This window comes from Schistocerca piceifrons, chromosome 3, assembly GCF_021461385.2.
Source record: "Schistocerca piceifrons isolate TAMUIC-IGC-003096 chromosome 3, iqSchPice1.1, whole genome shotgun sequence".
Taxonomy (NCBI): domain Eukaryota; kingdom Metazoa; phylum Arthropoda; class Insecta; order Orthoptera; family Acrididae; genus Schistocerca; species Schistocerca piceifrons.
In genome coordinates, this window is record NC_060140.1 from 193,595,679 (window position 1) to 193,667,767 (window position 72,089).

General features: G+C 38.8%; 1 protein-coding gene across 2 annotated transcripts; it reads left to right on the top strand.

Moving 5' to 3' along the window:
- Positions 1 to 28,784: 28,784 nt before the first annotated feature.
- LOC124789976 (general transcription factor IIH subunit 1) lies at positions 28,785 to 57,859 on the top strand. Of its 2 annotated transcripts, none has more exons than XM_047257516.1 (11): positions 28,785 to 28,905; positions 29,339 to 29,517; positions 29,600 to 29,801; positions 30,410 to 30,566; positions 34,792 to 35,035; positions 42,012 to 42,165; positions 50,316 to 50,436; positions 56,232 to 56,361; positions 56,816 to 57,001; positions 57,144 to 57,319; positions 57,538 to 57,859. In XM_047257516.1, the coding sequence occupies exons 2-11, from the start codon at positions 29,364 to 29,366 to the stop codon at positions 57,661 to 57,663; spliced, it is 1,650 nt and encodes a 549-aa protein (XP_047113472.1). In that variant the 5' UTR covers positions 28,785 to 28,905; positions 29,339 to 29,363; the 3' UTR covers positions 57,664 to 57,859. The 2 variants fall into 2 exon arrangements, with proteins under 2 accessions (XP_047113472.1, XP_047113473.1); XM_047257517.1 differs by lacking the exon at positions 28,785 to 28,905 and adding an exon at positions 29,078 to 29,219.
- Positions 57,860 to 72,089: the final 14,230 nt, after the last annotated feature.

Here is a 72,089-nt window from a genome sequence, read left to right on the forward strand (position 1 = left end):
AGCCGACCTCCGGGAGATCAGTTTGCATTTCATAGAAATGTTGGAAAACGTGAGGCAATACTGACCCTACGACTTATCTAAGAAGATAGATTATGGAAAGGCAAACCTACGTTTCTAGTATTTGTAGACTTAGAGAAAGCTTTTGACAACGTTGACTGGAATACTCTCTTTCAAATTCTGAAGGTGGCAGGGGTAAAATACAGGGAGCGAAAGGCTGTTTACAATTTGTTCAGAAACCAGATGGCGGTTATAAGAGTCGAGAGGCATCAAAGGGAAGCAGTGGTTGGGAAGGGAGTGAGACAGGGTTGTAGCCTATCCCTGAAGTTAATCAATCTGTATATTGAGCAAGTAGTAAAGGAAACAAAAGAAAAGTTTGGAGTAGGCATTAAAATCCATGGAGAAGAAATAAAAACTTTGAGGTTCGCCGATGACATTGTAATTCTGTCAGAGACAGCAAAGGGCTTGGAAGAGCAGTTGAACGGAATAGACAATGTCTTGAAAGGAGGGTATAAGATGAACATCAACAAAAGCAAAACGAGGATAATGGAATGTCGTCGAATTAAGTCAGGTGATGCTGAGGGAATTAGATTAGGAAATGAGACACTTAAAGTATTAAAGGAGTTTTGCTATTTGGGGAGCAAAATAACTGATGATGGTAGAAGTAGAGAGGATATAAAATGTAGTCTGGCAATGGCAAGGAAAGCGTTTCTGAAGAAGAGAAATTTGTTAACATCGAGTATAGATTTAAGTGTCAGGAAGTCATTTCTGAAAGTATTTGTATGGAGTGTAGCCATGTATGGAAGTGAAACATGGACGATAAATGGTTTGGAGAAGAAGAGAATAGAAGCTTCTGAAATGTGGTATTACAGACGAATGCTGAAGATTAGCTGGGTAGATCTCACAACTAATGAGCAGGTATTGGATAGAATTGGGGAGAAGAGAAATTTTTGGCACAAATTGACTAGAAGAAGGGATCGGTTGGTAGGACATGTTCTGAGGCTTCAAAGGATCACCAATGTAATATTAGAGGGCAGTGTGGAGGGTAAAAATTGTAGAGGGAGACCAAGAGATTAATACAGTAAGCAGATTCAGAAGGATGTAGGTTGCAGTAGGTACTGGGAGATGAAGAAGCTTGCACACGATAGAGTAGCATGGAGAGCTGCATCAAACCAGTCACAGGACTGAAGACCACAACAACAACAACAACAACAATTCACCATGATATGATGTTGGATTTAGGGTGTTCAGTAGCTTGTTCATCTGTGCTCTTACTGGATACCAGCATACACATCATGTAGTTTGTATGAAGGTTGGTCACACAAGTGAATTTGCTGTGGCAGTTCCACAGGAAGACATACTATCAGATTTAATCAGAACATCAGCACAAGTACATGGTTTGTCATTGTTAAAATCTATTGATCAATTACTTTCTTCTGTTATAAAATCCATCAATGTTTTAGAAAAATGAGTGTATTGGAAACTTAAATATGGCAGTTAAAATATTCAGCTCGATATTTCGACATTAGGTGGTTAATTAGGCTCTCCACTCACAGTGGTGTCTCTATATTTTAAGAAAAGTGTGCTAATACTAACTTTAGATGCTACTTCATGAAACAGGAATCAGCTGAATAAAAATGACAGAAGCAGCTACTTGGTTAGCAGCGAACATTTGGAGTTTGTATGTATTTCTGTCTTGTTTTTTATGTTAGAGTAATCCACTCTCGAGATCAGTTATGAATTGCCTTCCTAAATCGAAGGCAGACCAGACAAATTACTCTCAGAGAAAATTCATTCTCGTAGAATGGAAAGAGAAAATATTAGTGTGTTATTAGAAAACTGCTCCCAGAACTAGTACTGCTTAATAAAGGTAATGATGCCCAGACAATATCGAGAACAGAATGTTGATTGAAACCAAAACTATATTACAGTGAAATCCACAATGGGGAATAACTCAGGCTGGAGATGAGAAAAGCAAAATGTTTTATATAGAAGCTGTAGGTGGCAAAGAGGGTCATGGTCGTTAACTTGAACATTATTTTCAAGGTGATTTGGAGGTTACAGTGAATTTTTGAAACGGGAACTCTAAATATTTGATATAATGTTTGAAAAGAAAGACAAAGTTTATGTATGAAATAATACATTATCCAAGGCCCTGGCTAATTCAGTATGTTTTAGTTCTAGCAGGGATTAATTTAGAACAAAGGAGGGACACAACAAAATGCGATGTTAGAAACAAACTGGAAGAAGCTTCCTGAGGAATGAGAGGCAAGGGAATTCATTCACCGACTTGTAAATCAGTGATTACGCTTTAGTTATGTTTGTTGTGCCTTGTAATGCCACAATAGCATTTATACATCTTGATGTATTTATTTTTGCCAATAAACACGTTAATTAAAACTTTAAGTTGCAATCCCTGTTTGCTCTTACCAAATCCGTCACAAACAGCGGTTTCCATGAAACAAAACTCAACATTCGGATGACCTTCGGTAATTACCTTTAAAATCGTGGGTATTGGTAAAGATACGCTCTTTGCACCTTCCAATGTGTCTGTACTTTTTCGATGTCATCCTTCAGTCCCACCTGATGCGAATCCCACACTGCACAGCAATACTCCAGAATAGGGCGGACAAGCATAGTGTAGACCTGTTGCACCTTTTAACTTTTCTGCCAATGAATCAGAGTCTTTGGTTTGCTCTACCCACAATATTATCTATGTTATCGTTTCAATTTAGGTTATTTGTAATTGTAATCCCTAAGTATTTAGTTGAATTTACAGCCCTCAGATTTGTGTGACTTATCACATAATCGAAATTTTGCTGATTTCTTTTAGTACTCATGTGAATAACTTCTCACTTTTCTTTATTCAGGGTCAATTGCCACTTTTTGCACCATACAGATATCTTATCTAAATCATTTTGCAATTTGGTTTGGTCATCTGATGACTTTACAAGACGGTAAATGACAACATCATCTGCAAACAATCTAAGAGGGCTACTCAGATTGTCTCCTGTGTGGTTAATGTAAATCAGGAACAATAGAAGGCCTATAACACTTCCTTGTGGAATGCTGGTATTACTTCTACTTTACTAGATGACTTTTCGTCTATTACTATGAACAGTGACCTTTCTGACAGGAAATCATGAATCCAGTAGCACAACTGAGGCAATATTTCATAGACATGCAGTTTTGTTAGAAGTCGCTTGTGAGGAACGGTGTCGAACGCCTTCTGCAAATATAAAAATATGGAATCAGTTTGACATCCCCTGTCGATAGCACTTATTCCTTCATGAATATATAGAGCTAGTTGTGTTTCACAAGAACGATATTTTCTGAATCCGTGCTGACTATATGTCAATAAATCTTTTTCTTCGAGGTATAATGTTCGTATATAGTATGTTCTAATACCCTGCTGTAAATCGACGTTAGTGATATACGCCTGTAATTCAACGGATTCTCCTACCTCCCTTTTTGGGTATTGTTGTGACTTGAGCATTTTTCCAGTCTTTAGGTACGGATCTTTCTGTGAACGAGTGGTTGTATATAATTGCTAAATACGGAGCTATTTTATCAGCAAACTCTGAGAGGAACCTGAGTGGTATACAATCTGGACCGGAGGCCTTGCCTTTATTAAGTGGTTTAAGCTGCTTTGTTACACCGAGGATATCTACTTCCATGTTTCTCATCTTGGCAGCTGTTCTTGATTGGAATTCAGGAATGTTTACTTCGTCTTCTTTGGTGAAGGGGTTTCGGAAAACTGTGTTTAATAACTCTGCTTTAGTGGCACTGTCATCAGTGACTTCACCGTTGTTATCACGCAGTGAAGGTATTGATTGCGTCTTGCCACTGATGTGCTTTGTGTATGACCAGAATCTCTTTGGGTTTTCTGCCAGATTTCGAGACAGAATTTCGCTGTGGAAATTATTAGAAGCATCTCGCACTGATGTACGTGCTATATTTCGAACTTCTGCAAAACTTTGCCAATCTTGGGGATTTTGCATTATTTTAGATTTGGCATGCTCTTTTCTTTGCTTCTACAACAGCGATCTGACCCGTTTTGTGTACCATGGGGTATCAGTACCATCACTTATTAATTTATGTGGTATATATCTCTCAAATGCTGTTGGTACTATCTCTCTGAAAACATCCCACAACTTTTCTACACTTACATGATCAGATCGGAAGGAGTGAAGACTGTCTCTTAAAAAGGCGTTAAGAGCATTTTTATCAACTTTTTTAAATAGATATACTTTGCGTTCCTTTTTGATGGTTGTAGGTGTTACGGTATTCAGCCTAGCAGCAGCTGCCTTGTGGTCGCTAATCCCTGTATGCGTCACAACACTCACTATTTGTCCAGGGTTATTTGTTGCTAAAAGGTCAAGTATGCTTTCGCAACCATTTACGCTTTGAGTGGGCTCATAAACTAATTGTTCAAAATAATTTTCTGAGAAAGCATTTAGAACAATTTAGGATGATGTTTTATGCCTGCTGCCAGCTTTAAAGGTATAATTTTTCCAGCATATCGAGGGTAGATTGAAGTTACCACCGACTATAATTGTATGAGCTGGGTACTTATTTGAAATGAGACTCAAGTTTTCTCTAAACTGTTCAGCAATTATGTCTTCTGAGATGGGGGGGTCGTTAAAATGATCCAATTAATAGTTTAGTCTGATTATCAGGTATAAGCTCTACCCATACTTTTTCACATGAACTATCTACTTCAATTTCGCTACAAGGCAAACTACCTCTGACAGCAATAAATACTCCACCACCAACTGTATTGAATCTATCCTTTCTGAACACTGTTAGATCGTTTGAAAAATTTCGGCTGAACTTATTTCTGGCTTTAGCCAGCTCTCTGTACATACAACTATTTGAGCTTCAGTGCTTTCTATTAGGGCTTGGAGCTCTGGTTCTTTCCCAACACAGCTACGACAATTTACAACTACAATACCAATCGTTTCTACAACTACCTTACTGTGTTTTACCTGCCCACTTTTAGACAGAAGCCCCTTCTGTGGTTCCCCGAGACCCTCTTAGTATTGGCGGGAAGTGTAGGAGGTAAAAATCGTAGAGGGAGACTAAGAGGTGAATACAGTAAGCAGATTCAGAAGGATGTAGGGTACAATAGTCATTCTGAGATAAAGAGACTCTCACAGATAGAGCAATAAAGTTTAAATTGCTGATTGCCAAATATTTTTCATACTGTACGTGTTCTTGTGTTCGATGCGCTCATAGTGCGATTTAATACGCGGTTATTGATAAGTGTTTTACGACATTAAGTTAACCGATAATAATAGCACAGTTTCCGTCTGTTTTGTTCTTTTTCCTTTCTTAACCTGCTTTTAGCCAAATACTTTACATACCTGTTGCTACGTTCCGTGATTTTCCGTGTATAAAACGCGACAGTCAATGATTTTATTTGAAAGTGTATTTAATTTAGCCAATAAAGAAAACGAGTTGTTTAAAAGCAAGTTTTTCGATTTCTGCTCTTCCATCCCTTCTCCCCTACTCCCGCCCCTTCTTCCCCCCGTGGCCAAGCGCTTGCTTTGCTACATGCTGCAGTGACGAGCCTGAAGATGTGAATGGGAAATCATTCTAGTGACGAATATGGGCATAACATGAGGAAATCCACTGACATAAGCGACTTTGACAAAAGGCAGATTGTTGTGGCCCAGCACCCGGAAGTAAGCATCTTGTAAATGGCGAATCTGGTCAGCTGTTTGCATGCTGATCTCGTAATCCGTGAGCATCAATGGAAAGTGGTTCTAGGACGATGAAACCACGAGTAGACGGTACAGTGTTGGAAGTCCACAGAATGTGGAGGTCAGAGGCTTTCCCACTCACCAAGACAGGTTATGTAGCGGTTTGTGGCAGATCTGATGGTACTCTACAACGCTCATGCAGCCACAAGTGTATTAGAGCACACCATTGTAAGGGGTTCGCCACCCTGCTGGAGCAAATGTAATCTCGATGTATGGCTCACTTGCTAGAACGACAATTCACAGGCACTGCCTGAGACATAAACTATCTTTGCCCCTGTAAAAAGAGAGCTGCAATAGAGTCGCAGGTCAGAGCAGTCTCTGTGGCAGTTGCAGTCGCTCGCTGCTACAAAGTAGTTGTAGTCTGTCGCTCGTACAGCGCAGTTTGTAGTTAGTAGTTGTTAAAGTCACAGTGCAGAACAAATTGTAAAATTTTATTATGTGGAACTGAATAATAATTGTGATCATCTGCAGAGCTAAATGATACTGTGTAATTAAGTCAACCATCTATTGAGAGGTAATTTTTTTTATTTTTATTGGTATGCACATAGTTAAGTCACTTGTCTGAGATGTTAATATGAATTTGTTTCAATCTTTTCTTTTGTGTTTCGTCAGCACCAGTTGATCCAGATTTGTAATAATTCAATTTTCCCATGTAATGGATTGTAGATCTTTATCAATAATGTAAAAAAATTCAGAATATAACTGTTTTTACCAGCCAACTACAAAAGTATAATTTCCCATTAAGTCATTGCCAGTCCCAATCCAGTCATTTATCTAAATTAAAATATTCCGGGATTTTTGTCAGATCACAGTCATGTGTTCTTTAGTAATCAAACAACCATCTGTGCAGCTGTGTCACAAAGTAAAGTCAGTTTTTCTTGTAATTCAGATCTCAGACAAATGTTATCCAGTGTTAGTAGACAGGCCAGCATTGCACTTAGCTGTGCCATTTACGAGCAGATATGTAGACAGCGTTATTCGGCGACACCATCACGAGGTAAGAATTTTTCAGTTTATTTCTCATGGACAGGTTCAGATTGATTTCACAGGGCCATGGCGTAGCGCTGCTTATGTCAAAATTTATCAGTTTTTCATGAGTTAAGATTTATCAGTTTTCATACATCAGAATTTAATTATTCAAATTTAATTAATTTTATTTTTTATTTTCTGTCCGGGAAGCTTACACATCATTATTTTAAATATTTTATTTATACGGCAAGTGGCCATTCTCGAGCATGAGGCTCTGCAGCAGGCATCCCCTTCATGTTTGCGCATTGACACCATGACAACGTCAATTACAATTTCAGTGGGCATGGGATAATCGAGAAAGGATCGTGGATAAATGGAAATGTGCACATGCCCCACTCCAGCGTTCGACAGAGATGAATGAAGGTCCTGTTGGTTTCTGTTTGTTTCCATTTTGTACTCAATAGTGGCTGCTTGAGTTTCGAGGTAGATGGAGGCAATGTGCTTACTCTCATCAAAGTTAATAAAGGTTTATTAAGTAACTATTCTCTATGCTTTTGAAAACAAAGTGATGTTTTAATTTTTTCTCTCTCTCATTTTTCCACCTCATTTCCTTAATATTTTCGCTGTTTGATTCGAAATTTACTTTTCCGGCTCTGTCGTCCCTAAAATTTTGCCGCCCTAGGCGCCTTCTAGTCTTGCCTGATGGGAGAAATGACCCTGAATGGGGGGATGTTAAACTTTGCTTCCTTGTAACTTATGGTAGTAATCGAAGACACCATGACATCTGTGAACTACATGAATAATATTGCGACCCGTCTGTATTCCTTCATAATTCGCGTGTTCCCTGATAGAGAAGGCATCTTTCAACAGGATATCTGTCAGTCTCAGAAGTCCAGAACCGCGCTACCTTGGTTTGAGTGGCATGACAGGGAACTCATGTTGCCGTCTTGCAAACTAAATTCGTCTGGTCTGAATCAGACGGAACACATCTTGGACACTATCAGTCGCTGGCTCTGTGCCCATAAACGACTGGTTCATAATATATTGGTGGAGGCACATGCCTGCGAAAATCCACCAAGTGCTTCCTGAATCCAGGCTACGCAGAACTGTTCCTCTATTGTATTCCAAAAGTTGACCAACATGCTATTAAGCAGGTGGTCATAATGTTTTGACTTATCACTGTACGTTACTTAGACAAGAACACGTATAGGTACTGCACCATGAGAAACTGTTCACATACGAATTGTGAGAGGTGAACAGCCTCAACTGATGGGTGGGTTTGCGACTGGTCCTGCAGACATCTGTTTCAGCTGTATCCCCTCATGGTGGATAGCGTTAATGTACTACAAACATGCATGTCTTGCTAATCTGTACATCTGATGCCATAAACGAACTGAGACTGAACGAAAATCTCAGAAAACTAAAGCAAACATTGTCTGTATGCTCCCCAAAGCTTGTAGCTTAGGCACTACCTTGTGACGAGAGCCTTAAGAGGCCTACTTTTCAGTTCCATATGGTGTGGTACTCATGCAAGTCTATAACCGAACAGCAGACCAAGAAACAACCCTCTCTTTCAGAATGGCGTCCCTCATCAGATGTCTTGCATTATCTGCAAATTAGTACTCTTACAGTCTGTGGCAGCTCGTTAGTATGCACTCTGGGTGTTCACAAATTTTTAGATTCAGATAAACATGAGAGTGTGAAATTAATAGCTCTGCTGTGTAATAGTTATGATAATCAACATATTTTTGTGACTACAGCCCTTGCCAATAATAATAATAACAGCAATAACAATAACATGATTAACTTGTCTGAATAAAGAAAGAATTGTTTTGTGGAATTTTGTTGTTTTGTACATAATTAAGTACAGTTTAGGGCAAGAATGAAATAATGTTTAATCTTTCACTACTCTCAGTTTCGCATTTTTGTGTGAATAGGAATTTTCGTACTTTTTTTATTTTTTCGGTCAAATGTACAAGATTCCTAACGAATTAACTTCTGGGCTGAAAATCGGACCTTTTTCTGTTGCACCCACACAAAAACACGCTTTTACATACTTCTTTGTTAAATGTTCGCTTTTAGACAAGCTTATTTGAATTAGTTACTTTCTCAGTAAAAGGACCTGGTCTGGAAGTCCCTAGTTCCTTTGCAGCTAACTTTTCCTGATATTTTTTTCTGTTACTGTTTAAAACAAATTCAATAGAGTTCATATTGATACTGCACACGAAAGCCGATTCCTGCACATAAAACATTTAACTCCAAATACAAACTGACGTTTTTAGAAATGATTAAATTCAAGTAGTAGGGCCTACTGTATACCAACATCGTCACTTGACTACACCGAAGACGTGCCGATGAGAACTACAAGGGCCAAAAGCACACTGTCGTTGATCCTACATTTAAGTGAATATAAGAGAATCCAGTAAGATAGTTTTTCGTGAATATTCATATATACAATGTGGAGTTACAGCACAGATAAACCTGACACAGCTTAAGATCAACAGATATCAGAAACATAAATATATGCTGCAGTCTTACAGTCGACGATGATCTGCTTTATAGTTCTCAGCGCCTTAAATGGATTGCTGTATGATAAAATCCAAAACTTAATATACCATATCTCATTCAGAATCCCAAAAAATTGGTTTTATATCTGTATAAAATATACTGCTGTCCAATCTAATTTTACTATATAGTGTGTGAATTGGCCTGTCTGAGTGGGATTTATGGCACGCTAACGAGGAAACAAGTCTGCTGCAGTGTGCTACCACCCGGTGGGACTAACGTAAGCCTGTAATTGAGTAGTAAAGGCTAGCTGTGCACTGTGAACTGTACATGTTGTTTATCAAATCCATATGTGTTTGGCGTGTAAGGAAATTACGACACGCCAGTTGCGCATGTGCAAAAGCTCCTTTAAACGTGCGCAAGTGAAGTTATGCTCGCGACCCTGATGCAAAGTTTCGCAGAGTCTATTGGAGGAGCAATGTGGCATGGCGCTGCAGACTTAGTACCGCTCATTTCAGACTACTGCTTGTACACTTCGTTTAACAGGATTCAAAGAAAATTAACAACAAAACTGCAAGGTGTCAAAAGTTGCGGTGTTCACTTGCTCTTGTGCTTTTCCATAACAACTGCCACTGCTTACAAAGTGTTGAGGCTAAATGATATCGGCACTCACTGATGACTGTGATAAACCTGAAAGCAGTGTTCTATATCTGTTGGTCCACTCTCTTAGTCGCCATCTGCAAGTACTACTGCTGCCCGGTTGGAGGAGGAAAAAATAGCGAAATCACCAATGTATAATGAAAAATACCCTGACAATCTGGCAGTGTAGGTAATACTATTAATGGCAACAGTGAAGATAGTAATATCGAGGGTACTGCCTTCAGGACATCATTCTCCTGTTCAGATTACTCTGACAAGATATCTCTAACTTGGTACCTGAAGAAACAATATGGTAGGAAGAACCATATGAATATGGGAATACATCCATAAAAGTCTTCTTAATGAAAGTGTATAAGAATATTACTCCTACAAGCGGTTCTGCAGCCTTCCTTAGGTTCGACGAAGACACAAATAAAATATTGCTTCTACAGGAACGTCTGATTACCAATCACAGAATGATGTCTTCTGAAACTGAAAAGGACTTAAGAGCTGGCAACACTTGAGAGCCCAGGCTAGGTGTCAATTCGCCATTTACTCTAATGTATTTCCTACACATCTACTGAGAGATACAGTAAGATAACCCACCTGGACAAGTTTGGTTCTTCTTTGGTTTCAAAAGGGACTTTAGTATCATACCCTTCGAAAAGATGAGGAAATCAGTTGTGTCCACTGTATGTATGAACACTGCTAGTAGTCCCTGTTATATGCTGTAACAATATGGTGTAATAAATATTGTCATTACTATATCTTGTGCCACAAAGAGCAGACAATACTAAATTCATCATACACACTGAGAAGAGGGTAACTGTCCAGTTGCTCATTGGAACAAAAGTCCCATCTGTCCCTCTCACTGATAACTCCATGGTGTTGGAATGCTGGATTTGGGCTATCAGTGGTAATCACTCGAAAGAAAATAATAATCCGCTGTTATTTCTGCTATGTCGCTGTGGTTGTTATGTTGTAGTCTCCAGTCTGAAGACTGGTTTGATGCAGCTCTTCACGAACTACTGCAAACCACATCCTGCTGAATCTGCTTACTGTATTCATCTCTTGGCCTCTTTCTACGATGTTTACCCTCCACATTTTCCTCAAATACTAAATGCATGATACCTTAATACCTAAGAACGTATCCTATCAACCAATCCCTTCTTTTGGTCAATTTGTGCCACAAATTTCTTGTCTCCCAAATTATACACATTACCTCCTCATTAGTTACGTGAACTACCCATCTAATCTTCACCATTCTTCTGCAGCACAACATTTCAAAAACTTCTGTTCTCTTTTTGTCGAAACTGTTTATCGTCCATGTTTGACTTCCATACATGGATACACTGCAGACAAATACCTTCAGGAAAGGCATTCTAATACTTAAATCTATATCCGATGTTAACTAATTTATCTTCTTCAGAAATGCTTTGCTTGCCATTGCCAGCCTGCATCTTCTATCCTCTCTACTTTGGCCACCATCAGTTATTTTGCTGCCCAAAAAGCAAAACTCCTCTACTAATTTAAGTGTCTCGTCTCCTAATCTAATTCCCTTAGCAGCACCTCATTTAATTTGACTGCATTCCGTTATCCTTGTTTTGTTTTTGTTGGTGTTCATCTTATATCTTCCATTCAAGATATCCATTCCATTCATCTTATCGTACAAATCCTTTGCTGTCTCTGACAGAGTTACAGTGTCATCAACAAATTTCTTTTTTATTTCTTGTCCTTGAACTTTAGTTCCTACTCCAAATTTTTCTTTGGTTCCCTTTACTGTCTGTGCACTGTACAGGTTGCATAACATCATGGATAGGCTACAACGCTGTCTTACTCCATTCTCAACCAGTTTCCATTTCATGCCCCTCAAATCTTATAACTATCGTCTGGTTTCTGTACAAATTATAAATAGCCTTTTGCTCCCTATATTTGATCCCTGTTACCTTCAGAATCTGAAAGAGAATATTCCAGTCAACAATGTCAAAAGCTTCCTCTAAATCTACAAATGCTATAAATGTACATTTATCTTTCCTTAACCTACCTTCTAAAATAAGTCATAGGGTTGGCACTGCCTCACGTTTTCCTGTATTTCTCTGGAATCTGATTTCCCCTGAGGTCGGTTTCTACAACTTCTTCCATTCTTCTGTAAAGAATTCGTGTTAGAATTTTGTAACCATGACTTATTAAACTAATAGTTCGGTAATTTTCACACCTGTCAACACCTTCTTTTTTATTTAAAAATGGAATTACTACATTCTTCTTGAAGTCTGAGGGTATTTCGCCAGTCTCATACATCTTTGCATACCAGATGGAAGAGTTTTGTCATGGCTGACTCTTCCAATGGAATGAGTAGTTCTGACCGAATATCGTCTACACATTGGGCCTTGTTTCGACATAGATCTTTCAGAGCTCTGTCAAATTCTTGTCGCAATATCATATTATAATCTATCTGAAATCTTTCAGTGCCTCCAGGCCTCTTCCACATATACAGCCTTCTGCTATGATTCTTAAACACATTGCTAGCAATTATTAAATTATGCTCTTTGCGTAATTGTACCAGGTCACTTCCTCTTTCATTCCTTTCCCTCCAGTCCATATTCACTCACAATTTTTCCTTCTCTTCGTTTTCCTACCATCGAATCCAAGTCCCCCATCACAACTAAATTTTCGTTTCCTTTAACTATTTGAATAATCTCTTTTATCTCCTCACACATTTCTTCAATATCTTCATCATCTGCGGAGCTGGTAGATATATAAACTTCTACTAATACAGTAGGCCTGGGCTTTGTGTCTGTTTTGGATACGATAATACATTGACTATACTATATTATTAGCTTAGTCACATTCCTATTTTCTTATTCATTATTAAAACCACTCCTGCATTACCCCTATTTGACTTTGTATTCACATGACCAGAAGTCCTGTTCCTCCTGCCACCGAAGTTCACTAATTTTCACTACATTTAACTTCAACTAATCCATTTCCCATTTTAAATTTTCTAATCTATGTGCCTGATTAATGGATCTAACATTCCATTCTCCAATACATAGGATGCCAGTTTTTTTTCCTCTTGATGATGATGTCGTCCTGAGTATTCCCCTCCCAGAGATTCGAATGGGGGACTATTTTACCTCCAAATTACTTTACCCAAGAGGACACCATCATTGCTTAACCATACAGTAAAGCTGCATACCCATGGAAAAAATTACGACTGCAGTTTCCTGTTGCTTTCAGTCATCGTTCACAATACCAGGACAGCAAGACCGTTTTGGCTGATGCTTCAAGGCCAGACCAGTCAATCGTCCAGACTGCTGCCCCTGCAACTACTTAAAAGGCTGCTGCCCCTCAACAGATACTTAAAAAAAAAATGTTCAAATGGCTCTGAGCACTATGGGACTTAACATCTATGGTCATCAGTCCCCTAGAGCTTAGAACTACTTAAACCTAACTAACCTAAGGACATTAAACAACACCCAGTCATCACCAGGCAGAGAAAATCCCTGACCCCGCCGGGAATCAAACCCGGGAACCCGGGCATGGGAAGGGAGAACGCTACCGCACGACCATGAGCTGCGGACACAGATACTTCTCCATTGTGGTTGCACTGACCATACAGCTATCTGTATTACTGAAGCAATCCTAGTGATGGCAAGGTCCACGGTTCATGGGAGAACTGGTTGTTATAAGAGACTACCATTTCTTCTGATGGTAGGAACCAGGCAATAACCGCCTCATCCATAAATCATCCTGATAGTAATGTGAACTCAGTTGAATAACTTATCGTGATCAGGAATTACGTTTTAATCACGTTTATCTTTTCTGAATAAATCAGAGGCATTTTGCATTCTCTGTCCGAAGACTGTCATGTTCCCTGTGCTACTCGGCATTTGAATCATTGCAGAATTGCACTTTTGTCCTTGGTTTCAGTATGACACTTGTAACACCATCAAGGGCAAGTAGTATTTGTAGGTGGCATGAAGACTTAAAATAGATGCATCAACCGCTTGTGGATCACTTGTAATACAATCTACCTGTTAAACACTTTCATGGTGTTTGGCAGCTCCTTTTCAGGATTGCTTGATTTGCTGGTTTCGAAGCTATATACCTTTTTATAACAGGAAATTGTGGAAGATATGTGAGATCTTCTTGTTGAAAATATTCATTAGCAGGTATCAACAGGGAGCATATAATTGCTCTATGTGGCATCTGAACAATTGCAGCAACCACTCGAAAGATGGCATGAAGCAGAAAAGCAAAGCTTGGTATCTGTCATTTATAAAAATGGCCAAATCACTTTTTGCCTTTTCTCAACTGAGGCTGCCCTTCCTCTGAAGGCTGTAAACATTCAGCACAGTCATCTCTGTCTTTCACGTGTGTCTCCTGCAGTAACAAGCGCCATGGTTTTTCTTTTGATTCCTCCACATGAATGCTGAACTTGTTTATATTCTGTTAGAAGGTGGGAACATTTTTAATGGTAAGGTTAATCTCTCTGCCTCTAGCCCCTTTTCTTTCTACTGACCCATGGAACCTCAATTGGATAGGAGTCTAGCTTTGGTACTGAAAGTTCCATCAGCGATATATCAGGGGACATATGTTCTAGAGCAACATCCTCATCAGAAACATCAGATGAAACAAGTGTCTACAGCTGGGGACCTGTTTTCTTGGTTTTATGTTTTGTTGCCCATTTCCCTCCTAGAAATGACATGTAGCTTTTATTCTGCCTCTACAGTTTGAATTGATTTCATTCCTTGAAACAGTGGATGCCATTATTAGTTTAAACTCGACTGTCGTCTTGATATATGTTATAATTGCCGTACACTGTTGCTGCATTTATTGTCCTAACCTGTTCAGGGATGAAGACAACAAAATACGTTGCAAATATTGGATTCTGTTGTTTCTTGTAGATCCTATAACCTCAGTATAAGTCTGTGTATCGTTACCTTCAGCTTCTGAATGATTTTTCTTTGAGATTTTTACTGTCTCTGCTCCAGAATAGATGGTCCCAATAGTTCTTGTCACAAATGTATTGTTTCTGGCTCATATGCATTATTTCTACATTTTCCTCATTTATTTGCTCTTCGAAATGCAACGTGCTATGACCATACTTTGACAATTGTAGAAATTATCTGTGTTGGGACCGAATGTTCTAAACCTTATTGGGATGGGAAAAGAATTTAAGAATTGAATGTGAGGACAAAGGTGGCTGTTTTTTCAAACTAACTAGTGATCTTTTCCATAACTGGATGAATGGTACAAATTATTTTCGTCTCCCATTCATGTCACAGGCCTACTCCAAAAACATCCACACATTGCATGGATTTGCACGTTAACAACATGGGGAAAAAACTTCTCGTCGGAAAAATTACAGAAATTATCAACAAGAAGCATCAAACACTCAAAAGCAAAATCATCCTGGATGGCCCCGCCCCTCCTCCAACATTCGAAAGAAACAACGCCAGCAAGACCTCACTCACCAACATCAAGAACAACAAAAGAATAAACAAGGTGCCTCCAATATTCAGGCATTGCAACAACAATTAATGCAGTAACAGCTCTGCCAATTGCAGACCCAGCTCTAAAACCAGCAGTAATATTATCAACAATAGAATCAGCAGCAGAATCAAAAACTTCAGCAACTGAACAACTAACAGGGCAGTACTTCCAGTACACCTGAATGATTCTTTATTGACAAGATAAAGGTAAGTGATCAATTAAATATGCCAAAGTCTAACAAATCTTTTAATTTCATGCTGATTTATCAAAATGTCGAATCATTGCTAAAAAATTAAGTGAATTTTATGTACTGATGAGCTAAAAAAGGCTTCTGTAACGTGTATAACTGAACACTGGCTGCCTAAAGACGCAATGTCAGTCACAAAACATGCAGAATTCAATCTTTCATCGTCATTCTCTAGGATTACGCCCAGCCATGGAGGGTCATGTATATTTGTTAAAACTGGTATTGATTATCGTAACATAAAACCCATTGGACTGTCACCTGAAGAGAAAGTTTTGAAGTATCTGCAGTTGAACTCTCAGCATTAAAATTAATAATCATCTGTGCATACAGGAGCCCTGATGAGAACTTAAATGAATTCTGCCATCAACTAGAAGCAGCTTTAAATACTATAAAAAATCCAACAAAACAGTGGTCATATGTGGAGATATATATCTTGATTTTCAAGAAATCTCAAAAGACCAGCAACGCTTATTGGTCCTACTGGAAACATATAACATAAAAGCAATCATAGATTCTCCTAAAAGGGTTACACCAACAACTAGCTCAACAATTGATCAGATATTAATAAACACAAATGTAAATCACAATTTCTGTGCCAGAAATCTTAACACTGGCTTCAGTGACCACTATGCACAGTTTATCGCATTACTCACCCCAAGTGAAACAAATGAGAAAGAGGAACTTATAAAAGAAACAAGAAAATTCACTAACAAACAAATAAACATTTTTATACAGAGACTAAGTGAAGAAATCTGGTATGAAGTGTATACTTGTGAAAATACCAACAAAAAATTTGAGGAATTCATGGAAATCTTCATGTCATACTTTGAAGCTGCATTTCCATTAAAAAAACAAAAATGTCAACAGAACTTCAAAAAGAACAAATGGATTACAAGAGGTATTAGAATCTCTTGTGCAGAGAAAAGAAGATTACACAATATAGAAAAGACACATAACATGCCTCATGAATTTCATTGGTACCTGAAGAATTACAAGAGAAACTGCCAAAATGTTGTAAGGAAAGCTAAAACAATGGCAAATGACAAATACATTGAAAATTCAAAAAACAAATCTAAAGCTATTGGGAAGTCATAAAAAAATCAAACAACAAGTGAAACCAAAGAATATAAATATATAAGGACAAATGATTTCTAGCCAAACAAAAATTGCAAGGACCTTCAACTAATATTTTGCAAACAGTTGGTGAGTGGAGTGGAAGAACACAAAATATCGCCTCCATCATCCAGTAGCGTGAGAAATGTGTCCTTGTCATTGTTCCATTCACCCGCAAATACTGAAGAAATTTTATCAGTTATAAGAACCTTGAAAACCGGGTACTCATGTGGAATTGATGGAATACCAGATGCAATTATTAAAAAATGCTGTCTTGCATTACCTGAACCCTTTACACACTTGTGCAACAGCTGACTGGCATCAGGAACCTTCCCTTCATGCTTAAGAACAGCAAAACTAAAACCACTGCTCAAAAAAGGAAATGCAGAAGATGTTTCAAATTATAGACCAATAGCCCTACTGTCTGCACTTTCAAATTTTTTTATGAGAGATTGTCTGATTTCCTACATAAAAATAAAATTCTCTCTCTCTCACAGCATGGTTTCAGGAAAGACTATTCAACTAAAAGTACAATATTTGAATTTCTGGATGTGAGTGAGTTTGTGATGGGCATATGTCTTGATTTATCCAAAGCTTTTGATGTCATTGACCATGATGCCCTACTGCCGAAGCTTGACCAATTAGGAAATAGAGGTAGATCCAATGAGTGGCTCATGACATACCTATGTGGTCGCAAACAGGTGGTTGAAGTGCAATATACTGACCATAACAAAATCAGCTACTACTATTCGAGAATAAGTGAAATATGGCGTCCCTCAAGGATCAGTATTAGGACCCATCTCTTCTTCTCTAGGTCAATGATCTTATGTACAACAAGTATCACCAAACTACCCTCCAATTTACAGATGATAAAGCTTCCTTATTAGTTGTAAAACAGAAGAAAAGATAAAAGACTCCGTTATCCAAACAATAAACAGTGTAGAACAGTGGTTCAGCTATAACAAGCTAATTATAAACAAAGAAAAGACAGTAACACTGAACTTCTATAATCTAAAAGGAAGACACTACCCAAACATACAAATAGAACTAAAGGACAGAGTTTTTCCAAGTGTTGACAGCACAAAGTTTCTGGGACTCTGGCTCTAGAACAACACAAAATAGGAGGTACACATTGAATATTTGCAAAGAAAACTAAGCAAAACCTGCTACATGATAAGGATCTTAAAACTTGTTGCAGCAAAGTCAACCTGTTAAATGGATACTACTCATATGTGCATTCTGTAATTAAATATGGCATAATCTTCTGGGGCAATGCAACAACAAATATTAAACTTTTCAGGATGCAAAAGAGAATATGAAGAATTATTGAAGATGTAAACACTACTAAATCATGCAGACCCATATTCAAAAAACTGTCAGTTCTTCCTCTTCTTTGCATTTTTATCTGTAAAACATCAGTTTTCATCAAACAATATATTGATAGACACCCAGATATCTTATTAAAAATGAAGATATACATACATGCAGTACAAGGCAAAAATCTGACCTTCATATGAAACAGGTGAGAACATCACTGTGCCAAAAAGGCACTCTACATACTGGGATAAAGTTTACAATAATCTGCCTAACCATATTAAATCAGTAAGTAAACTTAGTAGTTTTAAGGGCGAACTAAAGGCATACTTAATTGATCATTGTTTTTACAGTCTGACAGGGTACATAGAAACCAAACAACAAAAATAAAGATACATTATGAATATTCTACTTTGTATGTTGCCTCTGATGTTTGTTGTATATATGATTCTTTGCTAAATTATTTCAATATCTCGTCCTTAGGAATTCAATACAAACTGTATTTTATATTGTAAAGACCTAACCATGTACAATGTCCTTGTATATATTCTATAAATGTAGGTTTTGAATGACTAAATAAATAAAAAAATGGTTCAAATGGCTTTGAGCACTATGGGACTTAACTGCTGAGGTCATCAGTCCCCTAGAACTTAGAACTACTTAAACCTAACAAACCTAAGGACATCACATACATCCATGCCCGAGGCAGGATTCGAACCTGCTACCGTAGCGGTCGCGTGGCTCCAGACTGTAGCGCCTAGAACCGCTCGGCCACCCCGGCCGGCTAAATAAATAAAATAAGCATCTATTACAGGGCAATTACAAATGATTGAAGCGATTTCATAAATTCACTGTAGCTCCTTTCGTTGACATATGGTCACGACACACTACAGATACGTAGAAAAACTGATAAAGTTTTGTTCGGCTGAAGGGCACTTCAGGTTTCTGTCGCCAGAGCGGTAGAGAGCGCAGTGAGACAAAATGGCGACAGGAGACGAGAAAGCGTATGTTGTGCTTGAAATCCACTCACATCAGTCAGTCATAACAGTGCAACGACACTTCAGGACGAAGTTCAACAAAGATCCACCAACTGCTATCTCCATTCGGAGATGGTATGCGCAGTTTAAAGCTTCTGGATGCCTCTGTAAGGGGAAATCAACGGGTCGGCCTGTAGTGAGCGAAGAAACGGTTGAATGCGTGTGGGCAAGTTTCACGCGTAGCCCGCGGAAGACGACAAATAAAGCAAGCAGGGAGCTAAACGTACCACAGCCGACGGTTTGGAAAATCTTACGGAAAAGGCTAAAGCAGAAGCCTTACCGTTTCGAACTCATTGATGGGGACATGCTGCGCCGAGTGTGGGAGGAACTTGATTATCGGCTTGATGTCTGCCGAATCACTAAAGGGGCACATATCGAACATTTGTGAATGCCTAAACAAACTTTTTGAGTTTTTGTATGTGTGTGCAAATCATTGTGAAAATATCTCAAATAATAAAGTTATTGTAGAGCTGTGAAATCGCTTCAATCATTTGTAATAACCCTGTATATCTCTGCAAGTGACTGTATCCTTGGTATACTTGAGGATCAATGCTGATCTTCAGTGATTAAGTATTCATTTTTACCACTTGTAGTTGTTTACAAATGTAATATCTTCTTACAAATCTGCTTTACTAATTTTATGTTTCCACCAGGCCTTTCGGTTGTGTGATTGTAAGTGTGACAAATTTTCAAGACTTATCAACCTGCTTTTTACAGTTACAGAAATATTTCGGAATGTAATTTGTGCACTGTATCTGTCCTAGCTACTTTGCTATCTGCCATGAATAAGCCATCCAAGGTCTCTTGATTCACTGTGTGTACACGCTGCCCAGCTTCCCACCTACATGGCTGCAAGGGTTTTCATGAGAAGTAGTATTTTAATAACATATTTTTTGGTCTCATCGTCTACAAAAGCAGCTTATGCATAAGGCACTGGAGAAGCCAATTTATACACTCCTGGAAATGGAAAAAAGAACACATTGACACCGGTGTGTCAGACCCACCATACTTGCTCCGGACACTGCGAGAGGGCTGTACAAGCAATGATCACACGCACGGCACAGCGGACACACCAGGAACCGCGGTGTTGGCCGTCGAATGGCGCTAGCTGCGCAGCATTTGTGCACCGCCGCCGTCAGTGTCAGCCAGTTTGCCGTGGCATACGGAGCTCCATCGCAGTCTTTAACACTGGTAGCATGCCGCGACAGCGTGGACGTGAACCGTATGTGCAGTTGACGGACTTTGAGCGAGGGCGTATAGTGGGCATGCGGGAGGCCGGGTGGACGTACCGCCGAATTGCTCAACACGTGGGGCGTGAGGTCTCCACAGTACATCGATGTTGTCGCCAGTGGTCGGCGAAAGGTGCACGTGCCCGTCGACCTGGGACCGGACCGCAGCGACGCACGGATGCACGCCAAGACCGTAGGATCCTACGCAGTGCCGTAGGGGACCGCACCGCCACTTCCCAGCAAATTAGGGACACTGTTGCTCCTGGGGTATCGGCGAGGACCATTCGCAACCGTCTTCATGAAGCTGGGCTACGGTCCCGCACACCGTTAGGCCGTCTTCCGCTCACGCCCCAACATCGTGCAGCCCGCCTCCAGTGGTGTCGCGACAGGAGTGAATGGAGGGACGAATGGAGACGTGTCGTCTTCAGCGATGAGAGTCGCTTCTGCCTTGGTGCCAATGATGGTCGTATGCGTGTTTGGCGCCGTGCAGGTGAGCGCCACAATCAGGACTGCATACGACCGAGGCACACAGGGCCAACACCCGGCATCATGGTGTGGGGAGCGATCTCCTACACTGGCCGTACACCACTGGTGATCGTCGAGGGGACACTGAATAGTGCACGGTACATCCAAACCGTCATCGAACCCATCGTTCTACCATTCCTAGACCGGCAAGAGAACTTGCTGTTCCAACAGGACAATGCACGTCCGCATGTATCCCGTGCCACCCAACGTGCTCTAGAAGGTGTAAGTCAACTACCCTGGCCAGCAAGATCTCCGGATCTGTCCCCCATTGAGCATGTTTGGGACTGGATGAAGCGTCGTCTCACGCGGTCTGCACGTCCAGCACGAACGCTGGTCCAACTGAGGCGCCAGGTGGAAATGGCATGGCAAGCCGTTCCACAGGACTACATCCAGCATCTCTACGATCGTCTCCATGGGAGAATAGCAGCCTGCATTGCTGCGAAAGGTGGATATACACTGTACTAGTGCCGACATTGTGCATGCTCTGTTGCCTGTGTCTATGTGCCTGTGGTTCTGTCAGTGTGATCATGTGATGTATCTGACCCCAGGAATGTGTCAATAAAGTTTCCCCTTCCTGGGACAATGAATTCACGGTGTTCTTATTTCAATTTCCAGGAGTGTATTTATACAGGGTAAAGAGGCTTCTAGGTAACACAAACCTTTTTTCTCCATTATATGTGACAAAGCCACTCTTAGTACATTGACTGCATTGAGGATCTATAATATTCAGAGCAATATCCCTCATTCGTAAGACAAGTGGCTTAAATTGGCATTTGGATAGGTGAAATCGACAAAGAAAAATATCTCTTAAGCCTATGGATTTAATCTGCATCTCCAGCCCTCATTTCACAGCTATAGTTGGGGCTCTGTTGTTTCAGGACTGTAAGTGGAACAAAACATAAAAAAACCGCCAGTGCATAAGAAATAGTGAAAGGCTGTGAAATATTGACTTTATGTTAGTGACTGTGCTGTGGATGAAACTGTTTACAGACACACGAAGCAAATTTTGCAATGATGAAGTGATTAAATAGCATCAATCTGAATTTTTTGTGATCCATCCAAGGCATTTAACTAAGTCAGTTACTTAATTTTGATAGAAAAGCGGAGGTTTTATAGAATTAATGGTGTAGCTAACAAAGGGTTTGGTCTATACTTACTACAAAATGTAGAAATTTGAGTTGCATCATTCAACAAGTACGTGTAGGGGTATCTGTCTTATGGGAAATCAATGATGAACATCCACAAGGTTCAGCATCAGATTAACTGTTGTTTCTGGTTGAATCACTGTTATTTCTTACATATGTAATACATATCAATAAGATTAGTAATTTTTGAGATGACATAAATAATGAAGCTAATAATTACTTACACACACACACACACACAATATATATATATATATATATATATATATATATATATATATATATATATATATATATATATAACTGAACTTTGTGTTCTGACTTACAGCAGGTCTTACCATGGGAGAGAGAGGTCCATCACTTGAGTGTCTAGGGAATTGATTCCAGTGGTGGTTTCCCGTTGCCTTCCACTAATGATGATGATAATGAGGACAACCCAACACCCAGTCCCTGAGCAGAGAAAATCTCAGACCCAGTCGGGAATCGCATCCGGGCCCCTTGGCTTGACTGACCGCCACATTGACCACTCAGCTATCGGGATGGACACACACACATATATATATATATATATATATATATATATATATATATATATATATATATATAGGATATAGAAAAATTGTGTCACGAAATTTTAACCTAGTTCTGATTGGCCATGGGATTGCCCTGTTACCATATCTGGACAATGCATGACCACAAATGCTTTGCCTGCCAGAGATCCTGATGTATCCTAGGTGGCTAGCATACTCGGTGGTAGTGTGCCAGCCTGCCACCCCGGGGGCCTGGGGGCTAATTCGCCAGTGTCCTAACACATCCATTGTAGTTTCATGATAAGACATAGTGGGAAAAACCCATCAACAGCTGTTAGTTTGCATATAGGAATTTTGTAACAAAGTGTGTCAGCCCGGAAAAGGGCCTTTTTTTGTAGGTAGGACATTGTATACTTAAAGCAGGTGCTCGAACTGGCAACCCTCTGATGCGACATGAGCTTGGTAACGTCACAGTGTCTTGCCAAACTCTTCCAAATATTCTTGGCAGTGCCCTGATATGATTGGCGGCATGCTAAATGCGATCCATTAATTCCTCTGTTTCTCGATGGTTCGTGTCTGGGTGGGTAATCTAGAAACTTGAAGAATCCCCACAGGAATGAGTCCGGTGGCGTGAGACCTGGTGATCGTGGGGGTATGTCCTACGAGTACCTCTGCCAATTACACAGCATTGAAGAGTTCATTTAAATATCCATGCACAGCATGAGTGTTATGTGCGTGTACCCCATCACGTGTCATCATTCCTGGTGTACATGGACGTACATGACATGAGGATTTCCCCTGGCCTAGTAATGGACGTTTCGAGTGTTGTAAAGGCCATCCTGATGGAAGGTGCACACCTCTGTAAACAAGAGAATGGCGGGGAAGTCGGTATATCATGCAACATGTCGCAGAAATCACCAGCAAAACCCTAGCCTGTGTTCATAGTCAGCCATAGGATTTAGGTCTTGGACAGGGTGGAAACTAAATGGATGATCGCTGTCATCGCTCGAAACCTCCCAGACTAACCAATGAGTGAGCCCCATGTCATGTCCAAAAACTCAAGTACTTGTCGCAGGTGCTTCCTAGAAGCGTTCGAGAACAATTTCTTCAAATACAGCATCTCGTCATGTTTCAGCCTGTTTCGCCAAGTCGCCAGTGAATTGCTGTAAACGTTTGCAGGTGTAAGTGGCATTCCTCATATGTTATACCGTTATACTGTTATATATATTATACTATTACTATTGTATATATACTATTACATATTATGTATTACTATTATTAGTAGTATATGAGAAAAAATTAATTTATTTGAAGAATTATTGGCTGCCTCTTTTGCAAATGATCTCCCTCTTAATTATCATAAAATGCAGCATTTTAAGGTGTACACCATCAAAACAAACTTAAAAATGGGCAAGAGTTTTTAAATAAGGTACAACATCAGAAATAGTGGATATCCACATTAATGTGAAATAACATTGGAAGTAAACACATTTTAGGGTTACTTAAGCAGATCAATTTAGCCGACTTTGCACTTTGTATCACTACACCTTTTATACAAGGAATCATTAAATTAACAAATGTTGATCATTTTCATTCAGTAACATCATATACCATTATATTCTAAAATATTCAAAAACAAAAATTCTCATTGTGTGAAGGTGCTCCCTAAGCATTCACAAACAAAATAATCTTACAAACATTTTTTAAGATGTTATATATTTTAAGTATACAATCTACATATTCTCCCTCGAATTTTACTGTGAATAATCCATTCAATTACAGTAGGAAGATGATTACTATAATAACAGAGCTAGAAGAATGAATGAACTACATAACTCTGATTACAGCTCAGAAAGTAGTACTAATACATTTATCAAAATCTTGGGTCACTTACCCATTGATATAAAATTACTGAAAAATACCAAAAATAAATCTGAAACTAAACTAAAAGACTGCCCCTTGGGCAATGGCTCACATCTATTGGAATAATTTTTATGTAGAATATTTTGACTTATTTAGCACAAAAGTACTACATACTGTTATTAAATTAAGTATTACTTTCTGTTGTGTGAACTTATTTGTAAACAGTCACCATAGAATCATGTTGCAATACAAATTAATTAATAACATATAAACTAACTCATTCCAAGCCCTTACAACAAATTAGCCATCAATATATGGAACATATAAAAAATTAAAATCAGCTGCTGAAGAGTAACAGAACAATCACTTTATAGCTGAGTTCTTTTAACTATCGTACTATTAAGAAATATGTACATAGACATTTTGATCATTTCAGATCTTCTTTGGCAAGAGCTTAAATAAACTTCTTATTGAGATCTATACAACAGCAAACATGTACATTCAAGGACAACTGAGAAATAAAAATATTTTAGCTTGCCTATCTATGTTCTGTCTGTTCACTCGCAGTTTCAAGTGAAGAAAAGAAAAGACGGTTTTAAATTTACTAGGTAGATAATGTCTTGGGAAAGAAGGTAAATCTCTCAGTAAAGATTTAAAATGGAAACTGACAAATTACTGAGCAGCTAATAGCAAAGAACTAGATTATGAGAAAACTTGAACATTATTAACATCCCTTCAAAAACAGTTACTAATTAGTGAGAGTGTAAAACTTTTAATTTTTTACTATGTGCTATTAAACACGGGAATCATCTGTAAATTAATGTAAATCTCAACTTTGCCATCTCCTTAAAGCGAGTGAATTACAATACACTGTTCAGATTTCTGAGATAGTGCTCTTAGAAGAAGACAGTGATTAAGCTATTTCTTTTCTTAGGATATGAATTGTTTCTCAAGTTTTGAAAGGGAAATACTACTATAATTTAGAGTTTCTTTTTCTATGAACAATGTATAGGAGTCAAGCAACACATCACATATTTATAGCAGAACAAAACTTAAGAATTGTTGAACTATTGTATTGGTTCTATTATGGCTTATGTAGGTTATAGAGGGCAAGATAATGACAACTGTTTATAAAAGTTATAACTAAATATGTAATTAGATATTACAGAGCACACAGAAACTTTAGGGATTTATTCTTGATAGCGGAGCATTACAAAAGCTTCCATGAATATAAGTCTGAAAATCCTTCATTAGGAAGGTATGAAAGGAATTCCTTGTTTATCTACATCTGTATCTACAGCCGTATTCTGCCAAGGAGTGTGAATTGTATCGTGGAGGGTACATCCCATTGTATCAGTTACTAGGGCTTTTTCCCATTCCGTTCACATATGGATCTTGCCACGAGACATAGCCTTATCAAAGGCACCTTCAGTGCCAGGAGGAAGGGTTTTCACACTCCAGGGACGTTTAGGGCTGTGCTGGCAGTAGCATAGCTGCTGTCAAGGTCACCCAAAACCAACAGGCCTGGACAGAGGGGCCATACGAATCGTGTCTCACATGGAGCAAGGGGGGGGGGCGGTGACCTCTATAGATGACAGAAAACCAACCCTCCTAGAGGAGTAAATTGCAAATGAAAAGTACTAGTCCTCCAGGTTAGGGGTTCGGTGTGTGACTGACAATGCCACCTCATAAAACGGAATTTTTGTGGATACCACACATTTTCCTTGGTAGGATATGGATTACAGGATGATGAGATGCAAAGAAAGAGGTTAATGAGAAGGAAAGGAAGACCCAGGAAAAGGTGACCCGAAAATAGGGGGAGGATCTCAAAGCAACGGAAGTCAGGAACTGGAGAAGGAAAGCAATGGACAGAGGAGAATGGAGGTAGGTGACAAAGGAGGCTAAAGTTCTACAGGGACTGCAGTGGTGACCAGTAAGTAAGTATTCACATATGCAGCACAGGAAGAATGTGTGTTTAGGGGATTTTGGTATGTTCCTAGAGTCATTATTAAAAGCCTGTTCCTGAAACTTTGTAAGTAGGCTTTCTTAGGATAGTTTATGTCTGTCTTCAAGAGTCTGGCAACACATTTCTTTCAACATCTCTGTGACACTCTCCTGCATGTCAAACAAACCTGTGATCATTCATGCTGCCCTTCTCTGTATATGATCTACAATCCCTGTTAGTCGTACATGGTGCGAGTTCCACACACCTCAGCAATATTCTAGACTTCCCTGTAGTGACTTCTGATTGTTTAATTTACCTCAAATGTGCATTTTTACTCGTTTGTTGACTGAAAAATTTGAAGAGACAAGCCTCAGATAGATAAGAAAATGTGTGCTAAACATTACTCAGATTAAGGAGAATAAATGTCGATTCATAATTGACTGACTGGAGCCAAAACATTCCAAAAGCGCTTCAAACATCAGAATGTAGAGAGACCACCAGTTCGACAGAACGAGGTGACAAGGTTCCTTGAGAACAAAATTTTGACCCTGATATTGGTGTGGGGGGCCAGGAATGGTGTCGTCGTTTGCTAATATCAGATTTAAACTATTTTTGCTGTGCTAACTCGTGTCACATAAATGGAGTACTTGATTTTTCATCTTGTTAGACTTTATTATTTCGCTTTAATTACGTGTCACAATGGAAATAGTCATTGAAGAGATGGATATTTTTGCCATCGATTGTTCTTTCAGAAGAGAGACCAAATGTTTGAAATTGAATAAAAATTTAGCTTTCACAATTCCTTGATAGTGAAAGAGTCTACACTTGGTATAAATAAGAGTACAAGTTGATAAATCCGTTTTTTTCAACATTAACTGAATTTTCCACCGTTCCTTGTCAGAACATGACAACAGTGTTCTAAAAAATTAGGTAGTGTTTGCTATTTAATATTATCAATTTTCATTAAAAATATTTGTTTTTGTCATTATTTCTTAATTAGAAAGAAAAGCACTGCAACGAATAAGGTAAACATATTCTATGTATTACCATATAAACATTTTTGATGTATTTTGTATACATATATTTTTGTTAGTAAATATATTTTCTGGGGCCACTTTCCATATTGATACATCTCTCAGCAGTTCACCATAAAAATTCTATCTAGAATATCAATTATGAAGCTTGCTGTGGCCATTAATAAATTTTATCACTGCTAGTTTTTTAGTTCTGACACTAAGTTCAGACTTTTTGTATCACGCGTGGTACTTCACATTCTTATTTTCAGCTTGTGGTTCTAGTCCAAAAGTGATGTGAATTTAGGTTGACTTTCCATTTTGTGCGAAAACAGCACAATTTACAGTGACATGGCCTGTTGTTCTGTTTCGTTGACGTTGAATGTGAAATGGCCTTAATTATAAGTTGTACTATCTCATATAACTTTCGTAAAGCCAATACCTTACATGGTGCAAATCCCTTTACTTTCGTAATCTGTGTTTTGAATCCACTTTGTAACTTACAGGGAGTGGAAGAATACATACAGCTGTCACATAGCCTAGTTTTGCAAATGAAAAAAAAAAAACGCATGTCTTTGCTGTGTATCTCTCAAGAGTCTTTAACTTCTGATGTTCGAATCACATTTAATTACGATATTATATTCCTCAGAACCTCAAATGGTGTAGACATTTATTTGTTTATTGTATCTACATAATTAGTTGCTGTCGTATTTCCTGTAGCAATAAAATTTTTATTTATTTTTCTAAAATTTATTTTTGATCGATATGTCATCGAGTAATTACTAACCTTTGTTCGAGCGACATGGTACTAAATTTTGCATTTAATTCAGTTCCATTACGAGAGATCGAAATTTGTCTCATACGAATAGTTTACATTTTATGTAATATCTATAGTACATACCTTCCATAGTCCACTTAAAATGAACACTGGATGGGGCTTCTCAATATTTTCTTAGTTTTATTTTGCGTTGTATGTTGTTTAATAAGTGAAGGGACTGGCTCCAGAAGCATAAGGATGACGTTATTCTATCGCACACCGTAGAAAGCTGTTGGGACTACTGACGACCTTGACCTGTGTCCTAAATTTTAAACATATATTTTGTTATACATTACTGATTCAGTAGAAATTATCTTTCGAGAACTTCTAGAAAATTTTAGTTATCAGAGATACTACAATATTAGGGATGGTCGACACTTCACTATCGAAGGGGGAAGTGTCGTTAGTTACAACAATTTTCGTCTTTGGAAATGTTATTCTATCGGAATATTTTTCTTTCTGTTCAGTAATAATTGCACGCTTACGGTTTTCGTCATCATTATTTCAACATCTCACCTGTGTTCGTGTGACATAAAAGTGCTGAATATTATGCTGTTCATCTTTCTGCGATGGCAACACGGCAGGGGAGGAAGTGGAGTCAGTTGGCTCTGCCAAGGAAGAGCGTGTCTGCGCGCTATTCTAGTTCGGACTGCTGGTCGATCGGGATGCAGCGCTGCGTTATGTATGTCACACATGGCTCCCGCCGTGAATGGTGGGCTAGCGCCTTGCTCCTGAGGAAGTTGTTGACTTCGAAGGGTAAAGCATGCTACAGTAAATTCTTTTCCGTTTGAGAGACTTCAGTTAGCCTGAATGAACATCTGAAACTCAAAATTTTTTATCAAAATTGTAAAATGTCGAATAAAACTAAATTTTATTTTCCCCCTCCATAGACTCGTCCTCCCGCTATAGGCATTGCCATTTTGCATGTTGGTTGTCATTATGAAACAGCTGATTGCCTAATTGAGGTTGAGTTATATTGAAGTGATGGCCATAATTAGCTATTACTTTCGAAAAATTGGGGTTTTGGACATTATAGAGAGTGATTAAAGCATTAATAAAATTTCAACATCGTGAGTCGCCATATCTCAAGGACAGTTGTATTTTTGTTTGTAGAGAACATTCTTTAGTTTAGAAAGACATTTTGTGGAGTAAAAAAATTTAGTTCAAATGTATAATTTTAAATTGATAGGTTATAGTCACTTTCCTACACCGTCATGACGACATCGTCAGAAGACGTACTGCTTCAAGTGAGCCAAGTCCGGTACAAGAAAGGCGATGGCACGTTGTATGTGATGAACGAGCGGTTGGCGTGGATGCTGGATCATAGGGATACAGTGTCTGTAAGCCATCGGTACACAGATATCAAATGTAAGTAGGTTTTTGTTTTTATATGAAACACAGGTGACTGTTTGAAAATTATGAACATAATATGGTGATTTATTTTTAACAGTACAAAAGATTTCACCAGAAGGCAAACCTAAAGTGCAACTTCAAGTTGTATTGCATGATGGAACTACGTCAACATTTCATTTCGTCAACAGGCTGGGTCAGGAAGCGCAAATAAAAGACAGGGATGATGTTAAAGAATTACTGCAGCAACTTCTTCAAAAGTTTAAACGAGAAGTTAATAAAGAGCTTGAAGAGAAAAACAGGTGAGTGCTCTCTGATATTGTCGAAAGTTTTATTGGGAAGTTCCATTTGGGTATGTTTTATTCAATGCTAAACTGATAATCAATAGCAAGATCTTCTGTCACATCTTTAGGCTGCTAAATATTATGTTGCTGTCAGCTGTTATTTTGCCATTTCTCACGAACCGAAATTTCGTACAGAGAAAATTATCCATCAATTAACTGTCATGCCTTCATCTTTTTAGTTGGACAAGACAGATAAAATCAACCTTCGAGTAGATAGCTTTATTTCCTTTGTACTGTACACTACTGTTAAAATAAGCCAGAAGTGATAAATTGAAATGATCGTTACAGCACACTATTGAATAGGGTGATAGATTGATTTTTAACTTTGTTTTTCATATTGCCATGCTGCTTAGTAAGAGATGAAAGTTGAAAAGGTAAGCATGTGCAGGTTAGTTTGGTACTTTTATAAAGAAAGCATCCAGTTTCATTCCACTTGTGAATGTCAAGTCTTTATGGAATTGCTTTCCTTTCTGAAATTGCAACTTGAACACTGCCATAGACTGTACATGTTTATATTGGGACTCCAACATAAAATTGATGAGTATTGATAGACCAAATTGTTTCAGGCTTCTGACAGAGAACCCTGCATTGTTGCAATTATATCGTGATTTAGTAATAACTCATGTAGTTACTTCAGAAGAATTTTGGGCTCATCATGCTGTACAATACACACAGAAGCAGCTTAACCAAAAACAGGATATTGGTGTCTCAGGAGCATTTTTGGTGAGTTTATATACAGTTGTAATAATGAGTTTGTGCTTTGGTATTATGAAGATTCATTTTGTGATAGTTCAGTGTGCCTTGCCTTCTCCACATATGTCGATTCTAGATTAAAAATTAATGAAAATGAATGTACTTGCAATTGGAAAAGTGATGGTTTTAATAGGTTGTTGCAACCACTGATACTTATTAAAAAGTGCAATTTTAGCTAGTGGTATGGTTAGTGCTGTTTACACAATTTGCTGTGAGGTAGGTATTGTGAACAGAGGAAAGTGAGTGGAAAAATATTCTGTAGGCCTGTGTTGCAACATGTGGTTTGATTCATGGTCTTTGGAAAGTTTTGTTAGTCCATGTAGTGTTATCAATACTGTTAGTATTGTCGTAAAGTAGGCCACTTCAGTATTTTTACATTTGTAATTAACATAAAATTGATGTAGGCCTAGTACAAATTAACAAATTGTAAATAGTTCATGTTGTTCATTCTTATGTAAGCTCTCCTTTTGTGTGTGTCTCTCAGCTTACTTTGGTCAGTAGGTGCGTTAATTTAAAAGTATGTTCAGTTTTTCTCACCCCCCATCCCCACTGCCCCTGCCAATCAGCCCTCAAAATTTCTTCCTTGCTACAATGGCTTTTTGTATTGAAAAATCAGTAAAGGGTTGGCAACTTCATGTCGGATGCTTTCGATCCATATGTGTGTGTCTCTCTCTGATGCACTTGGAGCTTTGCAGTGGTATCCCATGCTGTTAAATTGAAATGATGGATTACGGACCTTAATGGCTGATGTTGATGGCTTAATTAATAAAATCTTTGGGATATTATTGCTGTTGTCAGATAAGATTGTACTTACACTACCTTTACATTTTGCAATGTTTTGGTTGAGAGGGGGTGTGGTCTTCATAAGCCCAGAGAGTAGTGTTTGTGGCTGCTCTCCCTGTTTTATGTAGGTCTCTTCATCTCTGTTTAATTCTGCAATCTACATCCACTCGAACTTTAATTAGTTGGATATGTTGATTGCTTGCTCAGTGTACAAACTGAATAACAAGGATATGTTACAACCTGGTTTCAGTGTTTTCGCAACTGTCTACTTTCCATGTCATTCAATTCTCGCAACTGCAAGCTGGTTTCGTCAAAAGTTGTTGCTAGCCCTTTACTCTGTACTTTATCGCTGCTGTCATCAGAATTTCAAAAGTTATTTACTGCTAAACACTGTGGAAAGCATTCTCTGAAGTACAAATGCTATAGACATCTAGGTTTCTTTCTCCACTCTGTCTCCTAAGTTATAGGATCAGTATTTTCTTTACTTTGACAAATTTATGGTACCAACATTGTTTTAATTTTTCTGTGTAAACTGAACAGGGGAGTGTCACCACGAGATCTTCAAAGTTTAATATTTTTATCAGACACTTTCTGACACTCAAATTTACACACTATTTCAGTTGTTAATATTATCCATTTTCTTGAACTTTGGTACAACGCTACGAAATGGTGTACTGTGGTCTATCGATCCAACTCAAGTGTTCTGTTCTCTCCTTGCTCAATCTTTTAATGCAGAACATTGAGACACTTATTTTGGTCATAAAATTAACAGCAGCTCCCTATATAATGCAGAATTCATATTGTTTTTAAAGTTCTGGAATTATATTGCATTATTACACAAGTGTTCAGTGGCCCAAAGGTGCCCAATGTTCTTTTTTCTGTATCAGAATTGTTTGACCCTTTAATATTGAAAGGAAGTTTTTAATTTTGCTTCTTTAGATAACAAGCATTTGTTTCCAACTTAACCATTACTTTGAAGTCCAAATTCACTCTTAATATCTCATTGTTGTACATCAGTTGGTGAATGAGCAGTAATTTTGTGACACTATTAATGAATTTTAATTGCATTAGTTGTTAAGAGTAACATGAAACCTAAGGATAGCTAATGTTGCATATCACTATCAAAATCTGTATCCTACAGTTGGTTAGTGCACGTTTGTGAGGGATACTGAAAATTTCTGTATTGTTAGTTTAGACCTATTGCTAAGGTGACAGATACTCCTGCTTAAGGTTTATATGATATGGTGAACATGTCACACACTACATATACAAACACACACAAATATGAAAATATTAATTGCAAAAGGAAAAGAAAACTAATGGGACACATGTGGGAATTGTGGTCTTTTTGGGTGGGGCCATACTAAATTTGACAGCCCTAATAATGACTTACTGGAGGAAATAGTAATGAAAAAATGAAAAAAACATGACAACCTCAGCAATCGACAAAATCCCCAATAACAAACATGGGGAAGAAACAAAACCATGTATTGAAAAATTTCACTCCAACTAAGTCTGAGATGCCATAAACCCACATGCTCAAAGACCTGGTACTGGGAATTTCACTTGATCTACATAGCATAAACAAAGCCCGCAATGCCAAAAAACCACAACTAACAGAAATATTTTCAAACCCAAACCACATCAAAATAAATAAAGAACTTCAATTACGAAGCCAAATCACAAAATCATAAACTGCTCCAACATAAATTGATACCTGTGTCTGAAAGACAATTACTTGAAGTCTCTTCTCTTAGAGAAGAAAAAGGGCTCAAGAGTTCTGAATTGGCAGAAATACAGACTTCAGCCCACACATGTTTCGTCTGCCCGCTACCAACCTCGGTGATCCAACCCAAAACCCTGTGAATGGAGCAGTTGTGAAATGATGATGCAAGTTTAAGGTCATTGAGAATAATTCAGAAATTTAATACAGATAATCCTGAGAAATCATTGTAAACTCTTGGAAGAAAGATGTAAATTTAAATTATTCAGTTCAGCAATGCTTTGGAACTGCCCTTTGCCATTGTCTGAAGTACTTTGTGAGTGTGTGTAAACTCACCATTGTTGACTACAGGAATTCCTGGTACTGATCCTCTTTGACAGGAGACTTTGAAACCGCATATGCACTGTGTTGGCTAGGGTCCTAGGTATTATCACATTGCAGTAGTTTACCCTGGTGGGTAGTCATTCAAGACTAACAAACAAAAAAGAATTTCCTAAGGTACACTACCTGACTGAAACTGCAATAATGAAGATTATGCCACAGTGTAGGACTTACTACTGCCTCTTTCCAATTTCGGATTGTCTAAGAGAATGGGTAGTAACAAGCACAACTTCTAATCAGTATTACACATATGTATTTCAAACTAGTGGGGATATTTCATAATAAACTGAAGCAAAATGTAAATTGCATTTACTCAGCTGTAACTTGCAAATCAGTATAATATTCTTTCTAACAGTCATCAGTAGTTAGGCTATTATGGAGTGTGCAAATCCAAAATTTAAACTCAAATTGTACTATACTAAAAGTAAATACAGTCACAAAACTTGGTTTGACATTGTTGCTGTTCAGAGGGCAATGTTTTCCAAAAAACAAAATAACCTAATGATGTAATAAAGCATTTGAAGGGTTGTAGTTAAATTATTTATTAGTGACTGGATACATCTGTTATTTATGGTTTACACATAATGATTGAATCAGTTTATATCCATTCTTCTGTACATTATCTAGATGAATGTATTGAAAAGTCTTATCTACATCACACAATGTTCACTTGTTACAGGTATATAACATGTAACTGGTATACCATGGCACTTGTCAGTGTACACCTATTGTAACTCAAGTGGCAGTAGTTTTCAGGGTAATTACCTTTTCTCCTGATTAACTAAATTTTCATTTGGTCTTTGACTGATTATGATATTAAGTAGGAAAAACTTTCTGGTGTTATGCAAAAGCTATGTTTTCAAATATGAGCCTTATTTTTGCGTATCAGACCAGTGACAACTGAATGTTGTATACTGGAAATAAACATGACATAGAATGTTATTGTAGTTTTAAACAATCACACAATTTCCACCTCTGTTAAGTTTATGCAAATGTTAGGTTACAATAGTAAGTTTAACTTTATTTTTCATTTTTTAATGTAAAAAAAATTGTGCCACAAAGTGATACTTTGTAAGTTACTGTTAGTTATTTGATCATAACTTCCTTTCACTCTTAATTCCTTTGGACTGATTGTTCTGCTGGCAAAAAGTAATGTGGCCCATGTCCTACATTTTCCATTCACTTTGTATTTGTTTGATATCTTATTGTTTTACTTCACAGTACTAGATACATTTGTTGCAGGTCTTTTAGCAGTGTGTGTTAAATTAAAATCATGAACAACTGTCTGATGATAAATTTTTGTTTCAGGCTGACATAAAGCCTCAGACAGATGGATGCAATGGTTTGAAGTATAATCTGACTGCTGATATTATAGAGTGCATATTCAAAACATATCCTGCTGTACGTAAAAAACACTTAGAATATGTTCCTCACAAGCTCAGTGAAGCTGACTTTTGGACTAAATTCTTCCAGTCACACTATTTTCATAGAGACCGTATCAATGCAGGTTCAAAGGATCTCTTCACTGAGTGTGCCAAGTTGGATGATCAAGGTAAGCTGCCAACTCTCCTTTCCTTTATTTGCACCCAGTGTCAGGCCTTCTGGTAAGACAGTATAAAATTTGATATGTATAATATCCTACATTGTGTCACAACTGCTGTTGCAAATAAAATTCCTAGAAGCTCTACTTCACTAGCAGGTGGTTTGGGTTGTGGTGGGGATAGTCAGGTGGGAGGTTGAGACTAGGGAATGAAGGATGTGTTGTTAGGATAACTCCCATGTGTTTAGTTCAGAGGAGCTGGTGGTGGAGGGAAGAATCCAGAAGGTCCGGATTGTGAATCAGCCTTTGAAACAGCATGTTATGCTCGGCTGCATATTTTGCCACTGTGTGATAAACTTTGTTCTTGACAGTAGTTTGGTGGTGGCCATTCATCCTGGTGGACTGATGGATGGTAGTAATACCAACATAGAAGGCTGTGCAGTGTTTGCAAAAGAGTTGGTATGTCATTGTAGCTTACAGGTGGCCCAGCCTCTGGTGGGGTAGGATAGTCTTGTAATGGGATTGGAGTAGGAAATGCTGGGTGAGTGGATTGTGCAGGTCTTGCACATTTACTGCAGGGACATGAGCCCTGTGGCAAGGGAGTGGCATAGGGATGAACAAAGTTGTGTAGGTTGAGTGGGTGAGAGAACACCACTTAAAATAAGAGGGGTGGTAAGGATCTTTGGTAGGATATCTCATTTCAGAGCATGTTGGAGGTAATCAAAGACATGACGAAGGATGCGGTTCAGTTGTTCCAGTCCAGGGTGATACTGGATGACAAGGGGGTGCTCCTTTGTAGCTGATTGTTGGAGGTGTGTGAGAATATGGTGTGGGAAATGTGTTTACAGACCACATTCATGGGTAGTGCTCACCTGTGAAGGCTTCCAAGAGATTGACATTCGCCTTCTTTATTTCTTCGTTTGTTGTGCTTAGTGTAGACGTACTGCGTTGCTATACTGGCTGAAAAATTTGGGGGTGGAAGTCAGACACAGAGTACTTTAAATGATGTAGCCGACGAGCACATTTATGTTTCACAAATGTTCATTTCCTTGTTCACAACCCCCCAATAATACAGTTATATGGCCAGTGCATTATTGTTTAACTTATAAGTTTCATTAATACAGGGCTATTACAAATGATTGAAGCGATTTCATAAATTCACTGTAGCTCCATTCATTGACATATGGTCACAACGCACTACAGATACGTAGAACAACTCATAAAGTTTTGTTCGGCTGAAGCTGCACTTCAGGTTTCTGCCGCCAGAGCGCTCGAGAGTGCAGTGAGACAAAATGGCGACAGGAGCCGAGAAAGCGTATGTTGTGCTTGAAATGCACTCACATCAGTCAGTCATAACAGTGCAACGACACTTCAGGACGAAGTTCAACAAAGATCCACCAACTGCTAACTCCATTTGGCGATGGTATGCGCAGTTTAAAGCTTCTGGATGCCTCTGTAAGGGGAAATCAACAGGTCGACCTGCAGTGAGCGAAGAAACGGTTGAACGCGTGCGGGCAAGTTTCACGCGTAGCCGTGGAAGTCGACGAATAAAGCAAGCAGGGAGCTAAACGTACCACAGCCGACGGTTTGGAAAATCTTATGGAAAAGGCTAAAGCAGAAGCCTTACCGTTTACAATTGCTACAAGCCCTGACACCCGATGACAAAGTCAAACACTTTGAATTTTCAGCGCGGTGGAGATCATGATCAACAATTCATGTCATGGCCTCCACGCTCTCCCGACTTAACCCCATGCGATTTCTTTCTGTGGGGTTATGTGAAAGATTCAGTGTTTAAACCTCCTCTACCAAGAAACATGCCAGAACTGCGAGCTCGCATCAACGATGCTTTCGAACTCATTGATGGGGACATGCTGCGCCGAGTGTGGGAGGAACTTGATTATCGGCTTGCTGTCTGCCGAATCACTAAAGGGGCACATATTGAACATTTGTGAATGCCTAAAAAAACTTTTTGAGTTTTTGTGTGTGCAAAGCATTGTGAAAATATCTCAAATAATAAAGTTATTGTAGAGCTGTGAAATCGCTTCAATCATTTGTAATAACCCTGTAGATTGCAAGCGAACACCTACATATTGGTTCAATAGTTTACTGTTGTACATTATGAGCAGTAGAAACCTAACCACACAGCTCACAAGTCTTTCAGAATATTGTGGTATGTATTGGACAGACACTGTCATTATTTTAACATATGGCCTAATTGGTTACACTTATTTCACAGTTAATTTGATGCATTGTTTTTGTTCTAGCCAACACAGTTTCTTGTCTGAAACTTGGCCGCAGATTATCTCAGGACCAAAATTCGGGTCCTTATATATCCTCACTATAATAGGTACTGAAACTACACATTGTTCAAAGTTAAATTTACGGAAATTCCATTTAAAACTTGACTCATTAAATTAACTGAATACATCGAAAAATTTGTTCTTTTTAACAGTTTCTTCTACTAAAGAGTTAGGCCGAATTATTTGTTTAAATCATAAAACTAACAAATATCATTATGCAAACAATACCTTTTACGAAACTGTCAATTACTTTGAAATTAAGGGCTGGCTATGCTAACATGTTTCGAATAGATCCTATAAGAGTACTATTAGTTGTTCCTCCAAATGTTTATAATTAGTACAGAATTTGTTTGTTCATACGCTAACAATAAAATTTAAGTTGCGAAACAATTACTGATATCACCCTATAACAAAAGATACTAACTAGGAATAGTCGAAATAAATTATATCTATTACGTACATAAAACTAAGCACAAAATTAGATCTGGTGTTACATTCTTTAAAACTGAGGGCCAACCTTTTTTTGTGAAAATGCATATTATACTCACTAATGTTAGTGGTAATTAGTTAAAAGTGAAAAAACGAATTTTAAGGAGGCAGGCGGCAAAAACAAGTGGGGAAGTAAAAATATCCCAGCTTGCTTTGTTAGAAGATCTTCAGCATACTGGGCATGGGAGTTATCGCCCACAGGTGGCTAGGCTGTGTCGGAGGAACTTTTGGGTATGGAAGGAATGGCAGCTGTCAAAATGCAATTTCTGTTGGTGGTTAGTGAGTTTAATGAGGACAGAGGTGTGGATAGGCACCTTAAATGTGGTAAATATCCAGGAAGGTAGCATGTTGGGTTGAAGACCGGGTGAAATGGGTGGGAGAGAAGGTGTTGAAGTTGGGAAGGAATGAGGATAGTGTACTATGGCTCTAGGAATGTATCGTGAAGATGTCAGTGAACCCAAACCGGACTCAGGTTGATAGTTTTGGAGGGCTAAGAAGGTTTCCTCTATATAGGCCATAAACAGGTTGGCATAGGAGTGTCATGTTGGTGTTCATGGTTGTTCTGCAGATTTGTCTATATACCTTCCCTTCAAAGGAAAATAAGTTGAGGGTCAAGGTATGATTGGTAAGGGATGTGAGGAGAATCTGGTGGGTTGAGTCTGTAGGACTTTGGGAAGATAGTGTTTGATAGTGGTGAGGGCAGGGGCATGGATGTTGGTGTGAGGGAGGTGGTATCAACAGTGATGAGTAGGGATCCGGGAGATAAATGGGTGGGGATGGTGGAGACTCGGTGAAAGAAGTGGTTAGTATCTTTGATGTGGTTGGCTAGGTTCTGGGCAATTGGTTGGAGGAGGTCACCACCAAGAGTGGACATTGTTTCACTGGGAGCACAATAGGCAGCTACTATAAGGTTTCCAGGATTGTAGGGTTTGTGGTTCTTTAGGAGCATGTAGAAAGTGGATTGTGGAGTGTCATTGGGGTGAGGAGGGAGATAGACAGAAGAGTCAGACAGCTGGCAGAGGCCTTTAATCAGGTAGTCACTGAGATGCATCATGACAGTGGTGGAGACTTCGTCCGCAGACAGGATGGTTAGGCCACATGTTGGTATGAATGCCAACTAGCTGCCGACCAGGGTGAATGACCATTGCCAAACTGTTGCCAAGAACAATGTTGACAACTCGGTTGCACAAAATGCAGCCGAGTATAACATGCTAGATTTAAAACTGGGCCTTCTGTATCATCCCCTCCATCAACAGCTTCTCTGAAGTACGTAGATGAGTTATCAGTGCAACACATCCTTCATTCCTGTAGCCGTCCTGGCCTCAGTCTCTCATGACCTACTGTCCCTGCACCATCCACCCAACATTTTCCTCCTTTTATGCCATCACCCCCTCCCAGTTCACATTCCCATGTCACCTCCAAATGTGCATTGCATGCCTAGCCCAGGTACCTGACACCTCTCCCTCCCTGCATTCCTAGCCAGCAAACTATGTGCCTCCCTCCAAGCTGGTAGCCACGCATCTGCAATATCTCTGTGCCACCTGCCTCTCCCACTACCTGCTCTGACACAACCCTCGCGACATCCTAGTCCACTTACCGAAAAGCGAAATGCAGCTCTGGCACTGTTCATCTATCTGGAGGCTTATAGGGATGTAGGAGCGCTGAGTGTTGCAGTTGTACACTTGTATTTTTTGCTTGCTCGAAAAAAGATCAGTCGAAAAGCTAGCAAGTTTTCTTTCGTTTTGTGTGTACATATTGACAACTCAGCACCTCTGCTTTCCATTGAGTGGACTCATTAAATCCAAAAGTATCTATGTTCTACCAGAACTTTCAAATGTCATTCTTGTATTTGTTACCCATCTCTGGACTTCGCATTAAGATGCACAGCTGGAGTGTGGTACTGAATCCCCTCTGATACTAGGGTTGTGGTGACACCGATCTGTAGAGCAGAGGTCTAGGTTAGCTTGGAAGGTCTCTGGTTGGTTGACAGTTGACAATGTTTGTGAAAGCAGAAAATCTGGTTGTGATAAGGAATTGACCAGTAGCAAAGCCTAATGTTCACATCTGTACCACACTGAAAAATGCAAGGGTGTTCAATACATACCTTTTACCAAATTCTGTAGGTGTACAAAGTGATTTTCCACAGCAGTAATAATGCCACATAATCCCAACACCTAATGGTGTTCAATAAATTATGTAGTTTGAGTATGCCTGGTGTTTGTTTCTTTGTATATTAAACAGATGATATACTTTCTTTTTCCTTATATTTTACGTGTAGTACATATAGTGTTTTATTTAATACTGTGTAAAATTTATAAATGTTCAGATTATAAGTAGTCAGTTCCTTGACTTCAACCAAGTTACCCCATTTAGCTAATGGAGTGGCAGTTGAATTAAAATGTAAAACATTGTTTGGAAGACTAACATGAAGAAAATTGCTAACTGCAATCACAGAGAGAGCCTTGATGGGCGTGGTATGGTATTGAATGGCTGCAATTTAAGGTGTGCTAAATATGACTTTCTGGGCACTTCAGAAGAAAAATTAGAAAGAAAATAAGAGCCTAATGTTCTCAACAACAGGGTTGTTTAGAAATGGAGTGCTGTATCAATTAGGAAAAGGTGGAAATGGAATAGTTGCTGTCCTTTCCGAATGAAACATCACAGTGTTTGTCTTCAGGAATTTGTCACGCTGCACTGTGTGGTGAATGCACGAGTCTGTTCCATTCCATTAGGCAGTAAGTACCAGAAGAGACAGGCAGTTTTGTCATAATTATTGCTGTGCTGATTTTGCTGCATTGGTGTAGAGATGACTCTGGTAACTCGTTGCAGTATGACGTGTCATAGTAAGCTTTGTGGTGTACTGTCATAATGCTGTTTCTAGAATGGCCTAGTATGAATAATTGGACAACTGGCATTATTCTATAGTCAGATTAATGGGCCTAGATGATATGCATGTAGATGCTGTGCACTTGAAACTATGTATCCAGCAGTCCCTCTCGCTTGCTTATGTAGAATTTGTCACTTACCACCACCACCACCACCACCACCACCACCACCACGGACAACTTGCAACAAATGATACAAAAATTCACTGAGTAACTTGCTACACTCACGTTTAATGCTCACCCTAGATAAGACATTCACAGCAGAACAATCTGAACACTACTAAATGGTCATTGGCTGTCGGAGAATGCTTGACGTCACATGCACAGGAGCAGCCTAAACTTGACTGTCTTCATTTGGGCCTCAACAATAGTCTCTGTATTGAGTATCTGATTATGTAAGACTGCAAAAAATTATGCAGTCCTTAACCTTTTGAGATTGTTCAGTACATGTTGTTGAAAATTTGTTTGAACTGAGTGTGAAAGCTGTAACAAAGCTGCTGCAACAGCAATTCAGAACGGAAGCAGCATTGCTTAGAGGCTTGCTGGGAACTAAAACAGTGCCCACGACTTTTTAAAAATGGAGTGTGACCAGTATGCATATTTCTGTTAAGGTTCTCCTGCATGCACACGAAACAAGTTTGATAGTCTGCCACAAGAGATCATACATTGCTTTTACCATGCTGGAATTGAATGTGTTAAAAAATTTAACTCTGCTCCAAATTGTGAACCTCAGTTAATGTTGTAAATAATGATATCCACTAACGTGAAAATTGTCAGATATCTTTTAAATGACCTCCCAATTTAAATAGTGCAGTAAATTTCAGCTATGTGTAATGGGTTTTCTCTTGAAGTCTTTACTGGAACACTAAATACACATTGTTTTGGCTGTTTTTGTTAAGAACAAAGGCAGAGTAGTCCCCAGTAAAAACTATAATTTTTGTGGACAGGTATACACATCTGAGTGTGTTACCATTTCAACTAAATGGGTTACTGAATCTGAAAGCTGTGCAGGACACAGTAATGCATTCTGCCACCACTTTTAATAACTGCCCATTGTTCGTACATTAAATAATAGAATAGGTTGGATGATCCCTACTTTGTTTCAAAAGTTGTTTCTGGGTTGCTTGCAATTTCTCAATTTTTTTAGAATTGTTTCCGCAGGGATGATACATAATGCAGAAAATTAGGAAGAGAATTTAGGTTTGCAGATAGTTTTGTTCATAAACTTCTTGTAAGAGTTCATTGTTTAAATTCATACTTGTCATTTACTTTTAACCTATTACATTTTTTGCCTTTGTCATTGAATGTTTTTAGAACTGAAGAAAGATATCACCTGTGGTATTGAAGATCCACTTGTAAACATAACAGAATTTGAAGACACCACATTGGATGAAGGTTATGGTACTGGAATCGAGAAGTCTGGCACATCTCAGAGTGGCAATATGGTTCATCAGAATATGATAAAGAGGTGAGTTCAAGTTTAAGTGCACACACAATCATGCAAACATCTACATGTGTATGAGAGAATAAAATCTTGTAAGCTTATAACAGTATGTACTGCATACATCATGCATTCTTAACTTCTATTCCATTGGCCTGAATAATTTTATTTTAGTCTTAATACAAATAAGTGTGCACATATCTCTTATCAGAATTAAAACAACAGGTGTGGTATTTATCAATCGGAACTAAACCTAAATTTCAGGCCATTACAGATTAACAGCACTTCAACAAAAATTTCGTTGGTGGTTGGAGATGCCAATATCACACCTAATGAAAGGTTTACATATTGGACCTTCCTTTCAGTTCACCACTACTAAGCAACCCAAAAGTTAACACAATAAGATCAAACACAAAAGTTAACGCAATAAGATCTATATATAGCATAATTATCTGCATACATCACATTTCTTGATAATTTCTCACAAAAAACCATACTAAAAGATGAGTTTTAGAGAGATCTGTAATGCAGTTTACTAGCTTGGTTGCATGCTTGTCTTCTGTTTTTTTCATCTCTAAACTGGAGACGTTTAATTTTTGTGCATTCAGTCTGTAATGTTTCTGAGAGTATATGTTGGTTTTATAGATTCAGTTTGTGCTGTGGCACATTAAAGATCTCGCTTTTTATGGATTTCATTTAGTAGGTTAAAGAGGTAGAAATAACAATGAAATTGATTTGTATCACCTATTAATGCTTATTTTGCTCACCTTTATAATTATTAAATTATAATTAATTTAATTATAGATTAAATCTCCCCTTGTGTGCTGCAAAATCATGTGTAACAATTTCATTTTAAATTTAGACAGTTTAACCCATTGGTGTACAATGGCAGGTATACTGGTCATTGCGCTCATGTGTATTTAAATACAATGGTGGGTACAGCTGTCACTGTACAGTCGCCTTGTTGTGAGGTGCTGAGGCATCTTATGCATTACTGAAAGTTCTGTTTTTAGTTCAGCGGCATGTTGTTAGATGGCAGCATCTCTTGTCTGCCTTAAAGTTGACTGGAAGTGCTCAAACGCAATTGCATATTATAATGCAAAGTTGGCGTGCTTTCATAAATTCAGTAGCACAACATGGCAGATCCGTATAAAATTAAAGGCGAAAGAATACGTAGATATTTGTGAAGAAAGTGATGTGAATGATACTGATAGTGAAACTGATTCTGAAAACAGCTGAAGCATAGAATCAGAAGTGTGTAACAACAGTCGTTGTTAAAGTTTTGAACATGGCTGCACGGTCAGTGACCATTTACTTTGTAATATTAACAGCCATAGCAGCCCTCAGCTGCAAAAAAGGAGTCTTTTGACCCAGGTTTTGGCACTGCTCTGAGTGCCTTCATCAGAAGTAAAACTATAGTTACAAAATGGCAGGAAAGAAAATTTTTTTAAGTGTAAGTACTAGCTAGTAGTACAAAACAAACAGTACTTACATGTCATGTATTAAACTAAAAGCTTTATCGCTTGATTTTTAGTTTAACATGTGACGTGTAAGTACTGATTCCTTCTTGTACTACTAGCTAGTGCTTACATTTAAAAAAAATTTTCTTTCTTGCAATTTTGTAACTATGTTATAAGCCAATGTGAGAGTTTCCTGATGAAGGCACTCATAGCAGTACCAAAACCTGGGTCAAAAGACTCCATTTCTTGCGACTGAGGGCTGCTATTGCTGTTAATTTTAGCAGTGGTTGTATTGACAAAGATTTTCCCCCTCGACAATCAAGATGCCGTTGCGGGGCCAGCAACAGGATCATTGACAGTTGCTGATGAGTGGAACTGGGATAATATTTGCAATAAACATCAACTGTACACGCAGAACATAGAAGAATGGTTGACAAAGCACACTAGTTTCCTGTGACAATAGCTGAGATGAGGGTGCACTTTGTACTCTGCATGATAAGTCCCAAAAAAGAAACCACCTGTACAAGGTAACTGGTCAAAAAGAAAAATAATACGGACTCCTACTAATTGTAAAAGCATATCTTTTACTAGATTCAAAGCCATCTCAAGGTATCTTAATTTTGCTACTGTTTCTGCAGGTACGCAGCATGACGAACTGAGGAAGATCAGAAAACTTACTACTTATTATTCTTCACAGATTTCAGTGTGTACAAGCCTAGTAAAATTTTTTGTATTGATGAGTTGGAGAAATTCAGGGGCAGATTCATATGCACAATACAACCCATTAAAGAGGGCAAGATTGATTTGAAAATATATAAAGTATGCTCAACTGATGATGGATACAGTTAACAATTTTAAAATTTATACAAGGTCTCGAGGTAGAAAAAGTATTGAGCAACCCAGCGAGTGAGAAAGGCGTTTAGGATTTATTTGAGGCTTTACTGGATGCATGGAGAAAAATATACATGGGTAATTGGTATAGTTCTCCCCACCTCGTTTCTAAAGCTATAGGAGAAGACGACATACACGGTTGGAACCATACGACCAAACAAGAACAACATGCCACCATAGTTAAAGAACTCTTGTGCTGAAATGCGAACCGACTTTTGAATCAGCCAATAAAGTTCTTGCTGTAAAATGGATTAACAAAAACCCAGTGCACATTCTGTCAACCATTCATGATAGACCTGACCATGAAGAGCAGCAAAAAATGGGGAGACTAAGCTGTAACCTAATGACATCAATGATTATAAACAAAGTAATGGGTGGAATTATGATCAGTACTTGGCATTATACCCTCTTAAGAGAAGATATATGAAGAGATATACGCATATTAATTTGTGTGTGTGTGTGTGTGTGTGTGTGTGTGTGTGTGTGTGTGTGTGTGCAAATGTAGTAGATTATACGATGGATTCTAATAGAAGAAGAATGAGGCTTTGAGTTCATCTTGACCTGGCAGAAGAAATCCTGAATAACATTAGACTTCCTGATTATGGGATTTGTGGATGCTCAAGCCAAGGAAGAAATCCATTAAGACTATAAGGGGTGTTCAAAAAGAAACAAGCTGGAGTCTGTAATGCGCAAACCGGTGACAGGAGGGTAATATTGTGGTGTGTGTAACAAGGTGTGGTTCCAACCAGAGTGTGAAAGTTCACAGCCTGTTGATAAAGGGCATGTGTGCACATCACATGACTATACAGAGTAGCTGGGTAGTTTGCGAACTAACGGGTCCAAAGGAACAATTCACCAAGACGAATGGAAGGAGCAAGGAACAAATTCTAAGGAATGGTCTTTCATACTTTACTTTGATCGCGGCTTCTACTTATAGTTCCTGGGAACAGGAAATGGTCGGTCTTGTTGCAGCCTCGGTCCCGTTCCCATCTGTCTTGGTCCCTGTCTCCCTTGGCCGCACTTGTCCTCCTTGGTGTGGCCACTCGTTGCAGTTCCACTGCCAACTGCTCCTAGTTAGTTCAGTATTGAGTTGTTGTTCATTCTGTTCACTGTGCATGCCCATTCTAGATCTGTTTCAAATCTTTTTTGAACTCTCGACCTTGGTTCTTTTCGTATTCTAATCAGTGTCCACCATCAGTAATTAAAATGTATTTTATAATTAAGTAAATTACATAAAAAGGACGTGGTTTGTAATTCACAAATCTTTACATGTAACAAAAGGGCATATCAGCTTGCTTCACTATTTCAATAAACAGCAGAAGATATGAAAAAGCAAGTTTTTTATTACACATGTAAAGAGTGTCAGCGTGGCACACACGAGTTGTCATTTTCAGTCTTTTTTATAAAAGGTTTTTTGATCAAAGGTAAAACATGTTTATTGTTGTGGAAGGCAGACCAATTTACAACCGAATGAAGCCCACGCTCCGTATTGTGTGTCTGGCGTCTCATTTTGTGAGGAGAATACGATATCTTCTAAAATATTATTTCAGTGGTACAGGGTGGTGCACGAAAAACCAGCTCAGAGTACTAGACTGCTCACTGTCTCTCACCAGTCATCATCTATTGTTTCAAAGTTGTTTGCATTAGCTTATTTGTTATTTCTTTACTGCCTAATTATATGTTTATCTATTCTGCTTTTAGTGGTCAACAAATCGTGCATAATTGGCAAGCAGTCTGTTCTCTGGGCTGCTTTTTATGTGCTATCTTATATTATTTAATTGCAATCAACCACATAACGCTACAGTTGGCTAAACGAGAGGTTTTGCAGAATCACGAAAATTGCTTAGTGTGTGAGAATTATGTAATGAATAAAAACTCTGTTCTCCAGAGGGCAGGCAAGTGCTCCCTCATGGAGCTTTATGTCTTGAAACCTAAGCTACTAATTTTCAATTTTTCATAAGAACCATATATCATGTACAAATAAACGGTGAATGAGTAAAAATGAACGGTTTCCAAAAAGAGCGATCACCAGTGAACTAGTTCCCTAGGATGAACAAGTTTGTCCATTTCTAATATTAAACAGAGCTAGCAGCAGCATGTCGTTATCAGGAGAAAGAAAACTGGCGTTCTACGGATCGGAGCGTGGAATGTCAGATCCCTTAATCGGGCAGGTAGGTTAGAAAATTTAAAAAGGGAAATGGATAGGTTACCGTTATAGTGGGAATTAGTGAAGTTCGGTGGCAGGAGGAACAAGACTTCTGGTCAGGTGATTACAGGGTTATAAATACAAAATCAAATAGGGATAATGCAGGAGTAGGTTTAATAATGAATAGGAAAATAGGAATGCGGGTAAGGTACTACAAACAGCATAGTGAACGCATTATTGTGGCCAAGATAGATACGAAGCCCACACCTACTACAGTAGTACAAGTTTATATGCCAACTAGCTCTGCAGATGACGAAGAAATTGATGAAATGTATGATGAGATAAAAGAAATTAATCAGATTGTGAAGGGAGACGAAAACTTAATAGTCATGGGTGACTGGAATTCGGTAGTAGGAAAAGGGAGAGAAGGAAATGTAGTAGGTGAATATGGATTGGGGGTAAGAAATGAAAGAGGAAGCCGCCTGGTAGAATTTTGCACAGAGCACAACATAATCATAACTAACACTTTGTTTAAGAATCATGAAAGAAGGTTGTATACATGGAAGAACCCTGGAGATACTAAAAGGTATCGGATAGATTGTATAATGGTAAGACAGAGATTTAGGAACCAGGTTTTAAATTGTAAGACATTTCCAGGGGCAGATGTGGACTCTGGCCACAATCTATTGGTTATGACCTGTAGATTAAAACTGAAGAAACTGCAAAAAGCTGGGAATTTAAGGAGATGGGACCCGGATAAACTGAAAGAACCAGAGGTTGTACAGAGTTTCAGGGAGAGCATAAGGGAACAATTGACAGGAATGGGGGAAAGAAATACAGTAGAAGAAGAATGGGTAGCTTTGAGGGATGAAGTAGCGAAGGCAGCAGAGGATCAAGTAGGTAAAAAGATGAGGGCTAGTAGAAATCCTTGGGTAACAGAATAAATATTGAATTTAATTGATGAAAGGTGAAAATATAAAATGCAGTAAATGAAGCAGGCAAAAAGGAATACAAACGTCTCAAAAATGAGATCGACAGGAAGTGCAAAATGGCTAAGCAGGGATGGCTAGAGGACAAATGTAAGGATGTAGAGGCCTATCTCACTAGGGGTAAGATAGATACTGCCTACAGGAAAATTAGAGAGACCTTTGGAGATAAGAGAACGACTTGTATGAATATCAAGAGCTCAGATGGAAACCCAGTTCTAATCAAAGAAGGGAAAGCAGAAAGGTGGAAGGAGTATATAGAGGGTCTATACAAGGGCGATGTACTTGAGGACAATATTATGGAAATGGAAGAGGATGTAGAGGAAGATGAAATGGGAGATATGATACTGCGTGAAGAGTTTGACAGCACTGAAAGACCTGAGTCGAAACAAGGCCCCCCCGGAGTAGACAACATTCCATTGGAACTACTGACGGCCTTGGGAGAGCCAGTCCTGACAAAACTCTACCATCTGGTGAGCAAGATGTATGAAACAGGCGAAATACCCTCAGACTTCAAGAAGAATATAATAATTCCAATCCCAAAGAAAGCAGGTGTTGACAGATGTGAAAATTACTGAACTATCAGTTTAATAAGTCACAGCTGCAAAATACTAACACAAATTCTTTACAGACGAATAGAAAAACTGGTAGAAGCCAACCTCGGGGAAGATCAGTTTGGATTCCGTAGAAACACTGGAACACGTGAGGCAATACTGACCTTGACTGGAATACTGTTTTTCAAATTCTAAAGGTGGCAGGGGTAAAATACAGGGAGCGAAAGGCTATTTACAATTTGTACAGAAACCAGATGGCAATTATAAGAGTCGAGGGACATGAAAGGGAAGCAGTGGTTGGGAAGGGAGTAAGACAGGGTTGTAGCCTCTCCCCGATGTTGTTCAATCTGTATATTGAGCAAGCAGTAAAGGAAACAAAAGAAAAATTCGGAGTAGGTATTAAAATTCATGGAGAAGAAATAAAAACTTTGAGGTTCGCCGATGACATTGTAATTCTGTCAGAGACAGCAAAGGACTTGGAAGAGCAGTTGAACGGAATGGACAGTGTCTTGAAAGGAGGATATAAGATGAGCGTCAACAAAAGCAAAACAAGGATAATGGAATGTAGTCTAAGTCGGGTGATGCTGAGGGAATTAGATTAGGAAATGAGTCACTTGAAGTAGTAAAGTAGTTTTGCTATTTGGGGAGCAAAATAACTGATGATGGTCGAAGTAGGGAGGATATAAAATGTAGGCTGTCAATGGCAAGGAAAGCGTTTCTGAAGAAGAGAAATTTGTTAACATCCAGTATTGATTTAAGTGTCAGGAAGTCATTTCTGAAAGTATTCGTATGGAGTGTAGCCATGTATGGAAGTGAAACATGGACGATAAATAGTTTGGACAAGAAGAGAATAGAAGCTTTTGAAATGTGGTGCTACAGAAGAATGCTGAAGATTAGATGGGTAGATCACATAACTAATGAGGAGGTATTGAATAGAATTAGGGAGAAGAGGAGTTTGTGGCACAACTTGCCAAGAAGGAGGTTGACATTTGTCTGCTTGTGCCTGTGTATGTGCGGATGGATATGTGTGTGTGTGTGCGCGCAAGTGTATACCTGTCCTTTTGTCCCTTTTTTCCCCCCAAGGTAAGTTTTTCCACTCCCGGGATTGGAATGACTCCTTACCCTCTTCCTTAAAACCCACATCCTTTAGTCTTTCCCTCTCCTTCCCTCTTTCCTGATGAGGCAACAGTTTGTTGCGAAAGCTTGAATTTCGTGTGTATGTTTGTGTGTGTTTGTTTGTTTGTTTGTGTGTCTATCGACCTGCCAGCACTTTCGTTCGGTAAGTCACATCATCTGTGTTCTTAGTTTGAATTTTAGACTGACAGCTGTTTAAGCTTGCAAATCTAGCAAAATAACTTTGCTAAAGAATACTCTTCTGTTTACAGCGTATTTCCTTCCATTCAGTATTTGTATATTTAGAAATAACTTCATAGCTATCTGTAAGCTGACACTATATTAGTCACTGGAAAACTTGTTTCCTTGCTACTGGTACAGTATGTTTTTGTATCTGGTACCCATTAAAATGTATGATGGAATTTTATACCTATGGAAGTAATTCATTGCAAATTGGAGCAGCGTTTCTCAAACACAGTTTAGTGAAGCCCTTGTGTTTTTGTCTATGAACTATTGCCCAGTTTCAGAAATATTGTAAAACTTTACATATTCAACTTAGAAATATTGGCAGGAATTCTTGTTCAAAAACTTTTTACATCTAAGTGGTTCAATCTAAATTTTTGTAATATAATTGTGTTCTTCATAAGTTTATTAATTCTTACTGTCCTTCAACATTTAGTTGTTAATGCACATAAGCCACTGGATGCACCACAGATAACATGCTTTTATTGAATGCCATTTGATTTAAAAATAAAGGAACTTAGGAGGGGCAGGGAAAAATTGCTGAAATGAAACAACTGTGCAAAATGAGTTTTAAAACTGACCACTCCCCGTTATTGCATGAGTATTTGTTAATTTGTGTTATGTAATAATATGTAATGTATGCAATTTTCCTTGAACCGCAGCTATTTTTAATTTTAAAATAAAATATTGGACATATTAGTTTCAACATTTGTCATGTACAGAAGTCATATGTACTGTTGTCACTTAAAATGTTTCATGATACTAATTTCTCAAATATTTGCAGGTTTAACCAGCATTCAATTATGGTATTAAAAGCCTGTCAGCAACATACGTATGAGCAGCCAGAGTCACCATCCCAGATAAATGGCAATATAAACAGTGAACCACAGTCAAATGTAAAAAAGGTAAAACTTACTTTGTGATTAACTTAAGTTTGGTAAACTGATATTAAAAACTGTGTGGTATGTGGCCTCTCTCCTCTTTAACATTTTGCTGTTGGAAGGGGGCTCTCCTTGCAGCAGATGACACTTAGTAACTCTCATCTGCTTGGACGAATGTGCTAAACACACTTCTGAGCTCCTTTTTAAATCTCCTGAACTTACTTTTAATCCAGGGATATGAGTGCTTTGGACATTTGTCCTATTTTCAATACTTGATAAAATGCTTAGCTAATGAGTTTTATATTGATAAGTCATAGGAATATGTAGTTACAAATGTGCAACTTCAGCAATTGTGAGATAATTTTGTTAAAAATATCAAGTAACTATTTTTTAAAAACAAAATAGTCTTTGTTGAGTCTCTATCTATAGTGTAAATTTGGTCTGAGGGACCAGTTATTTTCATTCTGTAGAAATACTCATTGAGGGCAACACCTAGTTCCTCATTTGATACAAATTTTCTCCCACCAAACTAATTCGTCAAGTTTGAAAATTGGAATAAGTCAGTGAAACTAAATATGAAAAGTAGGTTGGCTGAGGAACCAAATTGCAAGCTTAGTTTATTCACTTTGCAATTGTGACTGGAATTTGTCAGATGGTGCATAGATTGATGAAAGTGCACTATTTTTGTCAGTTTTAGTAGTTTTTATTTGAAGTTGTTATATATGAGCAAACAGTAAAATGTAACTGGTGTGCAGGCCGTGCCAGAAATGGGTGGTCTGAATCAAGGACGGGCAGGGGGGTTACAGGTAATGAGGTTATTTGAAATGAGAAGTAAAGAAAACTTTGACTGTATTGTGATATTGTGACAGTATGGAATAGAGGTGGGCACACCTGGGGTGGAAATATAACAGCTGCCGGTCTAGGTGGTTGTGAAACACAGGAACAAGTGGGAGTGATGGTGGTTCACTTAAAGTTCTGCTGGTGGCAAGTTGTAGCGTGCTGAACCAGTCAGATAGCAGGGAGCCATCCACTCGGAACTTGGAAGGATAGATCACAAGAGATTAAATTGTGTTCTGCTCACGAAGGCTTGGTCAGCAGATACAATGCAAGCCTGTTCACACCTACTGTTCACTAGACTTGATGTTGGTAGCTAGTTTATTCAGGTGGGGACAGAGAAGTGTACTTTAAGTAGCTGCTACTGGAGTGAATTGCTGCTGTCTTGAAGGACAAGCTGGGGAAAATTGAAATCAAATTTTGCTTGAAAAATCTTTATTATGCCTAGACTGGCTGGCCTTCCTGGACCCTGGCTTCAGTTTTGGTTCTGTTTGTATCAAAGTAGTGTGAGGATGATACTTGTAGAATCCCTAAACAGGTCTCACCTTCACCTTAGGAGTTAAGGTCTTGGCCTCCTTCAGTGCACTCACGGATCATTGTTTTGACTGCTTAAACAATGGATGCAGATGTCATCTAAGAATAGGCATAAGAAGTTGTCCTCATTGCAGGTAGACATACAAATATTGTTTGAATCATTCTTCTGGTTGTGGTTAGTCATCAGGGATTGTGGAATCTGCTGAACATACACAACTTTTACTCACATTTGTGTTTCAAATATTGTATACTCATTATGATGAGATTCTTAGTCATTGTTATCTCACCTTTTAACTAATTCATAAAGAAGTATTTATAATGTATCAAAGGAATATTCAATCAAGACATGTGGAGCAGAAGCCAGGCTATCTAGGGTAAATTACAATAAAAAAGATATATTTTATGGTGTGCATTACGTACACACAGTTTAGTCAATAAGGGACAACAGCATTACCCAAAAATTTACTTTGGACAGCACTGGTCAACCAGCTGGTTCAACTACCGTGCAGTAATGTGAATAGTTCCAATTAAGATGTAAAAAGAGATGAACAGAACAACAATATAGCTTGGAAAGTCATTTGATTTTTAAGTAGAATGAAATATTTGGTAAAATTTCAGCAGTACTGTATGCATCTTAGGGGACAAGACAGTAAGCATAACATGCTCTCGTTCTTAGCTAACATTAAATTGTAGTTACAAATAAGAGCAATGAAAATTCCTAAAAGTGTATAGCAGGGCTTCCACCATACAGTTAAATATTGAAGCCACTGAAAGCATTTCTTACAGTCGTCTAGTAATCCCTGAACTAGATCCATATTTAATCAAAGAAGTACGTTTTAGTATTGAAACTCTCATCTGCTACATTTATAGTTGATCAGCAACGGAGACTGTGAAGCCATCAAAGTGCCACATTTTCTCCCCTTCTTTTGACGTACTGCTCTATATTCAGATAGTGTTCAGCAATGATTTGTGACAAAACTTCGTGTGTTAGTTCCAGTATGTCTGGCAGCTTAAATGTTATTCCTTGTGACAGTTCCCCTACTTTGGCTCCAGATCAGTACTGTTTAGTTCCCAAAACTGTGAAACAGTGGCAACTGCAAATGCAGCATTTGTATGGCATGCTTGATGCTGTGAAAATTGTTTCTCATGCTTCAAAGACCCTTATCAACTGGCGTTTTGAGAGACCATGTCTGTGGTAGAAAACAAAGGCCTTACCCTAAATAAAAAGTATTTGATTTTAAATTTGTGTTCTGAAAATTTAGTTTTCCTAATTGAAACCATCTTTGTTAATAATCTTCTATAAAATATTAGTAATTATATTATGAAAAGGAAAGTTGCCACTTACCATACAGCAGAGATAGGCACAACAAAAAGAATGTTCCAAATAAAGCTTTCGGCTCATAGGTCTTTGCCAACAAAAAACTCACTCACTCACACACTAACGTGACTGCTGAGGCAACTGTAACCACATTGCCAGTCTGTGACTCGGCATCTCTTCTATATGGTGAGTGGCAATTTCCCTTTTCATAATATTGTTACATTCCATCCTGGATTTTTCTTTGTTTAATATTGGTAATTAGGAATTTATATTTACAATGACAACTGGAATTTTGTGTACAGCAAGTAATTAGAAAAAAAAGATGTTAATTTTTCATTAAAATGATTAGATATTTGTTAATATGCATAAATTTCAGGAATTTTATATTTAGATGTCTATTCCAAATTGAATGAGAAAAAAGAATGACCAAAGGGAGATTAGGACCATTGCTCCATGGAGTGTATCTTATTATTCTACAATGCTATAGATTCAGCTCAGCATGCTGTTATAAAAAGTCTTGACTCTAGTAATAAATGATGTTGGAAAACTTAAAAGCTGATTATTTTCCAGTAAATGAGTGAAAAACTTTAGAAAAGACCAGTTTCTTGTCAGTTTTAACAGTGCTTTGTGTTTGTGTACCTGTTTCCACTGGATCAAGCAAAGCTTTGATAAAATTTTTGGAATTTCCATGCAGCTCATTTTTTATGCAAGTCTTTTCATTCTTCAGTCCATTTTGTTCTGGTTTCCTTTGCAGTCTTGCAGACTGCGATTCCTATCGATCAATTTTTTTATGTGAGAGTTTGTCTAAAACGTCCCAAGAATTTATTTGGGATCTTTTTGGATGTTTTGTGACATTTTGAGTCAACGGTATAGAATTTTCAAACTGTGTAAGTTGAAATTTTGCCAAGTCTTGTTTTTGGTAGTCTCAACGCATCAATAGAATTTTAATCTTCTTTCTGCAGATATCTGGCACGGGGTTGGATAATTTCTGTTTTCCAGGATTTTAGTCTGTAGCTATCTTCTGTTGTAGTTGAGCTGAGAACTTTTCGTTCTCCTTTCAGGCTTCTTCACACATCCCCTCTCTGTTTGCCCCCATTCCTCCAGGTGGTTTAAGGATCTTACCTAGGTAGTAGAAGTATGAGTGTCTTGATTTGACCTACTGCGAGGACAATTTTTGGATATCACAGTTTGAGCACAAGAGTAGTTTTTGGAACGAAATTTTTAAGCTGAATTTTTCAGCACATTCTTAGTGGGCTTCTGATTGGAATGGTGTGCTCATTCATTAAGATAGCAAAGTCATCTGCGAAAGCTAATCGCCCTAATTTGATGTCTTTGTTATCCTAGTTGTATAGGTTTACATTAGTTCTGAACATTAAATTTGTTTTTCCTCTTTCAGATGAATTTGTCCAGAAAACTGTTAAAGAAGAGTGGCAGACAGATAATTGCCCTGTAACACTGGTTTTCATGAGCAGATATTTCACCAATCAATTTCTTGTTAGATTTTTTCGATGAGGGCTTATTTACTGAGGTTGAGTTCGGATGGAATTCTTGTTGTCCTCTTCCTCCTGCTGCTGCTACTTCTTGTTATTATTCAGGGTTGCCACAGGTTCTGGAAATCAGGAAATGTCAGGGAATTTCAAACACATCAGGGAAATCAAGGAAATACCAGGGAAATTTGAAGGGGGGAAAAGCGAAAATCTCGGTAGATGAAATAGTTTGCTTACTCAGTTGTCATGAATCATCGCTGGCTGGGTGCAGCTGAGTATGTTCACTGCTTTGCTACTCCCTCTTTGCTGCTGCTTCTCCCTTTCCTACCACTCCCCTCAACTTGCAGTCAATGCTGCCACTCATGCTTGCCACTGGCCTGGCAGCTGCCAACAAGAGGCAGGGATGCATGAGGAGTGGTGTGTTGGGATCTGATTCTCAGAGACTGTAGACGCAGCTGCCGAAGATGGTGGTCATGTGTGCATTAGTTGCCTGAGTGATTGTGAATGTGTGTGTGTGTGCTCTTGTTTTCTGACAAAAACTGTGGCTGAAAATTCAGTTGTGAATGTGTGATTCTTTCCTACGTGCCTGTCTGCAGGTTGGCAATCATCTTTATGGTGAGTTGCTACTTATCCTCATTATTATTGATTCTTAGAGTAATTGGACAAGTTATCTGTGCTTTGATTGATCAGTGGTCTCATTTCATCAACATGCTGTCTGTGGCTTGTGAATAGCTGGCAATACAAGTGGATTTCTGCAACGGGCCAATACTGCAGGCTGCTTCTGTAGTTGTCTATACTGGATTGGGCTTGCCGATCTGAAGCCATTCGGTTCCCACTAATGTGCAGGCCCTGCCCATTGAGTCCAGTCACACCGATCTGGCTGCAGGCCGAGTCTGTCTGTGTGTGGTGTATAAAAAGTATGGATGATAAGAATAAGAAAATTGTCCTGCAGTTTGTACGCTATGCACTTCTTTATTCCTCAAAAGGAAAAATCACATAATACCTGCAATAACACAGTGGGTAATAAGACAATAATGAATCTAGTAGAAGCAACATTTCATTGGCAGTTACATATAGTGTTGGTTTACATAGTTCTTCCCCCGCCTTATACACTTCTTTCAGGAGACCTACTTTTTTCAGAGGTTATTTCCGAAATCAGTGAAGATATTTTCAATCTGTCTAGCGACACCAAGGAAATACGCATTTTTGTCACCAAAAGTGTTTAATTTTATTGAAATAAAATGACATTAATGGTCTTAATGAAACTCGCTCATCATTTGGCTTGCTTTCTCCATCTAAAAATGGTCCATTGCAAAAGATGTTGATGTTAGTACTTAAAATTTTTGCCGACATCAGGAAATGCTTTCCGATTGAGTTTTTTAGATATTTCCTTGTTTGGACAATTGTTTCTTGTACCGTAGCTGCAAAGATAATGAACTTACATCTTAACTTACCCTTGAGATCTCAAAATTTGTCAGGAAAAAATGCTAAAACTTGTCTGGAAATCAGGGAAATATCTGGGAATTTCACATAGGCAAACTTGTGGCAACCCAGTTGTTGAAGCAATGATTTTTGTTGTATTCTATGTATGGTCTACTAACCTGATTAGACTTCCATAAAAATGTGTTGACATTTTCTCTTTACAGTTAAGACTTCAGGAGAAGATAACATATGAAGACCTAGACGCCGCTAGCGAGTCCAATAATGTCAGTGCCCCACAGCTCAGTCTGTCTAGAGTTGATAGGTATTTGCATGGACCAATGCCTGACTCCTCAGGTAATTATCTAAATTTGAAATTCCTTAAATGTGAATTATGTTCCTGGAGTAATGGGTGACATTTTTGTAATGTAATAAATTGTTTGGGAGAGGTACATCACCATCTGTGAGAACTGTGCTAAGTTTTTTCTGCTGTGTGATTTTTGCTAATTTGTTAAAATTGATTATGTTTATTACTTTTAATTCATGCAATGATATAAGCATTTGATCCACCAAATCAGTCAGAAGATTGGTGTTAAAAGTATAACCTGAAAATAATTTTCTCATCTTGATACTTAGTTTTAGTAAGGGATGAGTTGAACAAAAAATAAGAACCTATTACCATATTTAAAAATAAGAGTTTAGATATAAATTTGGAAGTAAGTTGTTGATTTACTATCATATTGGTATTTGATAGTGGACCAGGTTAAACACACGTTGAAATATTGCAAAGCTTTATTTTTTTCTGACCCAGCTGAAGGACTGACAGGAGAACAGCTGTTGGGAACCTCCATGAAACTTGGTAGGGAGGCACAAAGTTGGGGAGTATTACAGCGGCATAATACAACACTGGTGAATCCTGCATCAGCTGTTAGTGCCTTAGGAGAACTGACTCCAGGAGGTGCATTAATGAAAGGTTTCCAGGAGGAATCTCTAGCACGTGAGTTGCTTTTGTGACATCAGTCCTTTAAGTTAATTGCATTATTTTTCAAATAAATCATAAGTTTCAAAATGTTTCTGTTGTGGAAATGTGATTGTTTGATGATGGAAACATTTGATTCAGATATGACACACGTTTACAGAGCTTGTGCCACCGGATCTTGAGAAGGAACTGAAGAATCTGTACATGTCAATGTGTGAGCTACTACGCCATTTTTGGGCATGCTTTCCCCCAACTACAACAACATTAGAGCAGAAAGCAGCCCATATGCATGAAGCACTCCACAGGTTTCACTCAGCTAGGCTGAAACCTTTTGAGGTACTTTTTAATAGCAGTATTTCCATCACTCATATTAATGACAAATATGCTCTCTCTCTCTCTCTCTCTCTCTCTCTCTCTCTCTCTCTCTCTCTCGTTCACGTTGTTACTTTCACATTATATGAATTTTGAATAATTAAAGCTTTAGAAGTTGTTCATTTGGTAAGTTTCCATCTTTGAACTTTAGCGTTTGCTAATACCTATGAAAATCTTTTCAGGATAGAGTGCTGAGAGAATATTCACCCTTGAGCCACAATCTGACTAGTCACCTGAATCAGCTGCTGAATGCAGCTTACCGTAAATTTGCTACATGGCAACAGCGCAAAATGCAGATCCTGAGGTAGCCAAAGGAACATGGTGTATTTACTCAGTTACCACAAATTATTCATGCCAAAAAGAAGTTTGAAGCATTTAATATATATATTTACTGTATATTTCTGATAAAACAGAACAGTGCTACACAGACATCCGTGATGTATTTTAATAAGTGATGTACATGTGAATACTCAAGTATTAAACATTTATAGTTTTGTATTGAAATGTCAGTTTTTTTCTCCCATTATCTGCCTTAAATATATTGTGGGAACAGTTACTGATTTTAAAAAGGAATCCTCAGGTGTGTAGTTTTTGTTGAGGATTATTGCTGTGAACATTTTTTACAGGTAATGGAGTCATCATGAACCCTCTAAATGCCTTGTACATTGGTCATAATATTAAGAGGTTGAGTGCCTGTCCAAATGCAGTGTAGGGCCATTTCCATTTGCATTTTCTTAGTATGGGATGTGATTAGGCCATATATTTTACTGCGTGCATTTGCCTGTACCATCCTTTCACACAATTGTCATCATAATATGTGAGAAATGATATATAAGAAAACATCAATACACTAGTGAAAGAAGTAAAGTACTAAGAAATAATGGTTGTGTATTAATGCATTACTGTGTATTGTCCTTGGAGTGGGAAACTATCAAATTCATGTTGACTGTCGCAGTGGAGTAGCAGTTTACTACAGGCTAGTGCATGAGCTCTGATGTAAGACGGATGGCAGAGATTTTGTACTGCCTTGTGCAAAGACACATGTAAATACATTTTGCGTTGTTATAGGAATGAATGCAGAAGTTCGCGGAATCGAATGGATCCTACACTGAAAGTGGCAATAACTGAAGATTACTGGGAAGCCCACTGCTTTGCAACATCAGTACTTTTGGATTAATCCTTCTGCTGCTCCAGAAACGCTCTTTGCATTCTGTGCTGAGGTGGCTTTTGTTACGGCTGCACTGCTAACCAAATGCTGGTGCCTGTGCTGAGAGATGGCATTCTGGCCAATACGAAATACGTATTGTCCGATATTTTGAGAACTATTAGGTGAAAAAATTTGATTTTTGTGCGTTTTACAGTCTCTTCATTTGATAAAGAACTGAATTTTTCATGTTCAGTCATACTTTCTACACTAAATCAAATTAAGCAAAACACTGCACAAAATTTGAGCAGAGATGAAATTGCATTGTGCAAACTTTGAATATGGTTGGTTTTTAGCTCGTACATTGCAGCAAATGAAATGTAGATAACATATCGAAATTTAATTTAAAATTAAGAGCAGAAAGATATATCAGTCCATTATCAAGTTGCTGGGTTTTATATCGGAAGGACAATTACGTGCGATGTGCCCATTCATGTTCTTGTGCACTGTGAATTGTGATCATAACAATCGTCATCCTATAAATGGTTAAAGATATCATAATGAGGTTTTTTTGCAAATCTTAGCATGCAATGAGGCACATATGTTGTATGATGAATACTTGAAACCCTTTTATTCACCGAGATATGGAAGTGATTCGTCCAAAGCAGTGAGAGGTTGGCAGCTCAGGATGCATCCAGACATCTGTAGAACTGTAGGAAGATCAAAGTACTGCACATACACATGTCCAAAGCACCCGGGAAACAGTGTAGCAGGATGTGTGTGCACACCCACAGCAGCAAAATGGTCAGAGGAGAGCTTTAGCTGCAAAGCAGCAATGTTGAGTTGTCTGTAAGCATACACGAAAAGAAAATGTGCTAGCTTACAGAGTAAGCCTTTTACAAGCGAGGGTAAAAGAAGCATGCAAATGTGCGTGTTTTATTTGCACTCATAAAAGATTATTCCAAAACCTAGATTTTTTTCTATGTACCTAGTGACAACTCAACCCTTCTGTCTTTCAGTAAGTGTTTTCTTTAATCCAAAAGTATTTACATTCTATCAAAACTTTCCTACAAGACTAATGGTCATCATTTTAGTTTTGTTGGTGCCAGACCCTGCCTGCATCTTCCAGTGGAACACAAATAGTAGTCTATTAGAAAATACTCATTTGCCGCCACTGAATGGGTAGATTATGATGAAGCTTGACACAAGGACACAGAGGTCAGTTATATACTACTCAATGGTAAGTCTGTGGTAATGTGAGTAGTATTTCTTTTATATCGGATGTCATCATTGAATGTTTGCACACACATCAGGTTTGATAACTTGTGTAGGTGGAATTTACCAAAATGATTAATCAGTCCTGCTAAATTAAATTCTTGGGTTGCTTTGGATATCACTTTGCCTTATTAACTGTAATATTAATGGTAATGTTATTTCTGTAAATCTGTGATCTATATGTAGCAGCTGTTTCTGTGGACTGGAACAGCAGCTTGATATTTTTGCACATATTAAACTTGACTAAGTCAAGTGTAATTTTTGATATTCAGATTTTTAATACTTAGGAAGAATAGCATAATTGTTCAGTACAGATAAATGTAAAATAACTCTAATGTGTAAAGTGCTGTTGATATGGAGACACTAAAGCCAAATAATTAAATGTAAATACTTAATTTAAAATATAAACTGTTTAACAACTGCCTCCTAAGGTGTAAAATTTCCTTGAACAGGCATAAGTAAATCCTTCATGTGTGAAACTATTCTTAGCCAGGGTAGTGGTGCAACTCACTGAAAGGTAAATACTGGAGTGATATACTATGATTTAAATGAACTTAATCACCTAAACGATATTTCTGAATAGCACTGTTGTGCTGTATGTAGTAAGGAGCATTAACCCCACTGCAGATTATTTTATCAAAATAAAACTGTAGATGGAGCGATTCTTAGGATGGTTAGTATGCCTCATGAAATATATAATTTTCTAGCAGATCAAAACAAGGTAAGATTGTACAAGGTAACCATTGAAGACTCCAACTGTGAAAATTGTAGGAAAATGTTGAGTTCAGACACCGATTTTCCATGATTATTCCACTGCCTTCAACAAGCAAGAACAAGTTTAAACATAATGGCTTCTCAGAAAATATAGGTATCATGTTACTTACATTAGATGTCATAACTGAAAAAATGAAAATAATTAATAGCCAGAGTCAACAAATATTTCAAATAAACATCAAAATATGTACTACTGCTTTTGGATGTAAAATTTCCAGCCTTGAGAAGGAAAGAAACACAACCAATGCTATAAAAGCACTGTATACGGCAAGAAGTATGCAATTCCAAATAAATTGTGTACAGAATTAGCTTAATGTGAAGAGCATTAATTTTCATGGCGAACAGGTAAATCAGACCTGCTGTGTGTTGTGCAAATATACGCTACTTTTTTCCTAAATTTTGGCATGAAAAATCGTGGTGCAGCCCACAATTTAGTGTTTCTCCTCCATCACATAATAAGTCATAAATTTCAAAAGACACACACATGTCTTGTAGGTGGAATTAATACCATTAAAAGTTACTTTTGTAAACCATCAAAGCCATAAAAAGAAAATGGCAGAAAAACTTATACTTTGTCCAAAATACGGTATCATATCTTGAAAAAAGAAAAGCAACCTTGTTTCATGAAACTGTCAACTTGTTTGTACCTTCCAAAATTGAGCAACAGTCACTACCACAAATGAAGTCATCTTCAGTCCCATCAGTATTATTGGAAATTAAAGTGTGTTGAAACTCATGAAAAGTTCGTCAGGTATTGACCGCCAAATAGCCAAAATCCAATGGCAAACTTCAGAGAGGCAAATGTTGCAAATGACCTCCTGGTATTGAAGTTGCTTTGTTCATGATGCAGTTACTGCACAATTGTCTTGTAGTAGCTTTGAATGGATGGAGACACACATCAAAAGCCTGCGACACACTTGTCATGTTCTCAGGAGTAATCACTAGGTCAAGTTTGTTTCACTTGATCAGCAGTGTGCCCATGAAAACTATTGCAACAGAAGCATTGACTGAGTGAAGAAAAGCTCTTGGCTGCTTATTCCACGACAGAAATTCAGTCTAGGACCAGTTTCTCTGTCATCCTCCACCACGAGCTCTTAAAGTGATACCAGCTGGGAAGCTTCCTCCCTTGGGGAGGGTTTTCCAATCAAAACCCACGTACGGTAGTAATTTTTGTCGATCAGTCCTAATGCTCATCGTGAATGTGGACTGCTGCTTTTCAGCACCACATGTAGGTATTTGTACACTACATTCATCTGCGTTATTTACTGTAGTTCTGTTCTGCTTATCAAAATAAGACTGCCATGTGGTCTGCCTTCTCTGTTTGGGAATGTAAACAAAAAGTTGTGTTGAAGTTGGATTGTGTGATGCCGAAAAGTTATGAAACTGCTTTCATAAGCTTGAGGCAGTTTTTGTGCAATTGTAATTTTGCGATAGATTATTTCATTGCATAAATTGCCAAACCCACCTGAACAAAACTTTAAAATCTATCAATGAAATGTTCCTTTTTTGTTATTTTAGCCATCTTCATTTTGAATCATTTAAATTGTAGTGGCATACCCATGTTTCCTGTTTTGAACTAAAAAATGAAGCAAGTCTTTTTTCACATCTGGATATTTTCACATGTGCCCCCAAAATAAACACAAGTTTCTAATTATTTCTGAGTTTATATTCACATGCACAACAACAATTGATGAACTACTACTCTTTTTTCCTCCCCCCATAGATGTGAAGTCTGGTCCAGCTTCCCGCTGTCCGTGTTCCTTTTGATAGCTGATAAGTTAAAGTTTAAATTTTGCTGTGTAACTAATACGCTGCCTTAACATAATCACTCACAAATCAAATGGTCAACTTTTTTCCTTGTCCTCAACTTTGAACTTCTTTAAAACTGTTCCTTAAATTAGTCACATTATCAGATCTCCCAATATGCAAAACCTAACTTGTTGATGGATTGTACTTGGTTGCGAGATGATTGTAGAGAGAAGGGGAGGGAGATGGTATGCCGAGAACCGTAAATAGCCTAAAGCACACAGTCATCAATTTTGAAAGTGGAGCATGTATGGATGTTTTGGTGAACCAGCTTCGTCTATACTGTACATGAACATTCATGAAAATCTCATCAGTTTCTGATATTCGTTTCTGTATGGGTGCAAAGCACAAAGCATACGGTAATGTTGTTGCTCTGTGTTACTCAACTATGCAGGGTGACAAACATAGTTTAGTGTCTGCATCATGTAAACAGTAGTAGTACTTCGTGATGAGTCGCCCGTAGTTATGCAGGACTTGAAGGGGAGGGGGAGAGATGAAACTGAAAGTACTGTTTAATTGAAATTTCTAGTAAAATTAGTAGAGTGGCCTATATTTGAGATTTAGATTTTGCTATAACCTCGAATCAAAAGTTTAGGTGTGGCCTATATTCACGCATTGCATATATTCATGCAATACAGTATGCTAAAGTTTGGTACAATGATGGGCTGTGGCTCTGAAGTTTTCTTCATATCAATGTGATGTGGGGCTGTGTGCTTACTGCTGTCTCAGGAAAAACTTTAAATACATGAAAAATTGTGGAACACTGTTCACTGTTTTCAACTGTACATTCCTCTCTGTGACCTTTCTTTCCTCTCATTAGAATAAGCAGGGGTGATATCTGACTTGGAAACTGTTTTATGCTTTAGTTTAGCCAATGCTAGTGCAGTCTCCTGTTGGGCACTTAGGGCTGTGCTTGTTGCTTCACTGTATTGTTAGGTGAAACTTGACTGTTCCTGGTGTCTTTAAGACTGTCACTGAGTAATGGTTTCTGCAACAGATACCATGTGGCATATCTCCATGAAGTCATTGCCCTGTTGCCCCAGTTTAGGTAGTATGAAACTTGTTGCAATGAGAGCTTATAGGGCCTGCCGCAGGTGTTATAATGACATAGGTGATGTTCCTGTTTACTTAGCTTTAACTTCAATATGTCTTGCCATTACTTTTTTAAACAAACAGTAACCCCGGCAAGGTTTTGCAGTTGCTAAATAGGCATGCCACCTAGTCTCCTTCTCCCCATCTTCCTGTAAAACTCCCCCTCCTTCCCATATCTATATTCACATCCGCTCTCCCTCCCTCCCTCTCCTGTGTAGGTCAATTTCTTCTCCCTTCCCGCCCCCCCCCCCCTCCCCCACCACTGACATTGAACCTCATTTGTTGTTAATGCTAAGGATACATTTGTTAGAAAGCGAAATTGCTTAAAATAAATTGTTAAATAGTTTGTAATCATTGATACATGGGGTATGGAGACCTCTGTTGCTGCTGGACCTGTGAGTATTGTAACTTCAACGACGTTACTTGTGTTTTCTTTTAAAACTGACTATGAGGAATAAAGTAAAACAGCACATAGTTGTGTATATAGTTCATGTTCCCAATTATGTATAAGAAGAAAGAATATATGGAGGAGTAACAATTTGTCTAATGGTTTAAATGCCCTGCTATCATAGTTAAAACTGATTGTGAGAAAGAAAATGCAACTGCACATATACACGGTACAGCTTAACACCGTTTTTCTCACAGGTACAGAAAACCTGTACATTGTGATTTTTTATATACAGTATATTAAATCCATGCATGTTTATTAGTGCTGTAAAAGTTTAAAGTAAATCAGTTAAGAACTTTTATGGTAACTACATTAGATGACTTCTTGTTTGTACGTAGTAGTATTCATATACTGCGAGGATTCTGCTATCTAGATACATGCTTTTACCTTCATCTGGCAGAACTCTCCACCACATCTAGAAGTTATTCCTTGAAAATCGCTTTGTACAAAGAACTATTCAAGCGGTGGTGGAATATTATCTGGTTTTATTTGCCAGATTACAGACTTGAATTCACAACTCAAGTTTCAACTTGTTAGTAATACAAATGTTACTGAACTGATCTAAGGTAATTTTCAGAATCCTCCTTCATTTTGCTCTCCTAGATCATCATTGACCATTGTCATGGAACTTCATTGTGAAGGGCTCCGTCATGGTGTGCTGCACTGTGGCTACTTCTGATATGATTTCTTCATAAGATAGTCTTTCTCCACTGCACAGCCCAAGGAAAAAAAAAAGACTTGGTTCAATACTCAAATTAGCTCTAATGATGTAACTTAAGTCCCTACCAAAAGATCGTGATTTCTCAATTATATCAGCTGTTCTGTGGCAGGTGTTGTGTGAACTCCCGAATTAATAATTCACACCTATGTACCCTCACAATACCTGCAAAGTCTGATGTATTTCCTCTGTGGTTTGTGATTTCTGGTATAGCCTTCAAGCTAGTGTAGCTTAAGAGTCTGTCACATTGTCTTTTAATTGCCCGATTGACATAGGTATAGCTTCTTGCTACACTTTCTGAAGTAATTCTAACAACCGCTGTACTGCCTTCTGAGGTGTGCAAACTTGATACTTCTTTTTCTGCATTATTAAAATGTTGGAGATTTTATTTAATATTGGTCCTAGTAATGTGATGAGTAAGTTCAATGTGTGTGAACAATTTAGTATTGGGAAGACTAGTTTTTCCTTTGGTATGGGCCTTCTTATCGTTGAGACATTGCTGTTCCCCACTGTGTTGTTGTGATTAATGTTCAGTGTCCCTATTCTGTTAAAATATCCAGCTCTGTCACCACTTGGCCAAGTCTTCAATTGCAATTTGACAGTATGCCTACTGTGTTTAACAATTAGGTCTGCAGCTATATGGTGCTGTATCACACATTAGATGTGTAGTAACATCCCGGGAGTAATGTGTACTCGTGGAGGGATTTATTCATGTATTCAGGGACCTTTCACTACCTACATCCTACTAATCCGTTTGAAGTGATGCATTTCATAGAACATTTCCTAGAAATGTTTCCTCATGTTTGCAGTGTGTTGGATTACTTGCCTGCACATGAATTGATAGATACAATGTCTGAATTTATGTCAATTAATGATGATGTTAGCTTTTTGAGTTGTTTACTTGAGCATAGTTACACTTACAGTTATGCTATCAACTTAACCTGCTATCAAATTGGTATGTGCCATTTGATGTGAGTTAGATTTAACCAATACCTTTAGTATGTTGTTTGTAATTGTGATTACTCACTAAAACTTTTTAGGTGTTGTAACAAACTCAGCTTGTCATTGGATTCTGAAATGACGCCACTTCAGCATAACACACTACGTGTTCGTACTATCTGTGGTTCAGCACCTGCAAATCATAACTATTTTCAATTACAATATATTTTTATTGTTAGTAATAAATTATACACCCTTTGTGACATTATACTTCAATTTCATTGACAATTCCATGGTGAATACTTTTCTATTCAACACATTTGTTTTTTGTAATTTACTTTCTGTAGAACAATGGAAAATCCATGATGAAATAATGATTATATAATGGAAAGGATAGATTCCTACTCTCGATATAGAGGAGATGCTGAGCTGCAGACATGAACAACAAAAAGGAGTTTTCAGCCAAAAGGCCATCTGTTAAAGGAGAACTCACACAACCACAACTTGCACACAACCTCTATTGGATCTGCTGAGGCTGGACAGCATACAGCCAACTACATCTGATGGGAGAAGCAATGGATGGTGGGGCTGAGGAGGAGGGTGGGGGGAGGAAGGGATAGCAGGGTAGAATTTTTTTTTTGGGGGGGGGGGGGGAAGTATAGTGCTGCTTTTGTGCAGGGTTATAATGAATACCTGGTAGGGCTGTTAGGAGCTTTGGAGGGGGGGGGGGGGGAAGGGATGGAAAAGCAGATAAGTAAAGGAGGGGAAAAGAACTATGGGCTGCATTGTAGGGATTGAAGGCAATGTTATGTTGGAATGAGAGCAAGGAACAGTGTGGGTGGGTGAGGCCAGTAGGTTATGGTAATGTAGGATATATTGCAGGGAGAGTTCCCAACTGCACAGCTCAGAAAAGCTGATGTTGGTAGGATGGATCCAGATGGCACAGGCTGTGAAGCAGTCTTTGAAATGAAGCTTGTTGTGTTGGTCAGCATGTTCAGCAGTTGGGTGATCCAGCTCTCTCTTGGCCACAGTTCTTCAGTGGCCATTCATGCAGATGCACCTTCTTGATTGTCGTGCCCATGTAGAAAGCAGCAGTATGGTTGTGGCTTAGTTTGTAGGTTACATCACTGTTTTCACAGGTAGTCGTGCTTTTTATGGGGTAGATGATGCCTGTGACCAGACTAGTGTAGGTGGTGGTGGTGGTGGTGGTGGTGGTGGTGGTGGTGGTGGTGGTGGTATGTATGGGACAGTTCTTGCACCTAGATGTATTACAGGGATATGAGCCATGAGGCTATGGGTTAGGAGCAGGGGTGGGGTATGGTTGGGCGAGGATACTATGTAGGTTCAGTGGGGGACGGAATACTGCTGTGGGAGGGTTGGGAAGGATAGCGAGTAGGATGTTTTTCATTTCAGGCTACAATGGCTGGTAGTCAAAACTCTGGTGGCGAATGTGATTCAGTTATTAAAGAGTCCTGGGTATAGAGCATCATGAGGGAAGTGCTTCTTTGTTGTTGGACAGTGGGAATGTGTAAGTGGTAGGGGAATGGAGAGGCGAGACACAGGAGATCGTTTCTGTACATGATTGGAAGGGCAATTTGTCTGTGAAGGCCTCAGTAACACCTTGGCATATTTGGAGAGCGACTGCTTGTCACTGTATATGTGACCATTGTGGGTGGCTAGGCTGTATGGAAGGGACTTCTGGGTACAGAACGGGTGGCAGCCGTCGAAGTGTAGGTATTACTGATGGTTGGTAGGTTTGATTTGGATGGAGGTACTGATGTAGCCATCTTTGAGAGGCAATTCAACATCGAGGAATGTGGCTTTGTTGGGTTGAAGAGGACCGAGGGAGCACATGGAGGAAAAGGTGTTGGGATTCTGGAGGAATGTGGATAGGGTGTCATCACCATCAGTATATATCACAGAGATGTCATCACTGAATCTGAAGGAGGTGAGGAGTTTGGGATTGTGGTTGATTAGGGAGGATTCCTTTTGCAGATCCATTTGTAGGTAATGGCTTCGAAGAAGAAGTAATGGTGGGTGGGGATATAGTTGATCATGGTAACCAGGAAAGATATTGAAGGTTTGGAGTCAGCCGAGCACTGGGGAAGGTAGTGTTCAAGAACGGCAAAGCTGTGGGTATTAGGGGTGTTAGTGTAGAGAGAGTTGGCATCATTAGTGCCAAGCAGCGTTACCACTCAACCCAAGAAACAGGAACTGTGGAGAGTTGGAGGAGGAAATGGTTGGTGTTTTTGGTATAGGAGGGTAGGTTACGGGTAATAGGCTGAAGATTTACTCCAGGAGAGCAGAGATTTTCTGAGTGGGGTCACTGTTACTGGCCACAATGGCGTGTCCTGGGTGGTTGGATTTATAGAGTTTAGAAAACATGTAGAAAGTAGGAGTGTGGCGAATGATAGGGGTGAGGGGAGAGAAAGATTCAGGGGAGAGGTTCTGGGATAGACTTACAGAATTGAGGAGAGACTGTGGATCCTGTTGGATCTATGGAATGGGGTCACTGTGGCAGGGTTTGTAAGCAGAAGAATCTTACAGTTGGCAGAGTCCCTGTGGTTCAAAACCACAATGGTACTGATTTTGTCAGCAGGTAGAATTATAAGGTCAGGATAAGTTTTTAGGTGGTGGACAACAGTTATTTCTCTGGACGTAAGATTGGTTTTCATTTTGAGGGATATGGCAATGAAAGTGAGGCAAGGTTTGAGGTTAAGAAATTCTCTAATAGTAATGGGGTGATTTAGGAGTGGGGGACTTTTCTTTATTGGTGGCGGAAAAGTGTTTCCACTATATGGACTGGGAGAAGGAGAGAAGATCTTTATCAAGTCCAGCATGACTGAATTTGGGTGTGGGAGAAAAGATAAGGGCTTTGGGAAGGACTGATATTTCTGTGAGACTAAGGCTTTAGGAGGAAAGGCTCATGATTGTGTTTTGGGTCTATTTAGTTTCTGAATTCTGTATGGTAGTGGGAGTTTTTGAGAGTGTTGTAAATGTAGTAGGTCTGTGAGGCAGGGTTTGTTGACTATGAGGGGGATATGAGGTAGATTTGAAGGCTGTTGTAGAGGTGGTGCATATACATTCATTTGAGATTGCAGAGCAGGAGAATTTTATGGATAGAGTAGAGGTACTGCAAGGAAGTGTGGGCCTGATCTACGTGTTTTTGTAGTACTGGGTTGGTGAAGGCTTGGGACTGATGAAATTTGCACAGATAGAGGTGGTTGTGAAAGAAGTTGCAGCTGGAAACTGGTAATTTGATGGTAAGGCCATTTGGAGGAATTCCGTGAATGTGGGTCTGGCTAGGGATGTGGAAACTTTTCTGTATTGGTGCAGATAGAAGGAGCAAGGGACCGTGGTGGAGGATAAAAAAAACGCATAAAAATACACACAGCTGCATGACCACACTGGCTGCTGGTGCAGCGTCTCTCATTCCACAGTATTCCCACCAATCCTAGACATTCAAATTGATCACTCTTTAACTGCCACACACTCATATTTCGCAGGATGTTTTAGGTACCTGCTCTCCTACTTCATGTTTCAGCATTTTCCCACATACTTCATCCATTCCGCCCTCCCACCACCATACAGAATCCAGAACCTAAACAGACCTGAAACACAAGCCTGAATTTTTCTCCAAATGCCTTAATCCCACAGAAGTATCAGTCTTTCCCAAAGGCCTTACCTTTTGCCACATTTCCAAATTCAGTTATGCTGGACTTATTGAAGACCTTTTCTTCTCCCAGTCTGTACAGTGGAAACACATTTTTACTACCAACCCTACCAATCAGACTCAACTCAAAGACAGTGTTGAACTCTGTCTGACTCAGTTCATTCCTCCATGCAACCTTAATCCAACACCACTGAACCAAAATCATTCCTTTAACATTCCAGAATTTCTTAACCTCAAACATTGCCTCCCCATATTTCCCCAAATCCCTCAACATGAAAACTAACCGTACATCTACAGAAAGAACTGCAGCCCAGCACCTAAAAACTGATACTGATCTTTTAATCCTACTGCTGACAGTCTACACTATTGTGGTTTTGAATTGCAGGGACTTGGCTGGCTGTCAGATTATTTTGCCTAGAAACACTGCCACAGTGACCCTATTCCAGAAATCCAACAGGATCTCCAGTCTCTTCTCAAATCCTTTGGCCAGTACCAGAACCTCTCCCATAAATCTATACCTCTCCTTACCCCTCCCTCTCCATGCACTCCTACCTTGTACACACTTTCTAAAATCTGTAAATTCAACCTCCCAGGAAGCCCCATTGTGGCAGATTACTGAGCCCCCACTAGAGAATCTCTGCTCTCGTGGAGCAATACCTTCAGCCTATTACCCATATCCTATATCAAAAACGCCAACCATTTTCTCCTATGACTCTCCACAGTGCCTGTCTCTTCACCACGTGACAACCCTGTTTGCCACAGCTGATGCCATCTCCCTCTACACTGACGTCTCTAATGCCCATGACCTTATTGTTTTTGAACACTACTTTTCCCAATGCCTGATTGACACCAAACCTATAACTTCCTTCCTGGTCACCATGAACAACTGAATCCTCACCCACAATTGGTTCATCTTTGAAAGCTTCACCTACAAAAAAATCGGCAGAACAGCTATGGGCACACACATGGTGCCATTCTATGCCAACCTGTCCATGGGCAGTCAAAAGGAATCCCTCCTAACCACCCAGAACCCCAAACCCCTCATCTGTTTCAGGTTCATTGATGACATCTTTGTGATATGGACTGATGGTGGGGACACACTGTGCACATTCCTCCAGAACCTCAACACCTTCTCCATTTGCTTCTTCTATGCTCCTCAAACCAACAAAGCCACATTCCTCGATGTTGAACTGCACCTCAAAGATGGCTACATCAGTACCTCCTTCCAAATCAAACCTGCCTACCACCAGCAATACCTCCACTTTGACTGTTGCCACTCATTCCATACCAAGGACCTCCTCCATACAGCCTATCTACATGTGATCGTTGCATCTGTAGTGACAAGCAGTCCTCCTCCAAATATACCAAAGAATCTCAACTCTGTACAGAAAGAGATCTCCTGTGCCTTGTCTCTCCAGCCCCCTACAACCTCCCACAATTTCACTCTTTGGCCATAAGGGAGCACTCCCTTCATGTCTCAGTACCAACTAGGATTCAAGCAAATGAATCATGTTCTCTGCCAGGATTTCGACTACCTTTGTCATGCCCTGAAACAAGGAATATTCTACCCACTACCCTTCCCACTCCTCCCGTAGTGATATTAGACATATTAGACCACCCACTGAACCTACACTACACTACATCCTTCTCCATTCCTACTCCATCCCTGATCTCAACCCTGGGCCTGATGGCTCATAGGCCTAGATGCAAGACCTACCCTATACACCCTCCTACCATCACCTGCGCCAGTTCCTTCACAGGCAACATCTATCCCATCAAAGGCAGGGCTACCTGTGAAAGCAGTTACACAGTCTACAAACTAAGCTGCAACCACCCTGCTGCTTTCTGTGTGGGCATGGCAACCAACAAGCTGTCTCTGCAGGAATGGCCACTGACAAACTTTGGCCAAGAGACAGCTACTGAAGATGCTGCCCAACACAACGTGCTTCATTTCAGTGACTGCTTCACAGGCTGTGCCTTCTGGAACTTTCGTACCAACACCATCTCTTCTGAAATGCTGGGGAACTCTACCTGCAATATACCCTACATTCCTGTAACCCACCCTGGCCTCAACCTTTGCTAGTCCCTGTCCTTCAACCAACCAATCCCTCTCCTTGCTCCCACTCCAGTGCTACACAACAAACACAGTAGTTCTTTTTCCCCTCCTTTACTTCTCTCTTACTTGTCCCCTGCTGCATTTCCTTCTCCCCTTCCCCCAGCCGAGACACCTTTCATCCCTACCCTGTCCCCACCATACCCTTGCATGCTCCCACAGGAGGCAGCACTACACCTTGCCCCACCACTACCCTGCTACCCCTCCCCAGCTTCCTCCTTATCCCCACCACCCAAATTGCTTCTTCCATCATGCGCAGCTGCTCGCAGAGATAGCAGTCATATGTATGTGAGTTGTGTTTGTGTGAATTTGTTTGTGTTTTCTCTTTAGGAGGAGGCGTTTGGTCAAAAGCTCACATGTGTAGCTGTCTATTTGTTGTGGCTTCATGCAACAAAATGTCTCCATTATGTGGTGAGTGGCACTCATAATAGTGCTGTTACTTCTTACAGAGATGCACTTAAACATGCTCATAAAAACTGTGTACTTACTAATACTCATTTCAAGCCAACATTCGTTAATGTTAAAATATTTCATAATTTTTTGTTATGCTATTTTCAGTGCAATTTTTAATATTAACCCCTTAATGACTTTTTTCCAAATTATGTTCCAAAAAATAATATTCTTAAGTAATGAAAAAGTCCTATAATGAATGACATGACACATAAACATAGCTTTTGAAGCTCAAAATAATGAGTTACGTAATTTAGAGCTCAATATACTTGGGCACTGGATTTTGACTAAAATATCCTATA

Coding starts and splice junctions, on each gene's coding strand:
- LOC124789976 (XM_047257516.1), top strand. CDS start 29,364: ATGACGACATCGTCAGAAGACGTACTGCTTCAAGTGAGCCAAGTCCGG. Junction 35,036..42,011: donor TGCCAAGTTGGATGATCAAG/GTAAGCTGCCAA, acceptor GAATGTTTTTAG/AACTGAAGAAAGATATCACC. Junction 57,320..57,537: donor CTAGGCTGAAACCTTTTGAG/GTACTTTTTAAT, acceptor AAATCTTTTCAG/GATAGAGTGCTGAGAGAATA.